This window comes from Salarias fasciatus, chromosome 22 (assembly GCF_902148845.1).
Source record: "Salarias fasciatus chromosome 22, fSalaFa1.1, whole genome shotgun sequence".
Taxonomy (NCBI): Eukaryota; Metazoa; Chordata; class Actinopteri; order Blenniiformes; family Blenniidae; genus Salarias; species Salarias fasciatus.
This window is the reverse complement of record NC_043765.1, coordinates 24,421,100-24,493,188: the sequence shown is the minus strand read 5'-3', so window position 1 is coordinate 24,493,188 and position 72,089 is coordinate 24,421,100. Positions and strand designations below refer to the sequence as shown.

General features: G+C 42.2%; 1 protein-coding gene across 1 annotated transcript; it reads right to left on the bottom strand.

Annotated features, from left to right (window-relative positions):
• Positions 1-37,902: 37,902 nt before the first annotated feature.
• Positions 37,903-59,186, bottom strand: LOC115409265 (cytosolic 5'-nucleotidase 1A-like). Its single transcript, XM_030120362.1, has 7 exons — positions 58,806-59,186; positions 53,887-53,931; positions 50,079-50,246; positions 49,867-49,996; positions 42,852-42,974; positions 38,570-38,754; positions 37,903-38,460 (listed from the first exon to the last, which is right to left on the bottom strand). Exons 1-7 carry the CDS (start codon positions 58,962-58,964, stop codon positions 38,104-38,106), a joined length of 1,167 nt encoding a protein of 388 aa, XP_029976222.1. The 5' UTR covers positions 58,965-59,186; the 3' UTR covers positions 37,903-38,103.
• Positions 59,187-72,089: the final 12,903 nt, after the last annotated feature.

The following is a 72,089-nucleotide window of genomic DNA, read 5'->3' as shown; positions in this document are numbered from 1 at the left end:
TTGACAGCCCCAACAATTGTTTGAGAGGAGACGATTCGACCTGGCGAAACGCCCGGGGCTGGTTAATAGCATCCAGCGGAGAATACATTACGGCTTCCCTGTGGTTATGTAACGCTCACAGGCCTCCTCAGGGTGGGTGCGCACATTTTAAGTGGTTCGATGAACTATAAAATTCAAAATTTCTCTCTTTCCCCAAACAGTACATTTACATTTATTCAATATCTTTTTATGGAAAATGAAAAAAGTCAAACTTCCCATCAAACATATCAATATTCTTATACAGCTATATACTAACAGTATCACATCATTGTGTTTTTTATTTTTTCTTGCAATTAATGTTTTCTCAATTTTTGACTGTCCAAATCTGCAGAAAAAACAACAATCGTCCCTGCACCAGTGTTATTTTCTCTTCAGGTTAATGTCTGTGAAACTCTGCTGCTTCTCCAGACTCTCGGATTCTCCAGCCTTCTGCACCAATATGCTCCAGGAATTCACCCTCACAGAAGGTTAATGTCACTATGTGTGCAATGAGAAAGCTGCAACATGCAATTTAAACCAAAAACAAGCTTTCATTTAAGTCACAGAGTAGCAGCACTGATTGGAGGACTGATTTATATTGATCTGCAATTGGAAAACCTTGACCCAAACAGCTAAGCTGATTTTGCTGAGTGTCACACCTGATGAAACGTAAATCACCTTGTAACAACCAGACTGCAGCAGCACGAACAACCTCTGAGTCTGGTTCTGCAGAATGAGTCATCCTGCCGGATGGACCGGAGCCTCTGGTGGTCCGGTTTTGGCCGGCGGCCCGTAAGATTGACGCCCCTGTTATAATCAAAACAAACAAACTTGCCTGATCAACTTTAATATCTTACCATGGGATTTGAGCTCAAGTGTTTCCTGCTGTGTTGATGTGCCAGTTTGATATCAGCTGTTGTACCTCAGTGGACGTTAACCAACACCAAGACAGCAAACACCCAGTAAGTAACGGTGAATATCTGATCCATTTTTGCCTTTTTTTTCTGTATCAAATGGTCCAACATGGCCTCTGGGCGTGCGGACCACACTCACTAAATCAATAACTTGAATCTGAACCAGCTGCTTGGCGGAGACCCCGGCCCCCGTCACGACGCTCCCACCGACCGGCCGGACTCATCAGAGCAGGCTGAGGTGAGGCAGGCGGAGAAAACAGAAAAATAAAAGTTAAATTAGTAATGTGGTCTGCGCCCGCTGGCGTGAGGATGGAGGGGCTGTGTATTATTGATGAGCCGAGTGCAGCGGGGATGACTCATCTCGAGCTGGGGATGAAGAACGAGAGCATCAAACCAACGGCACAAGTCACGTCTTTTATTTTCCTCCCTTTTTCATGCTGAGGCTTCGAGTCGTGCTCCTCTGATCATATGAAGACTCGGAGGAATCCGAACCATAAGCATGCTGCAGCGTGCTTTTAAAGAACAACGTGTTCAAAGGACTGAGATTCTTTTAATGATCATATTGAAACAGTTATTTTCCATGAGGACTCATTTTCATGACGATTGTAAGAAAACAGGTTTTTACGTTGCCAAGGCAACATTTTGAAAACAACTTCCAGGGTTGGGGATGCGTTATGGAAGGTTTGCATTTATGGGTACGACCGAGTTTACTCTGCAAGAACTGATGCTCAGACTGCATTTGCTGCCTGAATCCCACTTTTTGACCATTTAGTTACACTTATTTTTCAACTGACCCACATCTGATTGTCACGATTATACTTGCCTGAAACGTTAAAATTATAACTGGGCCGTTAACGGCAGTAACATGCTGCGTTACCGCGAGACTCTTATCGCGCGAGAAAAAAACATGTCGCCGTCAATCTGTGCTTTTCAAAGTTGGGTCTGGGAGCTGGGTGTACACATGCAAGCTATGAAATTCACTTTGATATATGTCAGTGTGGATGTATACCTGGCCCAGCCTGGCTGAATAACGCTGTGGGGGGGTGAACAAGCCAAACCTGTCCTGTGCTCTGAGAGTCGCACCGTGCTCCAGCTGAACGTAAAAAAAGCACACGCGCGCTTTTAGCGGTGAAACACGGTCCATTCCTCATTATTTGCCATATTGAACTCGGCCAAATTATCAGAAAAATCGCGAGGAAAAGGCTGGTATGAGGCACAAACTGAAATCAGGAGCACATATAATGATGAATGCATAATATGAAAAAAATGAAAATGAAACTTAAATCACGTGTTTTGCCGGTGCACCGTTTCATCCCGCTGAGCATTGTTCAGGCGCTTAAAACACTAAAAAAAAAAGTACATTTCCCTTCAACACACAATCTGGCTTAAAAAAGGTGAATATGAGTCACAATGCGGCGTGACTGACTTTAACCTCTATCCTTTTCTGTCTGAGGGTTTGGAGATATAATGAAGTTTGAGGAAGTGTGCGCTCATTAGAAAATTTAATTTTTCATCTGTTTCTGACTTGGTTGTGACTTGGTTGATGACACATGTTCCATGCTGTGGAACACCAACAAATAATACTGTAGCGTTACGACACTGAAGCAAATACTGGGAACTACTTTTTCTTTTGAAATCACTACACCCAGACGCCATGTTTAGTAAGTAGTTCCATCTTCGCACAAACAACTCAATCTGGTAATTTTGCATTAATATTTCACAGCGTAGTGAATGTGCAGATTATAACGTGTCCACCAAAGTGTTTTGGGGTTGTTGGATTGTGTATTTGATGAGTTTGACGAGGGGGAACAAAAATACCGTTCACTGCCATTGTGTCCGTCCCGAAAACCTTCCCCAACTCACCTCTGGATAAACAACAGCTCGCCCTCACAAAACAGTAAGTATGCTGTTCGAAATGATTAAGGAATTGCTCTAAATGGGCCAATTTGCCAAAATGTTGAAGTAGCCCCTTTAAGAAACCTAATCGTTGCCCAGCTCTAGTTAAAATATTGAGCTTGCCTAATAGTACTGTTAAACTTCAGGCTACTTCTAAATCAAGCACTAATTGCAAATTATTATGGATGATGGATAATATGCTACAGATTTGGTGATATTCGAGACGCAAGGTAAAGAAAATCCAGTCAGTCTGGTTCTACGGCAGTATCGTTGGCACATACTTATCCAATACAGATCTGATTTTATTTCCACACATGAATGAGGACTGTATCTGATCTGAAAATGCAGCAATGCATGTGTCAATCCAATCTGTGCCCCATGAGAGAAAAAAAAAAAAAACTGGAACTGGGTCACATTATACTGACCATAGTAGTAAATGAAATTCTTCTGGATTCGTATTGGGCTACGACTGAATGTCTTTGTTCTATAATTCACATAAAATTCCATTTTTGTTTAGTGTCCAAATTGTAAAAAAACCCAAAAAGCCTTGTAAAGTTGCAAAATAAAATATCTTATAAGAGATACAAGACTTCTGATGTAAAACAGTTTCAGAGGTGGGGAAGAACGTTCGTTTGCCCGACTGATTCCATTGAGAACAATATACACTTTTAAAGCTACAAAAGCTCTTTATTTGAACTTATGAAATCTGTCTGATCAGGCTGGCGGGTCTGCATTCCTGTATTTTCCTATACAGCGATACGGACAGCTTTCCATTTGGTGCACGCTCTTGCTTGAAAGGATGAAGCAAATTCATTATCCAGTATGTGAAATAACCCGGTTAAGTAGAGAGCATTGTTTTGGACTGGGCACAGATGGTGAAACATGAAACAAAGCTGGAACCTTTTGATCCTTTGTGGAGATTACAGCGCTGGTGGTGATTTCAGGACCATTATGTTAAAATGCTTTGGCCCTCTCCGACAGCCTCCGGGTAAAGAATCAATCCCCTGAATGAGCCTCGACGATGACTAAGCATGTTTCGGGAACGACATTTGGTGTCGATCAGGAATGTTCACAGGCTGGCCGAAATCTCAAGAGTATCCAAACAAACAGCAGAATCTTCTGCTGGACTCATTATATTGTCCAGGCGAGAGGGGGAGCCCATCGAGAGAGAGTACGATCGCACATTGTTCCAAATTGAGTGTAGGACGCAGATTGTTGAGGATGATTATCAATGATTGCGGGATTTTTGGCACCGTTTTTTGGATCACAAAATTGTCTCAGAGATGGGCTTCAATTTACTGCGAAGTAAATGCATCATTGAAGCTTCAAATTAATCTTATTATTTATTTGTTGAGGCTGTTGCCAGGCTACAAAGTGGGCCAACACACAGTTTCCAAGCACAATGGTTCAATATATGAACAACAAACAAAATTATATTGGACTTGATGATAGTTGATTATGCTGAGTTGTCTAAAAGCGTCCATTGGTGCATAAAGTCTCTGCTGATGTACTCAGAAGAAATCATTATTGCTGCTATAACATCGTGAGGGAGTGAGCAAAGTCGACACAAAAAGCAGTATGTGAATGCTGATATGGCCAGTTCAAATAAAAAGATCCGCTGGATCTCTGACAGAAGAAAACTGGAAGTCAATTCTGAGTCTGGTTCTGCAAAAAGGCTCCACCTCCTCGTCTGGTTTTATAAAAACTCTACACCCCTGAGTCTGGTTCTGCAGGGTTCTTCCTGTTAAAATTGAGCTTTTCTCCTCATCTCCTCTGCTTGCTCATGTGGAATTGTTGGTGTTTCTCCATGAAAGTCCCTTCAGATGACAGTTGGACGCAGAACTTTCATAATTAAATTGAATTGCTGCCAGTACTGAAACACCTCAAGGAACTAAAAAGGCCAAAACCATAAAATCATAATAGCCGTGATGATAAGCATCTGTCATCAACATTTGTCAACATCCATTTGTCTTCTGTCACTTGGAGCCGGTTTCAGTGCTACAGTTTGCTCCCGGGGGGGCGAGCTCCACAAATTGCCAATGCGCCGCGGCATGCTAATGAGGTGAGGATCCAGTGCTTCAGGATCCACGAGCGAATCCTCCCGAGGATCCAAGCTTGTTAACTTAGAGTATGAACGGCAGACCAGGGGTCTTGAGAGGAATGATGGAATATCAAAACTGCTAACATACGAGGAGGGAAAACCTCAAGAAATGATGTGTCTGTCTGTAAGAACCGCAGAAGCCTCAGTGATCAACGTCCAGTAAACATTCCCTTTATCGTTTACTGTCGTGTTAAACGCCATGAATTATTATTTTGAAAGAAGCTGATCACTCACAGATCGATATAATTCTTGTCCATCTGTTTAATGGCTGTTACGTTGCGCTCATACAGGTTATCAATGAAATATCTCAGTGTGTTGAAGAAGGAAATGTTGATTGCAGCCATTTGAACAGAAAGTGATTATGTTGGGGAGCAAACAGTGAAACTTGAATGAGCTTTTATCAAACACAGGCCATGTTTCAGACACTATTATTCTCTCTCTCTGTCTCCTTTTTTTTTTTTTGATGATTAGCTCTCGTTTGGCTCATTAACCATCACAAAAGAACGCCGTGTCCTCACAGTGGCGGTCTTGGTGTTTGCATTGATTTCCTGTTATGTGTTTTTTTAAGGTTTGTTTTCTCTCATTGTTTCCATGTGTAGTTGTAGTTCTTATTTTTGCTTTTTTTGTGTTGATACTCTCACTTCTATGCAACTGTATTGATACAGTTTGTATTTAAACAGTCAGCTAAATGTCACTTTTAGAGAAATTTAAGAAAAATTCAACCAGTTCACATGGAAGTATGTTGTGATGCTTGGTGTGCTTATTCTTCTACTTGCGTTTGACCTGGAAGTTGTCAGTTGGATCTGGGAGCCCTGGTTATAGTCTTGCACTGACTGAAAATTATGAATATCATATATCGTTCCAAATGGTGGCGTGAACTTGAATGACTTTGAATGTTTAAAAAATGAATAAATCATCAGTATGCTGGCATGTAGTCAAGTATTTGAGGGACCTCAATACTGAGATTCTCACAACTTCTCTTGTTTTCTCCATAATAAGTGAGTACATTGACATTTATGTGGACAGATGGCAAAGTTGTATTACCGCTGACTGTCAACTGTACAACTACCGAGTCCAGGAGCATATGGAATGGGAGTCCTGACACTATGGAGGAAAACTGAGTGTGTGCAGAGCAACTATTTGTGCATGTGTGGTGTCAAACAAGTCACATTTTCCTCCATTTTACATTAAGATGGAGCAAAAGCCTTTTCTAAATGTTCCACCTTGGAAGCAATTTTCAAAAAGCTGCATTTTTTTTTAGTTACTCTGAGCAACACTGTCTTATGAACAGAAGCTGTTTTCGCTTCAAAACGAGTAATTATGACCTCAGACTCTAACAATATGGTGACGTATTCCATCATTTTCCCCAAATTTGACTAAAAGTTAAAGGAAGAAGTATGAGGGTAGCCCTCAGGGTGTCATTTCTACAACCTTAAACAGAATCTTGCTTCATTTTTCACTCATGTTTTTTGGCACAGTAATTTTTTTTGATGGCTCAAACCTTTGAGTGAATAATGAGTCCTTGGATTTTTTGGGTGGACGGTTTAGGAAACAGTCCCTCCCCGTCCGTCTCGTCCCAGTGAATTTGGTGGAGGATGAGTTGTGAGTCCTCTTCGCACATTTATAGTCCTTCAAACTTTAATCAACAGCGTCTGAAAAGCCAAACACAGCAGAAAGTCATCATAAGTATCGCAGCCTGTTTATTTTTCTCTATGCTCCTGAGAAGGATATCAGGACCTTGAAGTAATACCTGTCCTGGATGCAGTTATTCTTAGATAAGCCTCTCTCACGACACATTTAGTTTCTGCTCTCATTTCTCCATCTGACTTCTGCGCTTTCAATAAAACAATTCCCCTATCGGTGGGAAGACCTGGACTTATTTCGACTCAGGCTGCCACGACTCAGAGAGCAATATCTTTCAGAGTGCTGCATGCTTTCTATACTAACAGTGAAATAATTCTTTTTCTTGTTTTAAGTAGGCTCATTAGCATATTCCGCCGGTGGCGGTGTATCACACATTCAGAGAAGGGTCGCCAAGCTGCATCCCATAATGGCAACTCATTAGCAGCGTGGAGAACAGTCCACGGCACACCCGAGTCTTCAGCGATGTGTGGATCAAGGGATTATTCTGTGTGTGAAACAAGTGCCTCGATGAGTTTTCCTAATTTAGGAAGGTCGCCTCGTTGGGTGGACCCATCCTGTCTGTTGCCCTTGGCAACATCGCGGCCTCCGACATCAAACCGCTGTTGACGTATGCGTGTTTCTAAAGAGAAATTTGTCAGGCGTGTCAGAACTTCTCTTGAAATGTTTTGGGAAGTTTCTTATGAATCTTTAAGAATCTGTGAGATAAAAAAAAAAAAAAATCAAAACTGTTGATCAGATCCCTCCAGGCCTATTTCCAGCATGTAACAGTATGAATGGTGAGTTTATGGATCGGTGTAAAGTGAGAAAGTACCAGCTTCCCTGTGGGAAAGGACACCTGAATCTGGCCAAACGTCGAACTTCCTGCTGCGAAAGTGGAAAGATCCAGACGGCTACGAGAAGTAAGTCTGAAGTCAACAATATGGCGTTCATGCCCCTGAATGTGTTTCTTTCTGATGTGTTTTATTATTGGCACTGTGAACACATTTCATTATCTTAGTCTTTGTAGTTTACAAAGTTTTGAGAAATAACAAGCATCTTGATCATTTAATTTTTTCTGCAGATTACGTGAGGACTGATTTATTATCTGTTATTGCCATGACTCCATGAGCTGGTGTTCAGAGTTACCAGCTGGGGGAGGTTGGAAGGGTACAAGCTGATGAAGACATGGCGAGGATCTGACTCGCCTGGAGACTAATTGGTGACCTGGTGGCGACTGGAGTCTCCGTTGGTTGCAGAGACGTCTCCATGACATCTCTTGGTGAGTAGTCGGGTCTCTGGGCAGTCTCTGGAAATTCAAGCAAGTAGGTCTGAGAGACGTCTCCGTGAGGTCTCCTGATGTCGCAGCGATGTCGAGGAGACTAATTTGTCTCCGTCTGGAGACTCTGTGATGTCTCTGAGATCTGAAGAAGAACAAGGACACTGAGGAGACATTGCGGCGACATTGCAGTGATGCCTCCGACACACTGACTGATGCTGCTTAACCTATTTGACACACAAGCCATTTCTTTGGTCTTTCAAATCAACCAGGTCACTGTGACTGATTAGTGGAGATGTCTCCGTCAGTGAGATACGCTTATATATATTAACATCTGAAATCCTTGCATTGTGTCTGAGGTCCTTTGATATGACAATTTTTCAAATATAAACACAGAATTCTTGTATTTTCACTTCAGAAAGGTTTAATGTTTATGCGGCAACATAAACATAACATTGTCTGTTCATATGGAAATTGCAGAAAACGCTGAAACCGATGTAGTGAGCCTACCAGGCCATGAGTTAACATGGAGAGAATAACATCCTATAAACATTAACAATGGAAAGGACACGGACACTTGTTTGTACATGTGCAGTAGTACAAAATAAGCTACGTTTTACATGGCGATGAAGCCCGAGCGTTTTCAAAAAGTTGTGTTTTCAGTAGTTCTGAGTACCGCTGTTGTGCAAACAGACGCCCAAAACGCTACACGAGTTTTCCGTCGTCACTTGAAAACGTGTAAACTTGCCGTGTAAACCGTCAACTTTGTGTAACCACGGAAACATGAATGTTTTTAAAGTAAGATGCTGTGTGTCACCTTTAAATTCACCCAGTCTTCACAGTCGGGCCTGTGTGTGTGGTGAACGTGACGCATCAATTATGAACACACAGGAAAGTACACTTCTCCTGAGTGGCACCATTAAAGATGAACATTTCCCCGGCTTCCTGGGCTTGTGACATCAATTAATTACTGTGGCGTTCCCTTTAAAATCTCAGTGCGTCTCTTCAAAGTTTGGTCCTCGTCCCCGTGAGTTCCGTGCCGGGTTACGAGGAGTTGCTGTCCAGAATGTGTGAGTGGGAACACGTGGGCTCGTCTCGCTGGTGAAGACGGTTTTCTAATTATTGAATTTCTCTGCAGACTTCACACGGAGTGATCTGATCTCTTACCATCTCTTTAATCTTCTTAACTCTCTCCTCACATCTCATGTAGTGCAATGAAGCTTTAGTACCATTTTTTTTCAGTGATACTGAAAATTTTTGATCTCCATCCTTTGCTTTTCACATTATATTTTATTTTGCAACCTGAAAGAGGATAGTTTGTTTTATTTAAGATAAAGAAAGTTGGTTGACACACCCCTACCCTCAGTGTGTGACAGATGAGTCTTTTACAGTTAGATTTACAGATACGTACATTTATAAATACATTACCAATAGAAGCGCTCAAATTTATCATTCAATTTCCAGCTTCCACACCTCCTGCTAATTCTGTTTCATATCTGAAATTACAATCATCTACATGCACATCAGAATAACAGCCTTGTCGTGGTGTGCTTTATTTCCCCTCATACTGTCGTTCCACCGTAGCCATTCACAATGTTCGTGCCCGTTAATTCATCGTAACAGAAACTGTAGATGAAGATGTACAAACTACGTCGTCAGGCCATTTTTAAATTGATTATTTTCTAATATTGCTATTGGACTGAGCCTTTGTTTCAAACTGGACACACTCTAAATAAATGAGACAACAAATTCAATTAATAAGAGTGTAAACCTGTGTGCTCAGCACTGCCCCCTACAGTGAGGCCAGGGTAGTGACTGCATTACTTCCTGCTTCCTGCCACTTTGTGTCAGGTCAGCAGAACTAAAAACTTTACAGGCACACACACAATACATTGTTTCCAGACAAAGGGAGGACTTGTAGACTCCGTTTACATGACAATGGCACTAGGAGCCAAAAAAATTGTACTTTTCGCAAACGTTCCTACTCTGTATGCTGCTCAACTTTTGAAAAATGGCTTCCAAGATGAAACTTTTCAAAAATACTCCAACTGAAGATGGCAGAAACACTGCTCATGCGCATGTGTACCTCGACCACAGGAAGCAGTCCTTCTGCACATGTTCAGTAGACGGACAGCAACAATATCTGCCTCCAGTGACTCGAGTCCCAGTCCAGAGTCTCCTGGACTTGGTAGTTTTACAATTGACAGTCATTATAGTAACTATCCAACTTTATTACTGGTTCATTAAATGTCCATCTACCATTGTCAATCTTTATAAAGATGTATGTGGTTTCATTGCAAAAATCGTGCGTTTTCACTTGACACATTAATTCTGAAATTATATTCATACTATGTCCATGAATAGAACGATTGTCTTCATCTGTTTTATACCTTTTGTGATTTCCTCCTTTCCTTGCCCCTCACCCATCACAGCGGCATTCTGGGAGCAAACGGACGTCAAGAAGCCCCATCATCAGATCGCCAATCGCCATTAAAATGACATGAACCGTTATTGGCTGGCCTCTGTCGTCTCTCGAGGACACCGCTAACATCTGGGGCTTAGCGAAACCTCTTTACAAGGCCCAACAAAGCGGCTGAGGAACGCTTTTCATCTGGCTGCTCCACAAATAATATTGTGCAGTAGACTTTGAGATTTTCACAGATTGAAATTAGGTCCATAAACAGACTGACAGCAGAATGAAAGATATTTATCTGAAGGATTTCCTCTTGAGACGTAGCGCCTCAGTTTTGAAGAGTCCTTTGTCTTGCATATCCAATACACATGACAAATACAAATATCTTGCTCATCCTCTGCCAGACTCAATTAAACTTATAGGATTTCATGACCAAAAACAATCCCATCAACACAGAGGAATCTGAGGTGCAACACCAGCTTCAGTAAAATGGACCGTTACTAATCAGGTTAAACACCAATCTGATTAAAATCTCATTATGTAAACACTTTAATCTGATTAGGTTGACTGAAGCTACGATCGGTTTTGGTTTGGAGGAGGTGGTGTAATCCCTTACGTGATCTGATCTGTTCTTGCTTCATGGCTTCGTGAGCATTTCTGTAACAAAATGTCTTCATGTGACCAGTTTGTGATGAAACTCCTGAAAACACTGCAGACAGTGAAGCCCGGTCTCTTCCCGTACTTCGTTGTTTGGTGCTGATGCAGTTCCAGGTAATGATCACGTCACAGCACAGAGCAAAGCATTTTGAGATCAATACACTGACTCACTTTGATTTGTATCTTGGTGTATATAAACCTGCACATTAATGTGATCAATTTATTCAGTCTTCATGTAAATAGGACGCTCAGATCTCAGAAGTAATTCAGTCTGACAAAAAAGTGACCATATAAACAGTTATTGGTCAAATAGGTTAGAAAAAAAGATGATATATTGCTTTTTACTAGAGTTAGGTACTTAAAGCCCCATTCAAATGACATTTTCAAATACTTTTCAGATAATTTTCTAAATGCAAAAACCATGCCTCTCCACTCGAAACATCGTCTAGTAAATGGGATCATTGTGTTTGTGACCCTGAAGGAATGTTACTCCTCTCTGTTCCTTGTCGACTCTGATAAGAAAACATGGCAGCGTTTTGTTTTTCACCTCCTCGGCTCTGCTCCCTCTGTTTTCCCCCACTGAGGCACCCGGCGCTCCTCTTCCTCTCCTGCCTCATCACCGTCATCCCGCTTTCACAAAGCGCTCCGTCAGACATTTCCCCTGCATCCCGAGTCACGACTGCACGGTATGTTTGTCACTTTCTGCATATTTATCCAGGTCTCCTCCGTGTCTTTCCAGCCCCTCTCGCACACCATTGATTAGCCATAATTTGATTCTTTGTCCGTCAAAGGAGGCAGCCTTTTTCCAGCCACCATTGTGTATTCTTGTGATAAAGAGATGTAATAGGACTCATTTTCCTAGTTTCATAGTCATGAAGTCAATGGACAAATTGTTCTGTAGACGGTGCGTCTCTCCTGATTGGCCTCAGGTAGGACAAACACACAGTGACACACATGTACGTACACACCGAGGCTTAAGGTCACAGCCTGCCTCCATTGTACTGATTCAAGATGCTCATTTTGCCCTTTAGCTCATTGCCATCTACTCATTTGGGTCTTTTACCTGGGAATAAAAGGATTATTTCTCATGAGCGGCTTGGAAACCACACATACACACAACGCTAGGGATCTACCGAAAACTCCTTTCTACATGCTAAAAGTGACTAAAGTATGAAAGATACACTCACTAACAGTGAGCTGGAGCGTGTGGCGGCACAGCGCGAACTCAGTCCCTCCGTCTTCAGTCTACAGTGTGTAGATAAGCGACATACACTGTTGAGGCTGTACGTTTATGGTCCACAATGCAACACTTCGCCTTGGTGTATAATTTACATAAGGAGTTCGACTATTGGAACGTTGTATTAGCAAGTAGCTAAAGTACTCTTGTGCTTTAAAAAAGTGGTGTACATCCCCAGCATACCCTATCAAACACTAAAGTCTTTTGGACCCTTTACCCAGAGCCAAGAATGAGAAGTATATGAAGGCGAGGTGGATGCGAGGAGCCTTTAGATGGCTTTCTTCTGATTTAGACATTTACAGAGACGCCGAGAATAAATGCATGGCGATGAGACGTCAAGAAGTCGCTAGAAAAGAAGTTCTGAAAGTGGAAATCTGCTTTGAATATCCTGGCTCTGCTCTGACAGACATCTGGGTATCTGTGAATACTACCTGAGAATAATTCATTCTGTATTTCTCCCAGGAACCTGCGAGGACACCTACCCTTTCCAACAGATGAGGCCCAGATCTGAAGTGGATACCAGCAGGGAGATATTTTAATGAATTAATATGCGCTGGCCCAATTAGCCTGTGCACCGCAGTAATTATCGCTCGCACACACATTTTTATGCGGCTGGAAATCGGGACATCCCACAGCGCTGCTCTGACAACCCAAAAGGATTGTGGGACTTATTTTTAAGCTGTAGGAGGTCAAATGTTTCCGATTTGTTCTCTCTGCACATTAATTAGTTGGAATTCGCTCGCGTAAAGGATGTGATGTGACAGATGAGTGGTCTGATAGCTAATTCCTCCGATCTTACCTCCGGGGACGCGGGGGAAGGGTCGGCGTGACACGTTGTTAGAAAGCAAAAGCACAGTTTGTTTCCAACATATGATTATCATAATCAGCTTATGCCCTCGCTTGGTTTCTTTCTTTGCATTGTGCTTGGATTTCATTATTTGAAAAGGACAGAGAGATCAGAGTGAATGCTGCTAATGAGGGTACGATAGAAAGAAGAGCTGCATATAGGCTGTGTGGAGGGCCTTGATGTACAGCCAAGCGCCAAGAAACAGGTCCTGGAACAATTAGACATCAAGGATAAATATGACCCCACTTTAGTCCGACAAGCTTCAGATGTCAACATTTATTATTCAGAGAACTGCTTGAGATTATTGTCAGTTTTGAAAGCATTTTTCCTTTTTATGATCTGCAGAATTTGCTCAGTTTCAAGACTTTTCATGCCTGATAAGTACATTTTTATGTGCTGCCCATAAGCTCTAAATTAGTCCAACTATTATGTGGTTGGTGCAGGAAGCCATTACCAATGAGGACTATGGGAGTCGGAGATTAGCATTAGCATGAAAACGTCCTCATCAAGCTAACGATCACCACATGATTATGACTATTAATGAGAGAAAAGGTCGAGGCTTCAGGTACAACGCAAAACAAACAGCATGTGAAAGCGACTCCAGCCACGCTGCTGTTAGGAATGGGAGCTTCAGCTCTGCTGAAGTTGGCAGTGCTTCTTTTGGCTGTAAGACTGTAGTTTAGGTAAGTTAAACACATTTAGGCAACATTTTCAAGTTTTTGGTGTCTTGTTTGCACAACAACAGCACCCTGTGCAATGCTCTTATTCTATGATGGAAGACACAACAAGTTGGAACTGTTTATTCATCAACTCCAGTGACATTTCAAAAACTTCTTCTCAGGTGATCGACTGAGGTTATACTGCCATCTATGGGAAATACTTGTGTTAGTGCTGATCATGCCAGTCATTGAAAACAGAACTTTCTGAAAACCTACCGTCTCTGTGTAGACGTGAAAAAAAAAAAAAGACAAAAACTTTTTGATAATGATCCGACTCTTTCTTCATGGAAACATCAGAAAATGCAACTTTTCTGAAATGCACTACAGCCATCCTAACCTGTTGTTCTGTACCCATGGGATTAGATTAGATCCAACATCTGCATGCAAACGGACTTTGAGCATTTTCGGAAAATTTCCATCTTGGAAGCCATTCACAAAAGTGGCATTTTCAGCGGCTGCCAGCAACACTTTTGTGTAAAAGACGATAAAAACACAATGAACATTATGTAATTGTTGCCTCATAGAGCACCATTTTCTTAGTTTGTTCAAATTGGATTTATGTGAAAAAAAAAAACTATGAAAACAAACATTTCCTAGCATCTCATCCAGATTCTTCCTTCGTTCAGTTTGCTGAAGTCTCAGAACAGTAAACATAATACAGAGCGGTTCGATATACCATAATCTGTGAGATGGAGGGGGGAGAGCAGTGTTCAAAATTTAATGAGTCAAAGATCAGAGGGGCGGGGCGTGGCGGGGGGAGTAAACTCGGCGGGGGGTGCAGGGGTGCATGCGGGAGGTGAGGAAGGAGTGATGGAGTGATGGAAGGGAAATGTCTGCCTGAGTCAGAGCAAACATGACAGGACGGAGTCGGAGGCAACGACTAGACTGGCTGACTGGCCTTTGGCATCTCGCACGCTGTAATTAAAATAGATTGGCTTTGGGGGGGGGGGGGGTGTTACCATGGAAACCAAGTTTGGCTGGATTGAGATCTGGAGTCGTCTTAAAGGGGGAGAGGGTTGAAACGCGTTCTGTGAGGAGTGCCTGCTTTATTTATGAGTTGTTGATGAAATCCGTGCCATTATCTAGATGGAGATGATCCTCGTCTTCACGTCTGGTAAAACGCATGTAAACATCAGCACGTGTGTGTGTGTGTGTGTGTGTGTGTGTGTGTGTGTGTGTGTGTGTGTGTGTGTGTGTGTGTGCAAGACAGAGAGAGAGAGAGAGAGAGAGAGAGAGAGAGAGAGAGACCATTACCTACCACTACCTGCTGAGAGTGTGTTTTCATGCATGTTTCTCCATTATTCCCTTCACAGTCCGACTGTAAGGTTCCAGCTGGCACAGTCCACATCTCCGTCTCCTCCCTCCTTCCTCCCCCTCCTCCTCCTCCTCCTCCTCCTCCTCCCCCCCGCTGAGCTTTGGAGGGAGGCTGGGAGCAGTTCATCACTCACCCAGGATGGGGGTGATTACTTGGCTACTGTATTCTGGGCTCCTGGATCTAAATATAGCAGCGCCGCCTCACTGATGTGAGGCGAGGAGGAGGAGGAGGGGCGATGATGAAGGCATGTGGTCATCATTGATTTAGCAGCAGGGGAGTTTGACTGGCTTATTAACATTTATGCAGAACGAGTGGCGCTGTGATGTTTGTTTTTTTGCAGCTCACGTCCAAAACATAAAAACATCTGTAAAGAGGCTACAGCTCCGTTCAAACTCCATGCATCTGTTTATCTTTATTTGCAGAGTTGTCGGATGCGTTATAGTTCAGGGGACACACGGTCAAATTTCATCTTCAGTGGACTGGACTGATGTCTTGATAATCTTGGTATTTAATCTTCAAAGTTGTTCTTTGTCCTTCTGCACAGTCCATAATTTCACAAAATCAATTAAAACAAACAATGGCAGTCAAAATTGGCAACAATTTCAACATAAAACCAATTTTAATGATGCGTTCTGTTGCAAAATACAATGAAATGTTCAAAAAGTATCTATAGTTCGCTACTCTTGGGACATTTGGTGAGGGAAAAAAAAATTTTCTTTGAAATTTTTTACCATTTACTTGGCTGCTTGGCCAGATGGGAGCCTCTTCCTGGCCAGTTTTGGCCCACCAGCCTTATGTTTGACACCCCTGCTTTAGCGCATTTTCAAGCCAACTGCACAGCAACGAGTCCAGTGTTGATTTAACTCCAGCAGCGTTTATTTCAAAGTCTTTTTGGGCTTGAATAGTTCAACACTCTACAGAGTTTGACTTTGTCAGAGATCCAATTTAACCTCAGTTAACAGAGTTAAACCAACACTCTGGGCTTGATCTGCTCTGAAACAGGAGAACATGACACTGCTTCACACACTCAGAGTGACGTCGATCTCCAACCGGCTCCCAAGATGGAAATTTTTAAAAATGCTACAACTCTGTACCTTTTCTGAAACACTGTCATTGTTCATGCACACCATGGCTGTCGTAAATAGTTGTTCTGTACAAACACATGAGTAATAGCTGCAGAACTGTGTGAATGAACGATTTGGTTTGACAGGAATTAATTGTCACTGAATCTAAACAAAACTGGAAGCTGATTGCTACATTACTTCAGAAATATTCCTTAAAATTTCCAAACAGTTAACAATGAAAGAAATTGTATTTTTGTGGCAACATGGCAAAAATGCTTTTGGTCGGAAAGTTTCCAGACTTGTTTAGTTTGGTTGACAGTGAGGATGTTTGTCAGGATTTTTTGGTTGTATAAAACTGGATCAAGGTCTTAAATATCACAGCATTTGCTAGAATCTTTGCTTTAAGCCTGGCGAGTCATGAATAACGGTAAGCAAATACCTGTTTATTCTCATTTCAGTGGTGAATGAGCATAACTGTGGAGAGAAGTGGTTTTCTTCAAAAGACATCGTGCGTTGCACTAAACTGGAAATATTGCCTACAGGAAAGAACATTAGCATCCAGAGTAATCTGGAAAAGCTGTGATATAAATCTGTGTGAGCCGTGTTCACCGATTACATCTCCACGAGCGGTCGCCCAAAGCCGTTTTCCAAGGTTTTTATTTCCCCTGATGTCGCTGATGCAGCATGAAAAACACAAAGAATCCCCTGAGTTGTGACTGGGGTGTTTTATGAATCAGCCGTTACATAACATTACACTCATTTTACTGTCTGACTGTCTGTTTCTGAGGTTCATTTGAGTGTCGTGTACCTCATTCAAATAGTGTTTGGTTTTTATGGATGCTCCGTTGATTAAATATCATCATAAATCGGTTTGTGAGATTATAGATCATGTTTATAGCTGTTTATTGGCTTCAGCATTCAAAATTGAATCAGCACCAACAATAACAGTTATTTCCCAACAAAGCCAATATTTGAAAGAGAAATTTTAGTGCAGAGATATTAAATAAGCACAGTTATCCATCCTACAGAAGGATTACTAGAGACCTGTTTAACACACAGTGATCGGTGTCTGCTGCGTTCAGGGTTTACTGGAGGGCTTTCCCAAATGCCATTCGGGACTTCTTGGAAAATCCACATCGTTCTTTGCATAGTGGGCCAATATGTGAGCGCAAATATGCTGTTCTTATTAATGTCTTTTGTTTGAGGGCGCGATCAATGAACCACATTAGCTCCAGCGACTTCCCATTCCTCAGCCAGAGGGTTTAATAGGATGTGGCTCCACAGCTATAACAGCTTCAGCTCTTCAAGGAAGGGATTTCCACTGGGTTTAGGAGAGTGTTTGTGAGAAGGTCAGACACTGTTGTGAGAAGAGAAGGCCTGGCTTTCAGTCTCTGTTCTGTCGGGTTGAGGTCTGGAGAGTCGTTCTGGATCGTCCAGGTCTTTCTGGACCTTGCCTTTGTGCACTGGTGAAGTCGATTTGGAACAGGAGGGGCCCATCTCTCACAGTATTTCAGAAATCCCATTGCTAGAACTCAGGGGCCGAAACCAGCTCCTCAAAGACAATCCAACACCAAAATCCCGCCTCTAGCAAACTTTACACCTGGTACAACGCAGTCCTGGAAAGTGACAAAGTGTCAGAATTCCAGACGGAGAGTGACTGATCCATCCAGAGAACAGGTCTCCACTGCTCCAGTGGCCATGAAAACCCTCCATGAACCTCTCTACACGCTGTTCTGGAGCTCGTCTGAGGATCACGTGAAGTTTGGAGGTCTGCAGCTGTTGACTCTGCAGAAAGTTGGACAACTCTTTGCACGTTGAGCATCTGCTCAACTGCTCACTGTGGCTCCCAGTCACTTCCACTAGCAGTCGATTGTGAGGAAATTTCCCAGCTGCCACTTTACCATGCTGGAAGTCACTGAGTTCCTGAGAACGACTCATTCTTTCACTCATGTCTGCATGCTGAGGTGACTGATTTCATACACCTGTGGCCATGGACGTGATTGGAACACCTGGAGTCAATGATTTGGAGGCCTGAGCAAATACTTCTGACAATATAGTGAATTTTCTGCATGTGACCAGCTGCTGGCTGCAATCATTTTTCTCCAAAAACCTTTGAAAAAAAAAGAGTCCTACGGATTTAACCAACGCTTTACAAACAATAAGGTGGCAACCAGATGATCAGGCTGTGTGGATTTTCCAGTTTTCTTGAGATTTTTTAATGAACCAGCTGCATTTGAGACAACAAACTCCAGTCTCGAGGCTTCCAGCGCAGCTATAACGAACAACCTCTGGAGTAAAGGCCAATTTGAGGTTTTTAGCTGCGCACTCGAACACAAAGCGGCCTCACATGCCTCCATACATAATTGGGGTTGTGTGTACGCGGACACGTTCCACACTTGTGCACTAGAAAACACGATGGCAATCCGCTGACAGCAATTTGCGATTAATTAACCACTAAATTGCTCAACGGCGTTCACCAGCTGATCTCAAGCTGCATCTGCGTGCCCTCTGAGTCCGAGCAGGTACTGTGCAGGAGGTCTTCAGGAGGGTCTTCACAGTGGAAGCAGCTGCCAGATGCAGCAGAAGAGGATGATGGGAAGTGAATGATGTTGTAGATTTAGACAACGGAAGTGAAAGTAGCACAGCAAACAAAGAAGTGCCGTGAGGAATCCCTGCAGGGTCATTAGTGCAGGGAACCTTTAAAAAAAGTCTTTTCAATGTGGAAAAAAAACAGCAAAAAACAGCAATGAAAAATGAAACCAACTGTAATATTAAGTTAGAGTTAGGTTTAATTTATATCCAATTCGAAAGGGGAACTTTGGAGTTATGGGTATTTTTCTAATATTAGCAGTAATCCATTAATCCGAGGTGCAAACGTGCAGGAGCAGCATTACTGACATCTACGCAGAGAAGGAGTCCGAGGAGTTTCAGAAAGTTGCGTTTTATTGGTTTCGACCATCGTTGTTATGTAAACGGACTCCCAAAAACACAACAAAAGTTTTGCATATTCTCTTGGAAACCATGTAAACGGGCCTAAAAATACAAATAAGAAGCCAAAGACAGGACAACCTGTTATTCAGGTGGATGATTTGTTCTGCGCATGCGCTTCCCTGAGCGTAGTGACAGAATGATGCATGCAGGAAACAAGAAGAAGGAATTAGGAAAGTCTGAAGCAAGCAGAGAAACTGGACAGTGGTGGAGAAAAACTAGACTGTTGACTGAAAATATAAAGATCAGAAGTGGTACAGTGGAAAAGAAACTTTTTTGCGCATGTCTCAAATACTGTATTACTGACTGAACATGGATCGCAGATCAGTTAATAGGATTGTTTTCAATCGGACTGAAAAAAACCCTCATGTAAACTGAGCCACTGTTAATGTCCAGAGCAGATTGTTCCCTGCACACATCTATATGTGGTTTCATGACCAAAACAAAAATGGCACCAACCATAGCCCCGCATGCTAACCTCACCATTTTCAGAGCTTCTGCCGTTTTAACGGACATCGTTGTCAACACAGAAATCACACAGAAAACACAGAAATCTGCATTTTCACTTGAAATGATGTTGTAAACTGATCTTTTTTTTTGTATTATGTCTCTATTTAGATATTCTGTCTAATTGACTCTGGTTGTCGCCGCTTTTAAAGGGGCTGTATCATGCAATATTCACTTTTTGTATGTTTTAACGTTGTTATATAGTTATGTACTCACCGAAAACACCCCCAAAGCTTTTTTTTTTTTCCTTTGTGCCTGTGTGTTTAAGCTTTCCTAGTGTTTGTGCTGCTCAGAGAGGCAGCCCCTCCCGCACCCGTGAAAACGCTCTGTTTTCCCACGTTCACGTCACATGGTGAAGATGGCTCCCCTGAGCCCCCCGCCCCCGCAGGCCCTCGGCAATCAGCGTTGCTGCTTTTTGTATCTCCGATTTCGAGGATAAACTTTGACCATCGTCTGAAAGCAACAGTCAAGCAAGAGCAAGAGTCTGAAGGGTCTGCGCTTGGTGAGTTTCTCACAGGAAAAGACGTTTTTGCGTGTGGAGAAGCTAGAGCTAAAGAGCTAAAGCTAGCTAGCGTATTTGTTTTGAAGCGCTGATTGGTTGAAGTTCGCTGTCAGTCAAAGTCCACAGGGGGAGAGGCGGGATTTTCAGTGAAACGGAGCGTTTTCTCTTCTGGGTTTCAGAATTAGCCCCAGAAAATCTTTTATTTCACACAAAATGACTTTTCCTTAGCGCCAAAAATAAACTATTACCATGTTAATACCATTTCTAGGGTTTGGACTAGCTAAAAAAGCATGATACAGCCCCTTTAAGAACAAACTACTTTTTCAGATGAGATACACTGTTTAGACACAAGACCAAACAAACGTCAGTTTGAAGGTTCGGTTCTTCTGTACAGTGTAACATGAGATGAATGTTGTGATGCTGTGGCACCTGCACAAAGTTCCAGCATGAAACCCTCATGTCCATCCGGTCTTCCAGTCCACTTCGCTGCCCTCGGTAAGCCGGCGGTGAAGGATTTTTCCCTGGCTGTGTGTGTGTGTGTGTGTGTGTGTGTGCGTGCTTACAGTGCAGTCGTGCATCTGCTCATTCGCCGTGCGCCCAGCCACGTGTGTGACAGTCCATCAGTCATGATCGGATCCCGGTACGGCGGCGGGCGGGGTCGCTCGCCGCCAGGTGGGAAACGTAGCGTGGCAGTGATGGAGCGAGGGGCCGCTGGAGGTTAGGAGCGCGTCTCGCGGCTGGTAGGGGAACGAGGGCTGATGGATGAACGGTGGCTGGTGAGCTGCGCCGGTCGCCGCCGGGGACGACCGGGAGAGGGGAACATACCAGCAGTTAATCCTCCCTCCGCTATCATCTACTCTTCTGCGCTTTTCTTTGATTCCATCTCCGAGCGTGACGTCTTTTATGTGGGTTTCCAGCTGTTCTGTGACTCGCGCCGCTGACTGCGCCCGGGCCTTATCTCTGACTTTCATCTGTGTGAAAAACATCTGATTTCACAGGAAATCCGCTTCTAAATCCTCGTTCATGTCCTAACATTCAGATTCAAAATGTTGCGTGAGGTAATGAATTTGTCTGGGCAATATGAGGATCGCTGACGGGTGAAATAATTCAGAGATCTTCACTTGTTTTTACTTCAACAGGGAAGATTAGGGAGAAATACGGACGATCAAGAGTCGTTGACGATCTGCTTCTGCCATCCAACTACACTCTGCAGACTCTATCTTCATGGTTCAGGGCTGATTTAACAGTAGAAGTGAGTATAGAAGTACATCTCATTTAGACATAATTATTATTAAGATGAATCTTGAATTTTTTACTGTTGTGCCACTTTTGAATTTCAGTTCTCAGTACGAAAATTTCTTCGACTGGCCTCAACATCGAGGAGCAGCTAATTGTCTCGTGAGGCAGAGGTTCTTCTCGAGAGTAGGAGATCATACCACCCTGGAAAAATGAGTTTCTATCTTTAAAATGGTTCCTGGAAACATTAGGAGGAAAGTTCTCTCTTAGGACTTGTCATTTAACACCGCAGTGGAGAGCGAGGATCAATGAGACCAACGGTAGGGTCAGGAAGTGGATCTCTCAAAAATACCACAACGTCGGTGAAGGTGCTTAAACCACCCGGTGGAAGGAGGCCGGAGAAGTGGAGGGGAGAGTCCAGACCGAGGAGAGGCAGCAAATACCGAGAGAGAAAACACATTGACGATCGGGAAGCTTTATTTTATCTTTATTATCCTACCTCCTAACCAAAGTTTTTTTTTTTTTTTTACTGCTAATTGGGTAATAAAAGAACTCCAGTTTAAGAATGAAATCCCCAGCCTTCACTTTTAGCTCCAGAATGTCCTCTTGACAAGGCTGGCAAGTCTGATAAAGCCACTTTAATAAGGAGTGAAAAGTCTTCCAACGCGTGTGACTAAGTCCGGTGGAACTGATTCATTTGCTTTGAGACGCCTCCTGTCAAGGCTTCAGGGATTTACAGGACTTTCTTTTTGTTCCCATTCGGCCCCACGGCGTTCAGTGATACCTGAACCACATTCATTGATTGCTGTGGCTAATGTGCGGACATTAAGGCCATTAGCAGAGGCATTATCTCTGTGATCAGCGGCGATTTCAGCCCCCATACAGCAGAGCCGCCGAGGAAGCTTTTTAAAAAAAAAAAAAAGAAAAAAAAATCTAGAGTGGTTTTCTGATCCTCTGAGGGCAGCCAAAGCTTTCCAAAGAGAAAAACTCAGAAATAACTGAGGAAAAAGAGTGATCAGTAACTCAGGGCCTGTTTACACGTCAATGACTTCAAGTGAAACTGTAAAATTTTCATTGTGCTTCGGGGGTCGATTTACACGACAACGGTGCTCGGAGCCACTGAAAACACAACTTTTTGAAAACCTGAAGCCTCAGTCGCTTTCTCAAACTAAAAAAAACCAAATGCTGGAAGAATCCAATTAATCCAATTAGCAACTCTTTCAAACACCAGCTGGTGTTTCTCTGTCTCCGTCTTATTTTATTTATTTATTTTTTCACAGTTGCAGAGGGCTGTTGATTGACTCTGAACTTATCATTACCTTCATTTACAAACTGTGAGACCAAAACACTGCTGAAATTAAAAGTTCCGTCTCTCCGTTCGGTCTGCTGAAGTGGATTAGTTACAGCTGTTTCTACAGTCACTAACTGGAGACACCGCTAATGTAGATTAATGAATAATGAAGTGTTGCAGATTAAAAAAAGTTGATGGTTTCTGTGCATGTTTAGCCTCCCGCCAACAGGAATCATCCGTTCTGGGTCAGTAATTCCAGGGGTAATCATTGCAGCCATAATTAATGGGGATTTAAAAAAAATAATAAAATTAAACCTCCAATAAGCATTAAGTTATAAATTCATGTTGGGGTCGCGCAATTAACATTATGAGCTTTTAATCCAAATCGTAAATCCTATTTCTCTCCAGCTCCATGCCGGCTATTGGCATAAACAAGACTTCAGAGATGCGAGCGGTGCAGGGTTTCACAGGCTTTTTTTTTTTATAGCACTATGAAACAACTCAAAGCAATAGATAATACTCCAATGGAGGAGAAAAACACCCAAAAAACAGCTGCCTCCAGTTTGCATATGTGGCAGTTTGATTAGTAGCTGCAGCCTTTCTTGGCTAATGTCTTAATGAGTGTCGAATGAGGACACTGCCACGGCAGGTTGGGGGAAATATAATTGGCTCGGGGATGCTAGTGGTGGTGAAAGCTCTGCTGTCATCGACGCTGTAATTATGATTTCACATCAAGCACGGAAACACTAAGAAAAAAAGGGCCTTATAATAAAATCTACCACTGAACTTTCCACTTGAAATAAAAAAAAAAAACAGTTTTATAATGTTGCTGTGATTATTCATTGCGAGTTTCCTTCAGGGCTTCTGAGAATATAAGCCGCTTCAATGATGCATAATGTTTAATGAAAATTACTGTAAAACTACACAAATTGGTTTATTTGGCAGAGAAAAATGAAATCCAAGCAGAAAATGTAGCTTAGAAAAGCTATTGTTCCTTTTTGGTGGCAGCATGCTGGAGAGTGTTAGAGCTGAACCTCGATCTGCTCCCAATGGATGGATTGAGCGCCGCGCATGGCTGCCGCCTCCGTGTGTGTGAATGGGTGAATGTGATTAACAGTGTACAGCTCTTCAGGGACTGCTCAAGCGCTGGGAAAGCACTATATCAGTGAAATCCATTCATCTTATTTGGTTCCGGAAGCAAACGCTTCTAAAAGACTTATCTTCAAACAGACAACCCAACCTTACCTGTACTGCCTTTTCTTACCCCGACCAGTGATTCCCAACCTCTTTTTTTTTGTTTGTTTTTTTTTGTTTTTAGGGGCCAAAAAAGTTGTGTGACAGTATCCCAGAACATACCATGCCGTTTGTTATTTTTAAAGCCATCCTTGTGCAGGGGTGTGTTCAGCTCCTCCATGCTGATTAAGAACGATTCTGATATATATCTGTCTCACAACGCTGATGCTCAGACGATGCACCGCGCCGCCCTCCTCTCCAGCTTCATGCTCTCATATCTGCAGACTGTAGAGGAGCAGCCTGCAGCAGCGTCAGAGCATCAAGCCGCCGATTAATGAAGCGTGCCTCTGAAGGAGCCGGTCGGCTGCCGTTTGTTTTTCCTTTGTGGGTCACCAGAGGGGCAGCGCGGGACTCAGCCCATATGCCACATTTGGAGAAGTTACACAGTGGGTGATAAATTGTTTGTATCTTGTTTGTGTGCATTAATTAAACTTCTCAGAGACAAAAAGAAATTAACAGACACGTCTCTGAAAAACTGCCTTCACTCAAAATGGGGCAAAAATCATTGGATCATTCATGTTTGTCAGCGTGAACATGTTAAGCAGCTGACATAGTATGGATGGGTGAGGTGATCGTCTCGTTTTGCTGATGCCTGATCACAAAAAAAAAAAAATCACAAATGGGATCTCTGACAATTCACAGGAGTGCTCATCTTCTATCTTTTTACTGGCCCTTGATTTTAACTCAGACCGTCTGTTCCTTCATACTGCTGGATGCAAACTTTACCTCAAACGACGCTGACTAACACATTTTCCTTCAGATTTTATTGCTCTTTTAAAAAGTTTATCACACCTAGTGTCACAGGTGGCAAAGCAGAACTGGCACATTCACCGCATTTTAAGTCGGGTTTAATTTTCCAACAGAAAGCAGCTAATATCCAACTCAGAAAGTAAACTGATAAGGAACAGATTCTTTCGAGCTTCGTTGTTGTGTTGTTGTTACTCACTGGCGTCCTTCGTTTATTCAGTTACAGCACTCCAGATTGATCCAGCTCAGCCTGAAATCTCTCTCCATTTCCTTCATCTTATTCATGACTTTCACACTCTGCAGTCAGAGTTTCCACGTCCAGGAAGCATCCGGACACTTTGATGACTGTCTTCAGAACATGACTAACTTTTGAAAGAGAATTTCTGCTGACTACCTTGCAGCCTTTGAGGTTGTTAGAGAGCTCGTTGCTTTCCAGAGCTTTCCTCTGTGTCGCTTTCCTCCTGGTGGTACCTTGATGAAAACAGTGCATTCAATGCATGTCGTCTCCCACAAGCAATATGTTGAATCCACAGCTGCATATTTGTCTGACACTTAAAGCGGCCCTATCGTGGGAAATTGACTTTTATGAGCTTTTAACATGGTTAGTGCGTGATTACCTCAAAAACTTCAGTTAAGTCAGTGTTTCTCTTCATTCATGCATATTTCAGTAATTTATGAAAATTCGGCCAAAGTTCTCCCTCCAGCATCCTGCAGCAAACTATCCTCAAATCACAGACTGACTGATCACAAATGATTACTTGAACTGATCATTAGCGGAGCAAAAGTATTTCTGATGAAATTTCCTTCAGTTTATCCACATCTGGTGAGCCGTTCTTCCAGAAGTGCGCCCATGTCTTCACAGATGTCGCCACTTCATTAATTGGAGCGTCTCTTGTGTTTTTCATAGTCGTGTTCTTCCTTTAAGTTATACAGTGTTAAACTTAGCTAACTGTTTGTTTCAATAGTGATTTTTTTTCCTTGCATGTGAAACCTGGGCAAATTAATTTGGGTTTTACAGTGATGACGTGTCAACAGGATATTTCTGTCTCTCACAAGGTTTTCCTCATGATCCAATCAACTGGAATGTATAACTATTGCAGAAAGCATTAAGTTCCTTTGAAACAATTGGATCCACTGATTTGTTCAAGTTGTAAATCTGTGTCACCATTATTATTAATATTTTTGCATTTAATAAATTTGACATTTCCCATTCCTTTATAAAACCAACATGTGAATCCAGTTATGTTTTCAGCTTTCTCAAGCAGTAGTGAAAGCGACAGCGGGCAGTCAAGATGACTGTAAAACAAACTATGATTGTGCAATTGTATAAATTACAAAAATAATTGAATCTGTGGCAAGATTTAAACCGATTGTATACACCTGATGAGGAGCATTTTAAATTTTAATCTTTCAATGCTGTCTGCCTGAAACTACCAAGGACATCTATACATCAATGGGACAAGCAAGAATCATATTTTATCATATCATTTTGTTCATGCTGCTGATGCTGCATGCAGTATTCACTGCATTGTAATGGAAAACTCTCTTTCAACTGTGCAGAAAGACGTAACATTGCACAAAAATCTCAATTATTTCAGTGTCAGCAGAAAGTCGACAGGATTAATCTCTCATCATCGTCTCTGTTTACTCATGTAAAAAGCTCATCTGTATCCAGCAACCTGGCATGGAACCTGTGTTTTATAAGAAACCTGATCCTGAACATGACACCAGGCTTTGGAGCAAACTAAAAATCCAAGAATCAGAGAAGGAACTGTATGATTCCTCCTCTCTCTGTGACTGTAACCACCGTGGATCTGCTGGGTCTGACGCCACAGCGGACCTGGGCTCGGAAATAAACCGCCACATTTTGTATTCCCTTTGATTCCTCTTCTCATTGTTCTGCTCTGAGCTGGTATTTCAGAGCAGGCTCGGCTGGGAAAAGCAGACAGAAACAGACAGAATTACTTTGAGGGTAATGCAATACAAAGGATTACGCAACAACAATGTAAGACAATACCGGCTCTAAATTTAGCGATCACGTGACAGTTACCAATCGAATATCGATGTAGTGACCAGACTTTCAGATGCTTTAATGACAATAGTTTGACCTTACATGACATTTTTTCAGCTGCAGTAGTAGCAGAACAGAAACACAAATGATGGAACTCACAACTGGCTTTATGTCAACTGAGGCAACGATTTCATTTGAAATCTTTAGTTGTGTTTGGGTGTCCGTTTTCACGCCAACAGTGATCGTAACCTCTGAAAACTCAACATTTTGCCTCCAATAACTGACTCTGTTGTTACCAAGAGGATGATCATTTGTAAACCCTTTAAGGACTTACTGTGTCTTGTGTTTCTTCAGCTCGAGTTTCGCCACATTGCAGCAACATTTGTGATTGCAGAGGACTGTGAAGCCGTGCAGAGATTCAGACACAGCAATCAGTGAAAAGGCAGCTGTGCAACACACACACACAAACACACACACACACACACACACACACGCATCACTTGATTTTGTTTGTTGTCCTTATGCATCAAAGAAAATAATTCATTTACGAGCCTTTTTTTTTAATCTAGCTGATGTGAGTCACTCCAAGACTTCTGATAACAGAAAAAAATAACCTTTTTTTTATTTTGTTATGTATTTTTTAAAAAGGCTTGTTTTCCTGCTGTTTCCAGGCTCTCTCTGATTGAGCTGTATGCACAAATTAATTAGAGGGGAGGCTTTTTATTTATTTATTTCAAATTCTATGATGCCTAATTAAAGCACGGCAGTAAAATCAAGTTCAGAACAAACACAAGCAGTAATTCATTTTTATCACGAGTTGACACTTTCTGTCGTCTCATTTTCGCATTTTTGTTTGAGAAAAGTTTCACGTTAAGACAGCAACATTTCGAAACGATGTCCGTTCACACAGAAATGGCAGAAACACTGAAAACAATGTTAGCATGTTGTCCCACCAGTGGGTGCTGCTGGCTGGTTTCAACATACGTGCAGAGAACATTGTACTATTAACATTAACAATGGGGAGCTGCACCGTGGCAGCTGTTTCAAAAACTTGCATTTTTCACTGTTTACAAAAACTTTGGTGTGATGCTAACCTGGAGCATCCATTAGCCTAGCTTAACTTAGCTTGTGCAGGCTAATAGCTAGTACGCCAGTGTTTGTTCAAACAATATGAAACAGCTTTCTTCTGTGAGCTGAGGAGTGGAGACATGCCTTGAGCAAAGCCAGCTCTCTACAGACAAAACAAACCCAAAATCGATGCTTCACTTGATGCTTCTTTTGTTTAAAGAAAAAAAAAAAACTACCTAACACTTAATGATAACTGCTGGTGCGACAGTATCATACAAAAATATGGCATTATGTCCAAAGTGTTTCTTGGTAAGCTGCTAAAATTTGCATGAAGCAAAATTCTATTTACCTTTGTGAAATTTTACAACAACAAAAGTTTCACAAATGAACTAAATACATAGTTAATAAGAGTGATTATATGTTGAGAAACAGTGGCTCCAATTATGCAGCATTGTGTGAGAGACCAGAACAAAACTACTGGTGCTTCCACTGCAATTTCACACTTGGCAAGTTTTTTTTTTTTTTTTTTCGTCTCTGTTTTACCCTGTTCAGCTCAGTTTGGACGTGCAGTAAAAAGAAAAAAGAAAAAAGAAAACAACACAGACATCAAAACAGGTGTTGGGAGATGGATGGCAGGAAATAAACAAGGCATGCTAATTAGTGAGCTTTGGAGTTGTGATAGGTACTTTTTTTAAACTCTGAATTAAACCCTGAACAGCTGTTTTTACCAGCTTCATGACATGAATCAGGCAAAACTAAAGCACACGACTCACACAGTGTGTAGTAGACGGACTGTCAGGCAGTGAAAACCAATGTGGAGACAACCAGATTTACAACCAGAGGCTGACAGACAGAGGGGGGCACTGATGACTGTGTTTTAAAGGACAACTACAAGTGAAAACTTGAAGTATACTGAATACAGATACAAGTCCTAATCAAATGGCATATGCTATACATAAATGAAACGGCTTTGCATTGAGTTCACACTACAACTTCAACAGCCTTCCAGCCTACAGTATGCAAATACATTGCATCGAGCTATGCAACTACACAACAATATCCTCTTCTGTTGCCCAACATTGAGGCTAATTAGCAGCCTATATTACCAACAAAAGTTTGGCTTAGTTTTTTTTTATTATTATTATTTCAAAGTGTCTCTCTACAACCCTGTTTACATGGCAACGCTTTCAAGTGAAAATGGAAATCTTTCATTGTGTTTTAGGTATCCATTTACACGAAAACAAAGTTGGAGTCACTGAAAACAAAACTTCTTGAAAACTGTGTGTGAACACTCTGTCTCAGTGGAAACTGGGGGAAAATGCAACTTTTCAACTTGGTCTTCTTCGTCCATACCAATGTCTTTCAGCAGCCTCGATAAATGAACTGAGAATCAACTCAATAGTTGATGCACAGACATACTGGAGCAACAAATTTGGTTGAGACTTTTCTAGCTTTTTCTCATTCAGGCTGCTAATTCAAGTGTCTCTGTGAAGACCTTCGGCAGAGGCTTGCTGTCCTTATCTGGTGGCGCTCAGACTCCAAACCTCCAGGCACCGCTAAGCTCCAGTCGGACGTTCCATGAGGATAAACCCATCTACGTGATGAAACTCTGTGAAGTGATTCCCCCCTGCCAGTCGTCGACTCCCCACGAATCCCCCTCCTGCCCCTCTCCCCCTCCTGCATGTCTTCAGCCCCCCTCCTATCCCCCTGTATCTCCCAGGATCAGTCGGTGCTTAGCAACATGCCTCTCCGGTGGATGATTGACTGGATTCAGGTGTGTGGTGCGTTCTCTGTGTTCGTACGTCTCTGCATTCATTGCTAAACACTCGGCCTTACATGATGAGATGCACTTGGAGGATGATTCGCGCCCGTTTTCGATCCCGTCTGCCAGGTTTCGACGCTTCAGTTCTTTTCATCTTTCTCTCCTCTTACATTAACCATCTCTGCTGTGTAAATCTACTTTCATGCTACATTTTTTCCATCCATCTTCACATGCTGACTGCAGCAAGCGTCATGCCTTCTCTCTCTGTGCATTTTGAGAAAATCATCATTGGTTTTATAGTTGAAAGTAATGGAAAGCTTTACTTGGCCAAGGATCAAAATTTCAATAAATTGAACGTACATTCCGTATGGATACAAAATTCAAAATTCAGCTGGACAAAAAAAAATTCTTGGTTTTTCCTCTTTTTTATTTAATTTTGAAGCATTTTGAGCTGCACTTTATGATTTAAAGGTGCTAAATAAATAAAGTTATAATCAAGCTCTGTTTGCACAACAATGTTTTCAAGGGAAAATTAGAAACCTACGCTGTCTATTGGATGAATGGTGCACAGCGCCTCTTAAAATGCAGCCTTTTGAAAACAGCTTCCAAGGTGGAACTATTAAAAAACTTGGTGTTTTTTGCTAATTACTGGGGGTATGATATGATATGCATCATGATACCTGGGTCGCGATGCAATAATATCACGATATATTGTGATATCACAATGTATTGTGATATTCTATATAGTTAACTGATGGAGTAAAAACAGCGACAGCACAAGTCACGGATATTGATCATTTGGTGGGCAAATTGAGTCAAACTATTTGATTCAAAACATCTCAGAATTTTTCTGTTTTCCCTAAACAGCTCAGTGAAAGTTTTATCACCTACAGCAGGTGCAACTGACTCACACAGTAACTGAAATATGAGGGATTTGTTTCCCAGAGTCCACGAGAGCCAATGTTCAGAAGTCCTACTGCATTCACATTAAATATTAAATCGATATATCAGGCAGCTGAGTATCATGATATACTGCCTTATCGATATTTTCACATATCTCTGCTATCGTTTTCAGCATCTCTGCAAAACATGTAAACACAAATCAACTGAACATTGTCTTTTCACTAGACGTATTGTAAAAGAGGGGGCCTGAACCAGGAAGCTAACTTCAGTAAAACTACAACATAAATTTAAGAACAAAGTCAAAGTGTTTGATTCCGAGTGTTTTATTTTCCCTTTGAAGGCAGAGGAAGCCTGAGTGTCGCCATGAAAACACAGCTGAGTCACTTCATAGATTTTTGTAAAATCCAGTCCATGGATTACTTACCAGAAGCACACACACACACACACACACACACACACACACACACACACACACACACACACACACACACACACACACACACACACACACACATTCTTATCTCTCTCGAGGGGGATGTGAAACTTTGAGCCACTTTAAAGACAGATGCTTTTAAGAGATTGTCCCCTCGGTTGACTTTCCTCAGTGATACCACACACACACACACACACACACTCAACCACATATACGTCATACGACATGCTGCTCATTGTCCGAGTGTGAAGTCACACTCGTATCCGGCCCGATGCTGCAGCTGATTGTGAAAAGGTCAGCACACATTTCCAGCCAGAGGTTGCTGCCGTGGAAGTAATATATTTGTAGGTGGAGGTGTTGCTTGAAGCCCGGCGGCTCCTCGAATACGGAGGCAGAAACACCCGGACACCGCGGTACAGCTGATAAATAGCTATAAATAAAAGACCGCTGGAATCGGCCCCGTGAAAGGAAGTCTTTCATTTTCCTTCAAAGCAGCTGTAGATACTCATCTGTCAGGACTAAAAAGAAAGTTAAAAACTTGAAATCTTCGAGGTTCGGAATGTGTTTCAGCAGTCTTCCCAGTTCTGTTTTACTAAACCTGTTTGTAGCTGGAACAGGAATGTGTTTTCATAGCGTCTCTGCATTGGCTCATGGGGGGGGGGATCATCTAATAACTGTCTTCCAACCTGCCTGGATGAAAGTCTTTCCCGAATGGGGCTCAAAAGGCAACATGCATTGAAGCGGTTTGCTGTAGGTGTTTACATCTCGAGCGTCTCTGTCACCACGAGAGACGCTACATTAGATAATTACAAGAAAATGGACCGTACCAAGTAGAGCTGGATCCTGTTTCTGAGGATCGGCAGAATAGATCCACATGAACGCCTTCATTGGACCACAGATTTAAAGACTTGCCTCCACTCTCTGAAGCTGAGCTCCTCCTGTAGCTACTTAACAGTGTTAGTTATTATACTGGCGAGTAATTTAGGAATGCAGAATCTTCAAAGGCTGACTTTATTACCTCGTTTGCAGTTTCATCTGCAGATATTTTAGAAGTCACATTGTCAGAGGTATCTGTATGCACGTTTTGCCATTGACAGTTTATTTGCACTGTGACTGAAAGACGAGAATATTATTGCACTGCACAGCACTTTCATAATAAGCAGACTTTATTATTGTGTGAGAAAATTGCTTTGTAGCGACTGAACTATCAATGAATGTTAAGAACAAAATTATTGAAAAGTAGGAGACAAAGATTTAGGGTCATGACTTTTTTATTATAAAAAAACTGAAGACTATTTTGACGGTCACTTGTTTCAGGCTCCTCGACGGACCTCTGCCTGATGGTGTGATGGTCTGCACCTGGTGGCAGCACAATAGGTTGGAGTTCAGTTTGGTGTTTGGTTGCCAGTTCGACTGAGTTCTTCTCTGGCTAGACTGTGTTTCTCTGGGATGTTGTGCCACTGTTCTGAGGTCCTGCATCTCCCCGAGTTCCCTGTTCCTTACTACAGGGAGTTTCTGTCCACACCTGCTGTGCCTGGCATTTTGAGACCCTCACCCACTCGTGACAGTCAAGCTTATTTGACTTTGTAAGACATCAGTCCATTCTCCGTACTTTTCTATGTTTTAACACACCAGACAAGTTTTCCATGTCTATTCTTTTCAAAGCAGTGCCTGATTTTAAGAGATCTGAAAAAAATCACACACATTTTTCTAGACTGTACATCTCAGACAGGTTTTTGGAAAACTATTAGGACTCCATTGCGTGGAACATTTTTTGATTGTACGCTAGTTATGGTCCAGAAGAAACAGTATTTGCTGCTTTTCAAGTTGCTCTGAAATGTGCCGTGATTGACAAACAGACGGACGACACCGGATGAAACTAAGGCCAACCTCGAACATTCATTAGTGTGAAAATTGAAAATGCGGTTTTCCCTCATCAAACCTTGTTCTACAAAACCTAATTGGCAACCTTTTGTACTTCCTTCCCTGTTCCCAGCTGCTGCCGCTCATCCAGGAAACCGTCTCTGAAAAGCAGCCCGAGGTTTAATGAATCCTCAGCGAAACACATTTCCAAGCTCTCCGATTCAGCGAGGACTCTTACAGCCCAGAGATCAGAAACATTCACCAGTCACATTACGAGCTCTGCTGACTTCCTTTTCATTGTTGTTGGCCAAAGCCGAACATCCACATCTTTTCCACTGGTATTCTTCTTCTTGTTTGGGAACAACTGAGTCAGCTCTGGTATGAGGAAATAGCCAATTATTCACACTGTGGAACAGACGGCGAGGAAAGCCATCAAAGTAAGTCCATGACTCAGAAATGTATTTCAGACTGTAGAAAAGGGAAGAAAAGTGCAGGTGGAGACTGAATCTTGTGTGTGAAACCTGTACACTTCACCAGCTGAACCGGGTCACCCGCAACCGTGCGATTCAAGCAATTGACTGAAGCAATTTTCTCGCATCACGTCGGAGAACGAGTTGCGGTAATTGGCAATTCAATTTTTCCTTGTCCTGTGGAAAGTGTAGGAAAGGTGAAAGCAGCTCGAGATTTAATTCAAAGATTGTACTAATGTGGTGGTGTTGAATGGCCGGGTGTAGGACCGACGACCCCCCCCCTTTATTGGTTTGTACAGGACGGACCGGGTAGTGGAAGATGGAAGGTGAAGAACCGACCCACTGATATCAGGTGTATTGACGACTGAAACATTCAAGACACGAGAGCGGTGGCTCCTGCTTTGCCTATATCAAGATCCTGATGTATGATATTCTCAGGGGAAACATGAAGAAAAACCCCCTGAAGAGGTCTTGTCTGCTCGGTTGATGCATTTTCAGAAACCTATTCATGGTGTTGGAGCAGACGGAAAAACACTTCTGGGGCCGGCGTCTCTGCCAGGGCGGCGGGAGTCAGGTGGTTTTCCCTCCACGGGTGGCTTTTCTTGCTCTGTGAGCGAGCAGAAGGAAAACACTGGGACTTTGTATGTCTTTGGGGCGAGCGCTGCTTTCTTCTCCATCTGTCTCTGTGTTTCTCTGCTGCTATTCAGGCCTGATAAAGGCTGACTGCAACCCCCCACCCTCTGTAGGTCACATCTGGCTCAAAGACAGCTTAGATTTGAGCTCGTGGGCCTGTTGTGCCCCACATCTGGTCGCCCAGTGCAGTCAGTCGAACAGCCTGGCACTGTTTTCTTTTTTTTGCCTCCATGATCCTTTCTCCCCGTCTCCTCACTGAGGGTATTGGCGAGATGCAGGACGGCGGGTCGTTGTGGTCATTCCCCGGGCGGCGTCTCGTTGCAGCGTGGAGCCATCTTCCCCTTTTTTTTTTTTTGCACCCTCCCGCCTTCACGGTGGTGGTTATTGTCCGTTTATGTGCGCAGCTGGCCGCCCCGCACGCGCACGTCATTGTGAGGGAGCGTGCACGAGCCCGGCGGAGTCCGCCAGCTGGCCGGGGGACCTTATCTTATCCACGCCTGCTCTCTGCAGTACCATCCCTGCTGCTGTTTCCCCAGCTCATAAAATCCACAAACATACATCAATCTATCAGCAGGAAGGGGGTCCAGGGTCCACCCCCCCACCCCCACCCCGCATTAGCAACATGGCACCAGGTAGGCCAGCCCTGGATGTTCTTTGACTTTCATCGCCCACACTCAAGAGGAAATATTTAAGGGTGTGGAAATATTAACACATTCATCACAGATATGTATATCTGTGTGATGGGAGGGAATTGAATGTGTGATGGAGTGAAAGGAAAATGAAGAAATGATAAGAAAAGACGTGTTGCATTAAAAAAAAAAAAGAGGGTGAAAAATGAGGGTTTAAATATAAAACAGACATGATTTAGGTTGTGTTTAATGCGTGTGGAGCTGCTAAGTCAATATCAAGAGATCGTTTCCCGTCCAGAGCTGCGGCAGCCGGTTTTTTACGTCAATGCTGCCACTGCATGGTGGACTGGAGGAGTGCACACACACACACACACACACACACACACACACACACACACACACACACACACACACACACACACACACACACACACACACTTTCTCTCTCATGTACTCATCTTGCTTTAGTATTGCACGGTTTTCTTTTGAAACTGAATCATGTAATAGTTCTCATGGTATCTGCAGCACATAACATCTGGGACAACTAGGTGGCGCTGTACAGCTACAGCACTGCCAAAAACCTTCCATTACTATATTTAACTAGCAAAGTTTCACACAAAAAAAGACAAACAAACAAACGAAATGCTACAGGGAATGAATAGAAATACAAAAAGTAGAAAATGCAAGCAGAGCATCAGAAACAGTTCAGCTTGTGTGAGAAAGTTCAGAGTGACTCGAGAGAAGCAGGAAAACTGTTAAGAAAACACAACTAACCCACATTGGTAAATGTAAGACTTTGACAAGTATTATCTTGAACTTGCAGCTTCTTGAAGGTCTTCACAGTCTGCATTAACAGCTGATTGAAAACAATAGATACAAATCTTATTTCCAAGGTATACAAGATGTTTGAAAACAGATACAAGCTGCTCAGTAGGGTTTTTTTTTTTTTTTAATGTATGTTGTCCTTCTCCTTTGGACCTGATGGAGCCATGGACTCTTGCACAACAGTGCATTACAGTTATGTTGTGAGATCTTAATGATGGTAGAAAGTATTGCTTTTTCTGGAGAAGGAAATGGCTTCACTCATACACAGAGTAAACTACTGGATTGTGATCGAGAGGTTCCCGACCACTGGGCCGTGGACCAGCATCGAGACGCATCAGGATGTACATCAGATCAACTTCATTTGACACTGAGTGTATTTCGTTTTCATTAGGTCAACTGGTATTTTATTCTGCCTTCTTTCTTTCCCACATTTCACTAAATCCTTGGGGTTTTTTTCCACATGCATTCATCAAAGTTAACCGTTCAAAAAGAACGATTTCTCCAAGCAAATATGACCGAAGAGATCAGTTTAGAAAGGCAAAAGAGCCAAAGATGAGAGATTATAGGGGAAACAGAATCCTCCATTTAAAAAAAAAAAGTGTTAAAAATCCTGCCTGAATCATCATGTCATTGCAACAGGTGAGTCACAGGCTTGAAACCATCACAACTTGGAAACCAAGCACCCTTCAATAAAAGATAATGTGCCATTTGTTTTAAAAGAAAAAAAGCTTATCAGTTGCAACACTCCTAAAAACTGTCGTCCTACTGCACCCAGTAGGAAGCTGGCGCCAAAACCTGTATAAATCAGCCGACCAGACAACATCACGTGACACTTCTGAGGAAGGCTGCAGCTTGGCAGCCGAAACATGTCAAGGTAGGCAAAATAACCTCTGGCCTGTGTATACGAATCCAAACCATGAATACAAAAAAAGGCCTAATGAACCTTATCGGACTACTCCTAAAAACTACTTCAATGTGATAAATGACTTGGAGAAAATCACGCAACGTCTTTAAAAGACAATGTTTTCAACTGAAAATGAAAAACTTCTGTTGTGTTTTAAGGGTCTGTTTAGATGACAACGGTGCTCAGAGCCACTGAAAATGCAGCTTTCTAAATGCAGTCATGACTCCCATACCAATTATTCTCCTGAACTTGGTGGTTTTAAAGTTGACAGTCACCAAAGTAACACTTGCAACGTTGTTGACAAACAGGGCCTTCAAAATACCTCAATAACAGGCTCAGACAACACTTCAAACTCAAGTCCTAATGAATGAATACTGCAATTCCTTCCGTCTGTTTCGAGATGCTGCAGAGACACCCAGCAATTCACAGGGTTTCAACTTTCCTGAAGGTCAGCATGCTCAAATGGATACAAGTATGTTTCCTTCAGCAGCCTCTGTCATCTCCATTGTTGGTTTGAGGCTAATAAATAGACATTGATCTTGTATGAAATGGTTAAACTTTATTCAGCTTTCTTCATCCAGCCTCTGTTTTTGTATGACTTTATAGGTTTATCAGCTTGACACTGAAAAGATGATGAAATCAATCCACATGCAATTCATATGCTAACAATCAAAATATTTGCTCTCGTAAGTGCTGGGTCATTCTGCTAATTTTTATTCCCATACCTTCTGGATTGTTCTTCGTACTGAATGAAGCTCAGCAGACAAAACATCTCAAACGGCTTCAAGACATTCAGAATATTGCAGCTTTGTGTACAGCAGGAAGCTAAGCTGATGCCGTTTCTTCTGTACATTAAAACACACTTCACATTGTCTGGCGGACTGTTGGTTCAGACGTACGTACCGCATACTCTCAGCCTTTTCAAGTCTGAGTGCAGGAACCATTTACACGTCTCACGACTCCGTACTTTCACTTTCATTCCAGCGACTTGCAGATCGAAAGACTTCCAGACATGACATCTGAAATGAAACCTGGAATCGTCACTACAAATCTCTGCTTCTTATTTCATGGCCACAAATTCTTACTTTGTGGCCTCAAATTACTGATTCTGGACGGAATTTAAAGTTTTAATTCAGATATCATGTCTGAGGCTCTGTACAAATCAAACCGAGAACAGATAGAAAAAAGAAAGCCATAAACCTGACGTCTCACCATTTTTATAAACTCTCACTCTTCAGTTAAAACATTAAGAAAAGTCAGTGCTGCCATTGATGTCTGTACAAGTTTTATAGCAATACCTGCGAGAATAGCTGAAATATTGCTCTCTGAATAAACTGCCATGTGGAAAAGTGCTTTTCCAAAGACCCACTGTAGAGGTTCAGGTCGTATCAGGAAATCCGTGTTTGCAAAAGTGCATTGAATCATTAAAAAAAAAAGGAAATGCTTGCGCTTTCTTGGCTAAACATTCTCACCAGAACAGTCTAATTTCAGTGTTAAGGCACGGATTGAAACTTGTATTTGCTTTGGGCCGACAGCTTTGCTGTCTTCAGTTATGTACAACACATGATTTTCATAGCTGAGGTACTTTCACGCTACAGCGCATCGCCATTACTGTCAACAGTGTAATTTGTGCTGATTATCTTCCAACACATTTATTGACCACGAACAACAAAGTGGGCGTCGGTGAAGACAGCCAATGACGGTCATTTGCAATACCGCCGCAATGCCTTTGCACTTGTGGAGAAATGTCCTCTCGACTGAGGGAGAGTGCAGTCTGACAAGGAAAGAGTTTATTAAAACACATTAACTCATTAAGTCAAACAGGAAACGTTCAGGTGACTTCGGTTTCCAGACCTGTTTGACCCGACTCCTAATATGATTGTGTTAAGTGAGTGTTAAGTGTGTGAAAATGTCATCTTGGTGTTTTCTCAAACATCGCTCGGCGGTCCTTTCTTCTCCTACTTCCCCCCGCTGGTGTTCCGCTTGGCGTTGTGTTTCTGCGCGATGCCGTAAGGGACGTGAGCAGCGATGGTCCCCATCTCCGCCGCCCCTTCCACGTGGAACATCTGATCGTCGAAGTAGATGTGGGGCCGGATCTTCTCCAGCATGGGGCCCTTCGGCGCCCCCGCCAGGAACAGCGCCTCGTCGATCTCCAGGCCCCAGGCCCGGAGCGTCTTCAGCGCCCGGATCCCCGAGCTCGCCGCGCTGCGGGCCGTCACCAGGAAGGTCCGGATGGGGCAGTCCAGGCGGTGGCCCTTAGCGTAGAACTTTTTCTGGAGCTTCCCCAAAGCTTCCAGAAAGCCTTTCAGGGGCCCCTGCCAGAGAAACAAGAGCCAGTGTTTGTGTCTTTGCAGTTTTGTTATGTATAAAGAAGCAGCAGCGTCTTTACACCGTCTGTGTGTGTCCGAGTGTAAAACTACAAACATGATCCAGCAGCGTGTCCTCGTTTTCCCGCTCGTGCTCGAAGAACTTGTCCAGCCCGTGGGCCTTGAAGATGCGTTCGGACTCGTCGGAGAAGAGGACGGCGTCGCCGTCAAACGCCACCCTCAGCTGGGTCTCAGACACCTCCGTCAGCTTCTCTGGCATGAACATGGTGGCCGCCGCAATGCCTGGATATGAGCAGAGAGAGGAGAGGAGTGGAGGGGAATCAGCAGGGCTGGAAGACGGATGTTGAACAGTCGTGATGGTCTGAACTCAGATTGCTCAGTATTTTACTTTAATTTCACTTTTTCAACACTTTGATGGAGTTCAGCCTTTCACTTCGGTCATTATACTGAATTTTATATGCACTTCACTCTCCATCTCTTTGATTTATGGTAATTTCAGTGTCTCTCACTTTCAGCTCAACTGAAACTTTTTAGCTTTTGCAGAACTGCATTTTGACTTCAGCCAGCCAGGTGAACAGAAATATTCATTTCCAGGGTGAACTGAGTTTTAGGTCCCAGTGTTTCAAGTGAAAATGCATCGTTTCTGCATTTCCCTTTGAGAAACATGTCCAAATTGAATAGAGAGACATCCTCGTATGAGGGCGAACGATGAGAAACTGTTAATTACGCACTGAGTCGACCACAGTCTGGATGCGTGTAGCTTCAGCAGTGTTTTGGCATGACAGTGGTACAGATAAAGGTAATAATGATAGGAAGTTCAGAGTCAATCAACAGCCGCCCGCCCCCAACTGTGAGAAAAAATAAGACGAGTTAGAGAAACACCATCTGGTGTTTGAGACCGTTGCCAACTATAGACTAATTAAACTCCTCCAGCCCTGGCTCTGGGCTTCAGAAAATGATTGCTGCGTTTACATACCAACATTTTTATTAAAAACATTTTTGCTTTTTGTTTCAAAAAGTTTCATGTTCACATGACAACGTTTTGACATCACCGGACGAACACAGAGGGAGACACAGGGAGAACATGCAAACTCTGAGCCAGAGACCTGAATATTATGGAGTGACAGTGATGTCAAGTGCCATCGAGTCAGTTCTCTTCAATTCCATTCCTCACTAAAACCACAGCAAGGCATTTTCCATTTGTAGTACTTTCCAGAAACTCACTCTCTAAATAGACTTTCAATAAGGCCTTCAGCTAGCAGATAGCATTCGCCAACAGCTTTACAGCTAATTAAGACCTTTTCCAGTAAAATGTCAAGGACGTTTTCTTTTCTTGACCACTACTGAGTCAACACCGACTCCCGGTACGACGTAAAGCTTCTCAATCACATGCAGATTGTCCCTGTGATCACAGTGGTGGGTTCTGTGGATACATTCAGTTCATTTTCCTTTATCAATGAGAGGAAGGAGTCTGTGGATTCTCAGCACGATGGGCTCAAGCTTTTACGTTTTGACAGTCGTAATAATTCAGCATGAAACAGATTTAAGCCTTCAGAAGCAGTTGTCACGTCAAATCTGACAAATTTCTCAATATTTGGTTTCCTATTTCTGGCACATTAACAAGTTGTGCTTATTCAGGCGGCAGGAGGTCCACATTTGAAATTATTGGCATATGTTCAGAGCCACAGCGTGAGCAAATGTTGATATTCCCTTCAGTTTACTTCCTGATATGCCATGACATATAGGGAACTATCAAGAGAAACGCAGGGAGAAAATCATCAAAATGCTGATTTATGGTAATGTGACTGCGGCACGGGAGACGACGTCAGGAAACGCTGCTTCTTATGCAAACAAGATGGAAATAATTCACAACGTATATTCCCAGTGCAATGATGTAAAAGTGCGTGAGAGACTGATGGAGTGGAAAGACCTTTATGCTTCTTTCCATTTTAAGTAGGATAAAAGGCAGAACATTTAAGGGAGTACTGTATGAGATGTAGTCATCATTTATCAGTTCTTTAGAATGAATTCTCTTTATGTCCCTCTCTCTCTCTCTCTCTCTCTCTCTCTCTCTCTCTCTCTCTCTCTCTCTCTCTCTCTCTCTCTCTCTCTCTCTCTCTCTCTCTTAGTACTTTCAAATTCCTGATATTTTTTGCATTTGTCAAACATAGCTCGAAGTTTGTCTCAATTAGTGGAAATCTGACGAAGCTGATCGCTCATTCTAAACATTTGCTTTCATGAATATGAAATACTGGGTGTGATTCCCAGATGGAGCAATTCACTGAGAGGAGCACATGGATCTAAAATCTTCACGTTGTTTCTAAGGCATCGTTTACTGGACAACGTTACAAGGGAAAGAACAGAAGCAACCAAAACATTGTAGTTCGTACCCCAGGACAGGAGTTGACACACACACACACACATATACACACACACACACACACACACACACACACACACACACACACACACACACACAAACACGTCCATAGAGAGCAGTTATGCCATTAACACTAACAATGTGAGTACGCAGACAAGACAGACGACCAAGTTCAGAATTTGAAATTCATATTAACTACAAAATTGGAGCTCTATTTCTTGTGCCTGCTGTAGCGTGAAGCAATGCGTTATTGATGAGTTATGAGTTATTATTTTTATTGAGTTATTTTTCATAACTGTGCATAATTATGCAATTCAGCATTATTTATGGGTGATCTTCGTAAATCAGCATCAATGACAAATGAGAATGTGCAGCACAAGTTTAAAAGTCTGTGCGTTTACATGGGACTTTTTATTCTGCTTTAAATCCAAATCAAGACTAATGCCGCTCTAAAATTACCACGTAAACGCCTGAAAACTTTGTTCAGAATTATTTTTAAATTCGCATAGACAGGTCAGTTTATTCTCCTTTGGAAGCAGCGTTAAATGCTAAAGAGGCGACTTCGTTCTGGTTGTTCTGCGCATGCTCCGTCATGATGACGCAATTTTCCAAGATGGCGGCCCGCAGTCCGCGTTTTGACTCTTATGGAAACGATTTATTTAACAGCAGTTTTAGAAGAAATAGATACAATGAAATGAGCGGATTGATGGACGCATAACAACATTTTCAAAGCTTTAACGTCAAAGTTAATCGAGAAAGAAAGAAGAGAAAAATGCTGTTTACTTCCGGAAGACGTCAGTACTTCACGGCCGCCCACTGTCCAATCAGAACGCTTCCCAGACCCCGGTGTGAGATAGGATTTAATCCTTCATTTTCCCATGTAAACACGACGCTCATGAAGATAATTCTGAATAACTTAATTCAGGATAAACCAATTCTGAATGAAAAACGCCATGTAACCACACTCAGTGAAGTTCTAACATGGTGGAATTTGTACACAAAAAGACCTAAAAGTATCTGAAAGTATCTGAACATGATATTAAAAAAAATAGACATGTTAAGGAAGATCAGTTCAGGATGGACGACAGTTGTTTATTCATGGAGACATCCTGAATCCTCTGAGTTTAGTGGGATGTATTCTGGATATAGCACATGAGACGTATCAACTAAAATGTTACTGGCCTGCCCAGTGGTCACCTGCTCCAGGAGATCCTGGGGGTGGGGGGGGTGGGGGTTATGGTGATGGCAGGTGCTCCCGTGGTCTTGGCTGCCATTTTAACTAGTCTGAAGATCTGGGTTTTAGATTTACCTGTAATGTTGCTGTGATACTGTAGCTTAATATAGATCACTGGGCGAAGATCAGCGGGGTGTTTCTGCGAATGCTGGAGACCAGTCAGCAGAACGTCGAGTCGCTGGTGAGTTTTGGCGCCCGAGAACGTCACGTGAAGGTGTCAGCTGAGGTCACTGGTAAAGTTTTTGAATGAATAATAGTGTAGTCCTAACCCCGGACCAAGTCAAGACCAAGACCAGAACAGCCCAAGACCAAGAGTAGACAGTTGGTAGTGGCTTTCTCACAATCAGCTGCAGGTTCAATTCCCCATCTGCTCCTGTCTCGATAGATGGACTGAGCACCTTGCGTGGCAGCTGCCTTCACTGCTGTGTGTGGGTGTGATTAACAGTGTCAAGCACTTTGGGGACCGCTCACGTGGGGGGAAAAGCACTATGTAAGAGAAATCCATTCACCACAGCGTTCTGTCCTCAGTTAACCCTGACGTTTACCCTTTAGCTGGATAGACTAGCGGACACAGATAACTACACACACACACACATATACACACAATTACAGGTGGTGTGTGGAACCTGGAGAACCTAAAGAAAAAACACATTTGTTTCAGGAAAACATGTAAACTTTGAAAAGTTGTCCTAAAAACCAGCAAACACTGAAGCATTGGGACTTGTACATCTGATCCCATCCATGGGTGCAACAGTGTGCTCTCACCTTCAGCCAGAGCCTCCCTGACCTTGTCGGCGTCCGCAGACAGGTAGAGGTTGGTGTGCCAGGCCTTCAGGTAGCCAATGGGGCTGCTTCCTCCGGTCATGCAGAACCTCTCAATGAACAGGTCTGCGGAAGACGGGGACACACGCCAACAGGGGTTTTCATTTCAGGATCACATTTCAACATTCAGTACATCGGCAACGGATCGATTACACCCTTAGGTAAACATACCGGGGGAAAAAAAAATAGGCTAAATATCTCGTTAAGTTCCAAGAGTGGCAAAAATAATTGTGCTCAGTCGGAGGGAGCGGCAGGTGAAGATTGGCTGCGAGGATAAACTTACAAGTGCTTAAATCGTGGAGAGGATCCAAGGAGGAGGTGGGAGGAAAGAGGAGGGCGACACAGTGAAGAAGAGACGAGGAGGGAACTAAGACGTGTAGGAAAGTGTCTGTTTGCTTTTTGGCCGGGGCTGCCTGTTCGCTACGTGTCGAGAGCGATATTAGGTAATTAGATCCGTGATTACAGAGCTGTGAATCATATCTGTCTCCTTGGGTTTAAAAGAGCTGATATTTATGGGAGAACGGAGGACGAGGGACTGTTCGAAAGGCCACGGCGAGCAAAGTAATAGACTTACACTGCAGCGGAGAAGGTGACAGAGGGAGTGTGAGTGGAGGAGGAGGTTAGAATTAAAGGTGGGCGACACCAAAGATAGACGGAGATGTAGAGAAGGAGAAGGTCAATGTGGGAGGGAGACTTATGAAGAGACAGATTACAAGGTAACGGCATTCAGTTAAAGTCATTTAGGCACGAGGTTTGTTGTCATCATTAAAGGGTTCAGTTCCAGTTCAGTGGTTGACTTTTAGTCACGCAGACAGTTTGAAGGCCAAACCTGCAGAAATGAAATGAGGAATGGGATTTCTCATCAACTGTAACTACTGTTGATCATTTATCGAGCTGTTGTATAGTGGGTTTGTGTTACAACTAATTCCCTGTGAAGTATTATCTGCAAAAGTGATAAAAGTTTCACATTATGGGAAAAATACTGTCCAACTCAGAATTTCCGACTAGGAACATGAAGAATTTTCAGAAAGCGTTTGAGTTGATATTCAACAAAATTACAACTATTAGCATGAAGGTCTTAATGACAGTCAAAATGAAAATCGTCAAACTCCATTAGCCTAGCCGAGGTAGTTAAGTAGCTACACTAAACAGCACTAAATCCACATGTATGGAAACTGTGTCCACTGTTTATATTGACTTTTTTACCAATTAAGGTTAGCTAGGCAACAACAGCTTTGCCACTCATCTGCAAGATCATTGTAGGGTTGATTTATTGGCTGTTTGGTCATCATACTGTAGACCCATAACAGGAGACTTTCTCCACTTTCTCAGTTCACAGCTGCTTGTATGCATCGTCAACTTTTTGTATTCCTGCTCATTTCACTCCTCTCTACTGATTTGTGCCACAAGATGTGTGTCCCAGGGTAGTTGGTTGTAATCCTGATGACATTAGAGAGTAGAATTGCCAGGGGGCTACCCAATGAAGAGTTACCAAAGACCCAAAGTAAGAAAAACAAGAAGGTGCACACGCAGGCTGTATTAGAGAGCTTTCACAACTCACAAGTAGCTTTTCTCTTGCAGCAATTGGACAAGATAATATTATTGTTATATACACAAAGATTTCTCAACAAACGTAAACAAGGAACACTGTAAACCCGAAACTTCTCAGTCAATGGCTATGTAAGTCATTTAATCATAGTGAAATCTAATATTGGGATTAGGTAGTGCCGCTTCAACAACACTACCTACTATTTACTGTACGATCTGGCCCCATTTAGCTGAATTCCAGGAATAAATGGGAGGGTTGTTCATTTGCAGAATCAATAAAATACTGACAATTACTTTGGTCAAAATTAAAATCATATTTATTTAAGACGATAGTGAGTTTATATCCCGAGATGGCTTGTCTTTTCTTGTTCTGTGTAGAAATTAAATCACACTTCACCAAAAGGAAAACCCACAAAAGAGACCCGTCCATCCATCCATCCATCCGTCCATCCATCCATCCATTATCCCAGAGGCCAGTGTCATTAACCTTTACCTTTTGGTCACCAAAGTCTTTCCATTCCGTCTGTCACTCAGAGGGAACATTATATACTGTATCTGACGAACTTCCTTTATATTGTTTTCATACATTCAACATTCATTAAAGCGCCAACAACAACTCAACATTCTGATTCCATTTTGTGGTTAAATCTGTGAACCCTTCCAGTGTAACTGTCCTCATTCCCGTTCTTCCATTCCCTGAATCACTGAACGGGCTGAAACAGTAAAATTAACATACAGAATCAAGAAAAAAGGACATGGAAACTGAGAACCAGAGTGGCAGTGTTGCTTCAAGCCCGCTGAGCAATCCTTCAGTCACTCAAAGAGCCGGGTTTCCTCCAAGCGTGTCCCGAAGAGTTTATTTAGCTTTGTAGTTGAGCCCTGGTGAGTTTGGCTCTGTCCCTCCCCCTCCTCTCTACAGTGTACCCCACCTCATCATTTCAAACCTCTCGAGCGTCACCCGGCTTTTAGCACAAGAGCCGGAGCGTGGGAGTCAACTCGAGGGAGTACGTCCCTTTCCATTGATGTCTTTGTATCCTTTTTTTTCCCTCCCTTTTCCTGCTGCATGCATGTTTTCGTGGGGTCTATCTTCGTACGGTTTATTTGCTTGTCCGAAAGATCTGAAACATGGTAATGTGGGAAGTCAGCAGGACTGTGAAGACAGTGGAGCAAAGAACAACCAGCTTTGTTGGGCTATTTTCACTTTTTCTACTGTTGCAGTCCGTGTCCATGTGCAGTGGGTTGGAATACGTAACAAGCTGTTTTTGTAAACAGATGCGATTCAATGCTAACAACACTGTGGTTTTCCAATGTGATGGTTGGGATGTCTACCTGGTTGATGCTCCATTTCTGTTTCTGTTTGTCTCATCAGATTAAAGCCACTTCACCAACAGATCCCTCAAAACTCAGAAAATATTGTGATGTAGCACATATTGGACGGTCATGGATGTTTTTGTTTCAAACCGATAAATATGAGTTTCAAACAACCAGCTTCTCAACAAGATTTTCATCAAGACTTATAAAAAAGAGTGAAGTTCAAAATTAAAAGAAAGCATAAATTCAAAGAGAAACATAAATTCATCATGAGATGAGCACAAAAAGCTAATTTAGCACATCTCAAAATTTATTCTGACAAACATTCCCATCACAACACTGAACAAATATAGATTTAAATTAATTTCACATTCTCGTGATCGAATGAAAAAATTAACTGATTCACTCATGAACTATTGCCCTAATTTCTGTTTAAACAGACATTTTTTCCAATAAGATTCAGAGTAACCGTGAAACGTTTTACAAACGAAAACACGAGAACGTTGCGTTTTCACTGGAATCGACGCTTCAGTCGAATTACAAAATTCATTCAATGTTGTAAATTTTAAAATAATTCACATCACTTTGCAGAATAATGTTCTGTTTTTCAAAGCTCTAGTCAGAAAGTTAATATTGCTGATTTTGTTGAGAAAACTTTCTTATTTGAAAATGTTGAAGCGGGTGATGCACTGTATGTTCCCATTAGTGGGTAGGAATTCCATGTTCCTGTTCAGAACCATTTTCATTTCTCATAACGAGGCTCCAACAGATCACGGGGCCCGTCCCTCGGAGTATTTGGTTCACACTGACAGTCAGAAAGTTTGTTGGCTGCACAGCCATGCTGTCGATCTCCTGTCCCACTACGTCTTACTGTTATGCTGTTGGACTGAGCCAAGGAAACATCCGTCCTACCAGCGGCAGCAGCAGCTTGAATTTATCATCCAAGGCAGAGTAGACGTGTGTTTTCCACCAAATTCTGGTGGAAATCCAGATTATTCAGAGGCGATGAAGTTTTTTTTCTCCTTTCATTGCCATCTTTAGGTGAATCCATATTCACCGTAGCTCCAGTTTCCTCTTTTAAAGAAAAAAGTGGCTAATTTCATGTGCTGTAACAAAATCTTTATCATGGTTTTACATGTTATCCTGTTGATTGATGGATGATCTTCAGTCAGGAAAACAGAAAAATCGTATTTCATATCTTCGGTGGCAAGGACACAGCAAAACTGAAAAATGTTTGTTATATTTTGAGTGTCTGTTTACAGCAGGGCCAGTCCTGGGCAAAGGCGACCTAGGTGGCCTCCTCGGGTGCCATGCACAGGGAGGGGCACCGAATTGCCGTCCCAAGCTGATTTTTTTGGATTGATAGTCATTTTCCTGCACCCCCTTGTGAGCGCATTGAAGAACAGTGAATTAAAGTGTGGAGTGGGACACAGCGTGCTGCGATATCGCCAGTTTCCCCCCCCCCCCCCCACCCCAGGCCTGTATGCTCTGGAAGAACAATCTGGGCACCAAACTCCCGCTGGCTTTCTGCTACTCGTCCATCAAGAGCCTGCTGACATGCGGCATTGCAGTTTGGGCCGATAGTCGAAGTGAAGCAGATGAGACGAGGCTTCAGAGGGCAATCAGCCCCTTCTTGACGGACACTTCCAGCTGCCACTGTCTTTGAAAAGCACGGGACGTCACGAAGGATGGCTCACACTCTGATTTTCACCAGAAAAACAAAAGAAAACAGACTGAGAAAATGGATCTTTTCAGAGTCATAATCATCCCTAACTTAAATATAAACTGAGTACAAAATAATGGACTTCTACGGACTGTGCAATTTATATCTGCCTTCTCAGGTAGGTGTGATATTTATTTGTATTTTTGGGGTTCTATGTGTTGTTATTGGGGCGACTGTGGCTCATTTGGTGGAGCAGGTCATCTTGCAATCGAAAGATTGCTAGTTTGAATCCCCATCTCGTCCTCTCCATATATGAGAGTGTCCTTGAGCAAAACTGTTCCCAGTAAATGGATTGAGCACGCTGTGTGGCAGACGGTTCCCCTGATGTGTGAATGGATGAATGTGATGAGCAGTGTAGAAGTGCTGTATGTATTTGGTCCATTTATCATATCATTATTATTATTCTTGTGTTTTAATGAGCTCATCATGTGAAACCTAATGTACGGTCGCCCTTGGGTCCGATGATATGTAGGTGCTAAGTCGGAGCGAGGGATCGCAGACTGGCACTCGCAACACGCCAGTCATTCAGAACCACGTGTCAACTGTAAACTGTAAAGCTGTCCCCAGTCACTCAAATGCCAGGAGACGCACTGCAGCTTCAAAATAGCCAGCGAGAGCAGGTGCGTGGTTGTCTTATTCAGCGTCAGGCAGCAAGTAAATGTTTGTCTTGTCAATGTTCTTTATGGCCGTGCGGCTCAGAGCCGTTAGGTTTAGCTGTGTTTTTGCTTCTGCTCTTCAGGAAACGTCGCCCGTCCGGGGAGGCGGTTGAACGGAGCGGGCCCCTCACGCTGCGTGCCACCAGAGAGATCTGACGGGGAACCATCTGGGGAGGCCGAGCGTCGTTTTGTTGGCTTTGCTCGGACCTGTTTTTCTTTCAGGCCCCCTTGAATCCAAGAGGGACCCGATCCTGACCCGGCCCCCGAGCTCAGAGGATCTGAAAACAATCGAGGGGCTGAAACAGGAAGTGGTCAGCGAGGACCATGTCATCGGAGGGTTAGAGACGTTTCCCTGGGAAGGATCCCGTCAGTCAGCTGTTTATACACTCTGGTGTTTGTCTCTCAGCTGAGCCTGCGTCAGTCTCCACATCCCCGCTCGCTTGCGTCATCTCATTGCATCAAAGTCTCGGGCGGTTCGAAAACAGAATAAAAATGGAAGTTTGTGCACCACAGGTCAGGAGCCAAGCACGGAAACAGATTTATAGGCTGGTGGTTTTTGTGTTTGTCAGCCGACGATAGCTGAAGATGCTTTAGGACCAAGCAGTCCTTTTTACAAGTAAAATTTAGCCTATGATCAGGACTAGACCGAAGATTGTACCGAATATAGAGAAATTATAGAATATAGAGAATAAATGAGCAAATTACATTTGCGCTGGAAGCTCCATTTAACCGTCTGTCCTGAGAGTGGTCCCTCATCTTGGACAGTAGTATTTTGATATTTTTTGCATCATCTGCTGATTTTTTTTTTTTTTATGTTGGAACTAGCTAGCTAACATTAGGCTAGTCATGGAGCAAGGTTGCGTATGACCCTATTCAAGTTTGTATTTCTTTTTTGACACATAAATTCCCAACCAAAAGGGGCCCACAAGAGGTTATAATCCAACCAAACCGCCGAGTAAACTGTAGAAATTTCAAAGATTTTTAAAAATTTCTCAGCAATAGTGGACCCGACACTGACATGAGAGCAGAGACATCAACATAAAAGAAAGCAACTTCATTGCTGTCCAAGTAGCCCCAAAGCCATGCTGACAAGTTGAGATAGTAAATACATAATGTGACAGCGAAGACAAGCTTTATGGGTCCAGACACTCGAAAGGAAAATAGACTGTATGAAGTCTTACAAATAGCTGAATCTGCATTCAATTCATTCATGTCAAAAAACTACTAAGTTTAAGTGTTTGAAATAAAATTTGGAGAAAAAAAAATGGTCATGCGTCAGACTAACGAGGATTGAAGATGGACTGGTCAAAAAGAAATAAAGAATGAGTCAAGAGAGTTACACAGAATTCAAACGGTGTTCAATCAGAAGGGAGAGGGATGATTTCCACCTACATGTCATGTACCCAACTTAGATCTAAACACATTAGAGGATTTTCTTTGTGAATAAAAAAATAAATCACGGCTGGTGTACATTTAATTTGGCTTCATGGAGAGCAAGATAATACATTTAATAAAAGGATATGAGAGTTTCTGAAGGTTCTTAATATTGTTAAACTGTCAGTGTTTGCTCTCTTCATGACAGGAAGTCATTCAAACTGCAGATTCGGCCTGCTGCCGTGCAGCTTCTAACAGTTCCGCCAAAGGGTTGAGAAAGTCATTAACTTTATTTCAAATGTGCACACACACACACAAAGAAGCAGGTTAGTTTCGTGGGACTCACTGTGATGGTTGATGGTGTTGATGAGCCGGATCCCCACGTGGGCATGATTGTATGTCACCAGCACGATGTCGAACAGCTCCTCGCTCTGCGGGTACAGATCCCTCAGACGGGCGTTGACCGCCTCCAGAGCCTGTCGAGACGTGGAGACGTTCAGGTAAGAAGCTCAAAGAACAAAAGGGGAAAGTCTCTTTCTTGCTTTCTGGGATCGTGACCTTGACGAAGGGGAAAGCCGGACCCGGAGCGAAGGGCTCATTCTCGTGCTCGATCTGGTATCTCAGGTATTCCTCCACTCCTTTCTGCTCGAACACCTTCTGCTCCCGGTCGGTCCGGAACAAGACCCGGGATGAGACGGCGATGGTCACCGCGTTCTCCGGCTTCGGCTGAGGGAAGAGAGGCAAAGAGAGTGAGCGTCAGGGACGCACCGACGCCAATATCGGGATTCCTCAGTGAGGAGTTAACGAAACAATGACTGGAGACCACAGAAAGGAGAAGAAAGGGGAAGATAGATGACAGCGGTTATGATGAATCCCTGCAAAATAATCAGAATGTGATCATTTTACAAATCCATGCGCGTTTTGACGTCTCAGCTCCGTCACTGTCAAAACGCGTCTGGGGACCTGCCAGCCCGTCATGCCTCGTGTCATGCGTGTTATCTGCCGCAGCGCCGTTACATTACCCTGCAGACATCACATGGATTTATGAGCAGAATCATCTCCGCTCGGGGGATGAGAGTAAAACATGCGTCCAGACATGTGACCTCGCTTTCACGGGTCAACGCACTCCGCCGTCACCGCCGACTCAGATGAATGAATGAGGAAAGAAGACCGTGAGAATTCATGATCATTCCTCTGTAGCAGGCAGTTAGTTCAGAGCAGGAGCCACATGCAGCCCGGTGCGAGCTCAATCGGAGAAAAAAAGAGGAAATTATTTCATATATGGAACCTGATGTAATAAGTGTGCAGCTATGTTATGTTATGTTATGTTATGTTATGTTTGATTCTCTTTATAGAAACCTTTTTAAGTAACAAGTAACCAAATGAGATCACTTTACTGTTACAATAATTCTTTTTTTGTGTGTGTGAAAATATTCAGCAGGAAACCCAATAAGAGATGTTTTGTTTTTCTTTAACTACAGTCAGTGAAATTTATTTTGTTACATGTGAACATATTTAATTGTGTTTTGTAGGACTAACTCTAAAAAAAAAAAAAAGTCTTGGAATTGTAACATTATCAACAACACCCGATTGTTGAAATTCTCAGTTTTCAAATATTTCATTAAGTAAATAATAAAACAAAGAGGAAAAAGCAGAAATTGCTTTTTTCTTTCACATTGTCTTCCCACGACTAAATTTCAAGTAGCATAATTGGTCTAAAAATGTTCATAATTACCTCATGAATTCATGAATTAATACTTTAAATGTATGGTGTAATTATAGCATGAAAGAGATCTTATGGAAAAAACAGATATCTTTGAAAAACTGAACTAGAAAACTCAGAGTATTACATTTTCTGCAGGAAATCGGGTGATTGATCGATGGTAGATGTGTACTTTTAAGTACAAGCTTCCGATAGACTTTTATTGTGAGAAAACTGTGTTTTTGCTAACGTGTGAGTCCACAGTTACATGCTGTGTTGTTGTTGTTTTCTTAAATAGGCCACATGAACCTGGGCGCCGAGCCGCTGTTCCTAAATTAAATCTGTTTCATCAGACCTGCTGGTATTTCACCTGCTTACCTGATGACACACACACACACACACACACACACACACACACACACACACACACACACACACACACACAGAGTACATTTGAAGGACTAATCCTGACCCAAGTCTGAAGACAGATTAAAAATCACATTTCAGTATGTGAATATGGTCCAGCGATAACACTTTCTCTTTGTTTTAAAAACACTGTCCACCAAATTGACCAAAATAACGTTAAAACAAGGGGTCCAGCAAAAGATAAGTGACTGAATAATCAAAAGATAAATTAATGATGGCCAGAGTTGGCATGTATTGTTTAAGTAAAGTCAATTCAGTCATAAAATACCTCAGAGCATCGTTGTCTTGTAAAACAGAGGTTTTCCATTTTACACTTTAAAAGGTTGTCTTGTAAACAAATGCCTGGCGTACTTCAGATCTGTGCTAAACAGGAGTTTAGTGAAACGGCAACAGCAGGCATTGAAGAGCTGTTACCAGAGGAACGCCATTTTTCCAGCTGCTTCCATAAAAAGTAAAAGTAACATAACAAAGCCACTGACGCATCAAAGTACAAACTTGAGCTCAGAAAAAGAAAACAGTGGTCTTTGTTTATCTGCAGTAATCCACACTACGTGCAGGATGTCAGGAACGTTATGTATGTTGTACTATTAATTCATTACCTCTCCTAAAATAAGGCGGCGTTGAGTTTCACCGACACACTACACCCTCTCCAGAGAGAAAGTCGAAGCCATTCAAGAAGACAAGCTTCTCCACACAGCTTCTCTGAAGTGTTGCTATATCTCATACACACCGCTGCTGTAGCAGTCCTTCTGCACATGCTGAGAAGATGGACAATAAGAACTTGGTAGTTTTAGAGCTGACAGTCACCGTAAGAACAATCCAGCTTGGTCGTCTGTCCATAACAATATCTGTGTTCTCCAGCTGTTGATGTTTAGAAAGTAGAAAGTCTGTGCACATGTTTCATTACAAAAACAACCAGCAGTCCTCAGCGGTGGCCCAAAGTGAAAACTACACAATTTTCCCCATTTCTGCCATCGTTCCTGAAACAAAGACACAAAACTGACCTTGTCATGAAAATAATGGGACTGAACTGCATGTTTTCCAACCGAGTGTGGATTCAAGTGAAATAAAGGCTAATTAAAGGAAAACCGTGAAAAACAGAAAACCTCCTGCAGCTCCTTTTGCTGTAACATAATGTATGCTGATATGTAAGGATGCTGCTCAGTTGTCAGAGTCAGACCCGGTAACAGCGTCTCCCTTATGGATAAAGGTTGCTGTATGTCTGTACGGACAAAAATCACTTCAACACACGGGACCTTTACGAAGGAGCAGGTCAAAACAATTCCCGTCACACAATTATAGACAAAAACTAAACGCAGCAGTTACACAACACGACCTTTCAGCTTGTGCTCTTTCAACACGGACACTGTGACACCATGAAGTCATCAAAGCGGGTCTGAACCCTAAAGATGGCGCGGTGGTGTAGTGGTTAGCACTCTTAAATCATTGTTCAGATCCAGAAAAAAAAAGAAAAAAAAAAAAGATCCGAGTCTAAATGCTCTATAATCTAACAGGAAACGTCGTGTTTATATCTTTGTGTTTTCTTGCTTGGTGTCAGAACACCGTCAGTGAGACTTTCTAATATCCAGAGTTCCCCTGTGACGAAAGGTAAATACCACATTTATTAAGGACCACCCAGAACGCAAATATTTGATACGCCGCCTGATTAAATTACCAGATTTTTTTCAAACAGTCCTTATCTGGAAGAACGCAGCGTTATGTGCAGAAAGACTGCGTGTTTAACTCCGGCTGCCGCTGGAAATGTCAGCAGGATTTAAAATAGGCTCTTTTTTTTTTTTTTTTTTTTTTTCTATTAGTGAAACGGTGCACCGCCAATCCGAAGTGGAAACTACGGCTAGAAAAGCATGCTCAGTGCGTATAATCTGCCGTCTAGCGTCAAAATGCGAAATCTCCTAAAGCACAGGCACCACACACACACACTTTAAAGGGGCCGACAGCTGTCGAGTGATTAAGTTGCAACATGTGGTTTCCGCAGCTCGGACCGTCCGGCGGCTTCCAGCACGGCACAAATCAACGTGACAGCGGCGCAGGCGAGGATGCATCGGGTCAGCCTGGAGGTTAGTGGCGTGGGGGGAGGGGGTGGTTGTGGTGGTGGTGGAGGGCCGCGGCGGGGTGGGGCTGTGACCATGCGGGCCGTCACACAGGAGGGTGAAGGGGGGTCGTCGGCGGCCGCTGACGCAGGCTCCACCGCCGCGCGTGACGGCGGGGCATACTTACGAAGAACACGCCTCCCTCCACCTTCCGGGCTCGTCTCCCGGCCACCTTAGCAGAACGACAGTGTGGATTTAATTCAGTAGAAAGACGCTCCGACAGGATGTCCCACACATGAAACACACTGGTTAAAGACATAATATACAGTAGTGCCGCTTTGGGCGTTGGGGAGAGGTGAGTTGCTGTTTGGTGGGAAGACTTCAGCTCCATTAAAACAACATTTTCAAGGGAAAACTTCATTGCACTGTAGGTGCTTGGAGCTACACACAATCCAGCTTCATGAAAACACAACTTTTTGAAAATGTAGCTGCTGTGCATAGTAAATAGTCCCAGACAGGAGCATGTGAGTCTTGTTGACAAAAGCAAACAGTACGCACGAGTGGCTCCACACGCTAACTGGGACCAGGGAAACTCTGAGTTGAACTTTTTTCTGTAGTCAGGAGGATTAAAATGTCAATATATTCACAAAACCAAATACTGTAATCGTGACATAAAATTACAACACTCTCAGCATAAAGCCAACATTATCGATACTTTCTGGTGCAAAATACAATATATATTTATATGTCCAAAAAAAAATTTACAAACTCCCCCTGACACTTTGAAGCTAATGCTTTAAAAAAAAAAAAAAAAAAAAAAAAAAAAAAAAAGAACAAAAAACAAAATGAAGAATGTTTTCTTTGGCATTTTTACAATTCGCTTGGTGACTGGTCGGCAAAGAGATGAAGAAGGCAAATGAAAAACATCCTGGAAACTCAATGAAAAGTGAATACCTCTGCTTCCCAATGCGCAATATAACAATTAATAAAATAATACAGATTGTACTTTTATTTATGATTTTTTTTAATGAACCAGACATTGATCTAATTGATAATGTCGCTCACTCAAATAAATGTTTAAAATGAATCCAGTCTGTCTTTGTTCTGTTTATTATAACTCTGGCCTTCTTTCATTAATTTCAAAGAAGGTGTCGAGCACATTGTGTCACAGAGTTATCTATGACTTATCTGCATCCTGACCAGGCTGTTTGGGAACTCTGCGCTCAGAGACAGCAGATGCAGAAGACCTTTAGTGTAGTCTATCTGTTCGAGTCAGTTTACTCTATGAATAACATGTCACACAGTCTGACGGTGCTGCCAGCTCTGGGCTGAGATTTGATCCTGCCAGTGTTTACTGCCTGAACTCTTCCACAGGGACCTCCCACCTGCTGGGAATGCACCAGTCACGCGTCAGAAACTTTAATCCCATCAAACTCGCTGATTAATCTGACAGGAAATGATAGAAATTCACTGAGCACACATGTCCCCGTTTCCTCTGTGGTTGCGCTCTGTTCCTCTTGCGTGTGGATCCCATCGGGAATTTTGCCCGATCAGCACGGCCGGCGTCCGTTCATAACCCAGATCCATGAGTCATCTGTTATTTACACGCGAGGGGCTGTGAGACTACCCTTCTGGAGAGGGAATTCCAGTCAACACGCTGGGGTGGTGGGGGGGGGGGGGGGGGAGAAATCAAGAGGTGGGAGTGTGAGCAGAGCGAGTGGGGAGCAGCGGGGCCTTGATATTTATAGATAAGGTAAAGGCCAGCGATGATGCAGCCGTGGCAGATATGGTAACGCTGCAGGGTGACTGGAAGAAAGACAACTGCTCAGGTAGCTGTCGGACCGAAACTGGGTCATGATGGCTCTCATTTAGGAAGTGCATGAACACAATGAATACAATGGCATTGTTGGTGGGTGCTCAACAGTTACACAGTTGGGCAGCCCGCCTTTGTATTATTTGTCCCACCTTCGAAGCCATCTTCAAAAAGTTGCATTTCCGAGCAGTTTTTGAATTAACAGATTCCCAAAACGCAACAAATATGATCAATTTTCACAAGAAAATGTTGTCGTCCAAACAGGGCTTCAGGAAGTTTTTCTATAAACGAATTGTTGGCCAAAACTCAGGCAGGGTATGAGGGAATTCAATACTCGTCAGCTTTGAGCTGTAAAGGCTCCAGTAGCTCGATGATCTATGTCAGGAATGTCCACACTTTCTCTCACTGAAGGCCACTGACAGGAAACTGTCCCGACAGCAGGGTCGCTCGGCAGAGGTCAAGTACATTTCTGAGCCGTTCCACACTAATATGCTATCTTGCGTTTCTTTAATTCTTTATTTCCGGGATCCAGCAGCATTTATCTTTGACCAGCCTCGTTCATGTTAGGAAACTAACCTGGAGTTAAGTGTTAAAACGCAGAAGCACAATACAGCCAAGAGCAAGTTTTGAGTCTCGTGATGTTTCCATTTTCAGAGTTTTTTAAAAAGGATGAAGACATCATTGCATTACCTTTTCAAACACCTCGAAGGACCAACAAGAGAGGCCAAACCCTGATTCGATGCCTGACGACATTCAGTCTGACAACTTCATAAACACACAACCATCAGCAAGACTGAACTATGAGGCAATGCCTCACTGAAAGAAGCTTCTGTCCTTCTGTAAACAGTGACGGAGAAACACCAATCAAAGTGTTTTAAGTATTTGACGAAACACAAAGCGGTGGTCAATATGGAGATCCTGTCATGGTTCATGTTTCTGCCTCTGGTTTCAGACTCCTTCACTTCCCTCTTCATGTCTGATTGCTGCTCTGATGTGTTTCACCTCAGTGTGTGTTTGTCTTCACCCGGCGTCTGTGGTTGAAACTTGCTGTCTTCAGTGTGTTCTGGTTGTTGGTTTGTCAGTGTCTCAGCATGAGACTCTATGACCTCCAGCATTTTTTAGTTTTGTTCTTTTGGATTGTTGTTTTTTTGTGCTCCAATCAAGTGACCATCTTCAGACCACGAGGAATTGAAAGGTGTGAATGTTTCCATTAGCTGTGCGTCAGTAAAATGAAGAAACAGGAGTAAAAAGTTTTGACGTTTGTGTTAGGAGAAGCAGCTTCCTCTCACTCCCTTTGGAGCAACATATTTGTTGTCTTTTATTGTTCTCGTTTTTGTGTGTTGGTATGTTCAAAATAAACTTTCAAAATCTAATAAAAAATAATTTCCATTGAATTCAAATTGATGGGATTCTGAAGAAAAGTGACATTTTCTGTAATAACTTCAGAAATCAACTAATTAAATCAACATCAGTTATTTCATACCTAGCCACAATCCAGAAGTTGAAAAATAAATAAATATACAAGAAAACAATAAGAAAAGAGAGAAAAAAAAAAACAATACACAGCTGGTGTCGATTTGAGTTATATAGAAGAAGGACTGTCAAAGCAGAAAGACATTAATAATTGACTGGAGTGTTTGCATGTAACAAATATTTTGTGATTCCATTACTCGACGGCGTTCCCGGTTGTTCATGTGATACAGTGAAGTCCTCGTCTGAACTTCCACCAGGATGACGTCTGTCGTGAAACTTTCAGCTGCTTCAACACAGACTCAGTTTAAATATGTATTCTTATGCAAACAGACTAAAATTCAGTTTTTATTAAGGTCCTGGTTAAGGTCCTGTGAGACAAAAATGAATAGTTGAAGGAATTCGTAAAGTTTCATCCCGGCTAAAAGCTTCCCTGTACAGTGCAGGTGCGCCGCTGTAGTCGGTGAGTTACGGGAGTTAAGCACTTTCACTGGAGCACACTCTGGAAATACACCGCAGTGACTGCGCTAATCCCACCGCAGCAGGGATTACTCAGCTTTTCTCAGTTTTAGCTCCTGTACATTGACTTCAGTTGCTCTGTAATGACTTTAGCATTTCGCTCACTGCCTTTGTTTCTTCAAATAGTAACTCTCTAAAGGAATGTATGTATTACATTCCCAGAACCGTCTTCAGGTGTCAGTGGGATTAGCTTTCCTGTCGTCGGCGTCCTACTATAGTATTAGCAAGGCTAAACCTCTGTCTCTGCATGGGACTCGTTCTGTTTGCCATGTCAGCACGGATTGTGATTAATTCTTCACAAGTGGGTTGATTTTCCTTGAATTTACTAAATGCAACAATGGTACCATGACATTATTGTTAACATTAAAGCAATTGAAACAATCCTTTTTAAACTATATATTTTATGTTATTGTATCATAATAGATTTTATCATATTGTCATGTGTCATGTTAGATCTTAGTGTAGCATATTTCATTGCACAGTATCACATCATGCATCAGATTCAGATCATATTGTATTGAAAGTATTTTGTTTTTTGACTGAATGGTAACATAATGTAGTGGAACATATGGAATCCGATTGCATTCTATCCAATTAGGATGGATTCTAACTTATTGCATGACGTAATTCGTAATACATCCAGTCATGACCCCCTATCACCCAAATCCATGAAAAAAAAAATGGTCTAATGTCTTCAGTCTAATTGGATAAACACCTGGTATTAAAATGTGTTCCCGATATCTTGTGGGAGAACGGAGTGAAAGCGCTGCAGCGCGTCCTGTTTGGTATGTTGACGTCCTGTGAGTCTATAAACAGCCCCTACCCTTTGGCGACCAGTGTGACTGGTTCTGTTTTCAAAGTCAGGCCGGATCAGAGCTAACCTTTCACAACCTGGGAGATTGAGTTCTCGTCTCCAGACGCAGAAGCACTTTAACTAAGTGGAGCCTTCGCTTTGGATATCCAAACACATTCAGTACAAGAAGGACAGCAGATCAAACTACTTGCCCTTTTATTGTAAGTCAAATGAAATCCAAGAAAGTTCAGAATCAGGTAAAAGACTGAAACATACTGAAGACTGAAAAGAAGTTTTCCTGTCACAATCTTAGTGTGGACTTATTGAACCTGGTCTTGCCCTGGTATGAGTTGAGCTTTAAACAACACGTGGACGATGTAAACAGACTGAGATGCTTGAGACAGCAGCAAGAAGCAGAAGAGGAGAGGAAGAGAGAGAAGAAGCCCTGCTTTATCTGAAAACTGCAGACAACAATAAGAACATAGCATTCTGAGAGTATAGTTGGATTTACCGATTTAGGCTTGGTGCTGAGGCCCAGGTGGTCCTGCATGTCAAACTCCTGTTTCTCCTCCCATGATCCTCTGCTGTCCCCGTTGGATGAAGGGGACACGTTGAGCTCTTTGACCTGTCCGCTCATCACCTGCACAGGGTCCAGATTCATCTTCACCATAGAGAGGAAAGGCCTGCGCCGACTCCACAAGCTTCCCAGAGAACCCTAAGTCTGTCGGGTTCCCCTCGAAAACGCCGTAACGAGGTGCGCAGCCAAGTCGGATGACTCTGAAGCATTTATCAACACTCTTCTATGCAGATGACACCGGTGAGTTTGGAGCTGAGTGAGGGCGGCCGGCCTTGCACCTGCCAGCCACGGAGGAGCTGGACTGTTCCCTCCAACTCTCTGCCTCCTGTATCTTTTATCCCTCTTGCTGGTTTGTGCATCCAGTTCCAGGACACGTGAAAGACGTTCACTCCTGCGAGGCCATTATCCTGCGCAGGATTCCTCTTCTGTTACAGCATGCACACACATACACACACACACATTCTGTCACACGTACAGTCTGTCCTTTGTAAGTGTGTTGCCGGCCGTGCAGCGGTCCATCTGCTGCTACCTCTCGGACTCCCTCTCTCCCCTCCCTCCCTCCATTCTCTCTCTCTATGTCCCGTTCAATCACCCTCTCAGCTCCCAGGCTCCATTCATTCCCCCACTCTCGACCAATCACAGCCCCACTTCCTTATCCAGTAAGCCCCTGCTCTTCCCTCTCTCTCCCTCCCAACGCTGTCCGGAGCAGTTTGCCCAGGAGGCTCATGGGAAACCAAGGCACACAGTGAGTACACAGAAATAAGCAGGTTGATTTTGATCACCGGGGCTTTGAAAAAGTGAAAATTTGCACAAGTCATTCGAAAAAGGCAAAGAAAACTTTATGTATAAGGTATCTTTGAAACAAGAACAACAGTAAGGCAACAACAATTACGCAGTTTATGGAAAATCACACTGGTGGGACTCTTAATATGGATCAGTCATTTAAAGAAATGGTTTCTGGCCCTTTTATAAGCATGAAACTTAAAAAATGCTTGATAAAAACTGTGCTCCTCTCTTCAAACCAAAATCAAAACTCCGAAATTATAAGTGAGTTTCTCTGAACGATTGTCTTTGACTTATTTTTACACAAAATTTCAGAGTTTGAACTCGTTTCGGAAGACTTGGCAAATCAAATCTGGAATTACCAGGACATAATGTGTGGTGTTCCACAGGGTTGTGTATTGGACCCACTTCTGTTCTTTCTTATTCTAACTGTTGAGTCGGTTTTGACTTTTTAAACCCTGTTTATGCAACATTTTCTCGTGAAAAAAGGAAACTTCCATTGCATTTGAGAAGTCTGTGCACTCAGAGCTCCTAAAAACACAACTTTTTGAAAACATCTTCAAAAATTGATTTTTTGAAAAAAAAAAAGGCCAACTCTGAAAAGGGAGCAACGTTTCTGAAACACTTGTGCATCACAGCTGTCATAAATAGTTCTTCTGCACATACGAAGCAGATGAATAACATGAATGTTTTTCTCCGGTGTCGTGACTCTGAGTTCATATCCTCCTGGGTCTTGATAGTGTCCCTATGAATGTCCATGTTATCACATGTTAACGTTTACCGTGCATTCTTCTCTGTGTCTGTGAGGTTTCATTCCAAAAACAACCAAGAAAGCCAACTAATGTCCCGGAACGCGAGCTGATGTGTTTTTACTAGAAAAGTTGTCATGTGAAGGACTTCATGTGAATTAGTACAATGTTAGGTCCCGAGTGTACTGTGACCTTTTAAATGTTCATTCAGTCAAACAATCAGTTTGTCTGCATTTATCCAGTATAATTAAACCTTTTACTAGTAATTTTCTAAAAACTGTCATTTGGTCTTTTATAATAACTGCAATAATGTGTGTGTGCTTCCTTACAGCCACTTTAGCTGTATCTACATATCCACATCTATAACTTTATATATGCTTCTCTATATGTATCTGTACAACAGTTGATACAATTGATACATACATTTTTTTTCTCATAAATCTGATCGATTAAATCATTATCAATAACCTTTCTCTCATACCAAGAGTAAAAATCAAGCCTATCAGTGGTTCAGCATTGGTTTAAAAGTCAAAGCTTTTAAAAAATTAATTGAGGCAAAACACAGATACCTTGAAACTCCACTTAAGAAAAGCTCCGGCCATTCAGGAGCAGATCTGAATTATTTAAACTGAAGCCAGCAGGCTGCTGACCGTGGATGAGGAAGAGTTGTTCTTTCTGATCAGGCGATGGGGCTGAATTAGCCCGAAGCTGGCAGATAATGGATGTAACCTTGATTAAAAAGCAAGGTTGTACAGAGAGTTAAACACGAGGCCCATTAGTGTCCTCGCTCGAGAGGTTTCACACTGTTCCACTCCGATGTGAGGCGGCGTTTTACACAAAAGGTGACATTACAGACTCCTTTGTGTTTTTAACCAGGCTGTGAGAGAGAACATCTGCAGGCACGTTTGATATGAAGTTGTTCAATCAATAAAGGAAATAATGAGAATAAGGCTTTTAACCCCAGGAAATGTTAAATCAAAAGAAAAAAAATACTAAAAATCAAGAAATAACCAAGAATGAAGGTACAAAGAACTATTTTTCTACAATTTGTGATTTTTAAAAAGGAAAAAGTGAATTCTTTACTCGTAAAATCAGTACATTTAACACTTATTGGTCTCAACATAGAGAACTGGACACATTTTTAACCAATTATGTGCTTAGAATATGTCACAGGCGTTTATTCAATGAATTGGCTAAATACTAAATAGAAGCATCATGCACGTATGGAACAATATCAGTAAGTGGTGCTGCTGCCTGATCCCTAAGCTAAGCTCTCTACCTGGATGAGAGACTTCGAGGGAACACTGGGAAGCCTGGGTGAATGCAGTGTGACAGTGAATGGTTGGTGGTGGTCGGAAGGGCGGATGGCGCCGAATGACATCCTCACTTTTGTCAGTCTACCCCAGGGTTGCTGTGGTTACAGATGTAGCTGTACCACCATCAAGTATGGAATGAATGAATAGTGTCACTGTAAAGCGACTTTGAGTTCACTGAAAAAAGGTGCCGTATAAAACTGATGCATGATCATAATTATTAATTGTGAAAACCCAACATTAACATTAACAGTACTGAAGGAGCTGAAACCCTGTCAGCTACATCGTTACTCTATTTGTCACGTCCTGTGCCCCCTGCGTCCATGTGGGGGCGCTGGGGTCCTGATTTTGTGTTTGTCTGCCCTCATGTTCTCCTGCCTGGTCACCTGCCTGCTCCTCATGTTCTCCTGTCTGGTCTCCTGTCTGGTTAACTCCCTAATGTGCTGCACCTGCCCTGCCCTCTTTATAAGCCCCGCTCTCCTGGTGCGTCTTGTCGGCTCCTTGTGGGTCTGTCTGCGTGCTTCCGTGTCCCTGCCTGCACCTCAGCTCTGCTTGCCCTGTGTTCGTTCCTGTAATAAACAAGCTCGACTCTGCCTGACTGCCTGCGCTTGGGTCCTTCCATCCTGCACCCGGGACACTACTGACTAACGTTAGAAGGAAAATGGAAACTTGAACTATTGATGCCAATGCTGCTCCGTTAGCAGATCTCTCACTCCCCATTATCCAGAACAGGATGTGAGAGGTGGAGAGCGTGGATTTAAGGACTGATGGATCGATGGATTTAAGGATGGTTGAAGTTTTGGATTTAGGGGTGGATGGACAGATTTAAAAATGGTTGGATGAATGGATGATGGATGATTTAATTGATTTAGGTATGGTTGGATGGATTTCAGCATTGATGGATGGATTTAAGGGAGGATGAATTTTTGGATTTATGGAAGGATGGATAGATAGATGGATGGATGGGTGGATGAATGATCTCTCCATCTTGGTCTCAGTGTGAACCCAGTGAAGACCCAGTGAATTAGAGACAGCGGTTCACTGTATTTTCTGGATTGTGAGTCACACTCGAGATTGTGTTGTATCTGTGGAAAAAAAGAGCATGAAAAGCAGAAAAAAACCCAAAACGTTGGACTGGTGCTGAAGACACGTCAACCTCAGCCTACCTCCCATTCTAACAACTGATCTATTGGTTAGTTACACTGGGCAGTGTAGGTTTTATGTTCTTGTTTTCCCTTTTGAGGAGATTATTTCTATTTCTGCCACAGTGTGGCGCCCTGTCAGCTGTGGGTTTCAAACCTGAACTATACTGTCCTGGTCTTCAAGAAGCTCCATCTCCTTTTGCTGGTCCCCATCTGGATTTGTTTATTTATGTAAAAAAGAAAAAAATTACTCCATCAATTTAAAATCTGTATAAAACAAACTTTGTGCTTCTGATTTGCAGAATTAAAGAAAACCTTGCTCATTGGACATCCTCACCTCGGTCCGTCTTAGGCAGAGTGAATCTTGTCCGTGGAAAAGTTGTTTGTTCGCCTCTTTGAACACAGAAATCACTCTCTATTCTATTATCAATATTTATTAATATTCTAAATATTTTTGGCACTGGCTCAAAGAGTCCATCTGGCTAACTTTAGACACTTTACCAGAGGGCTCTGTTCCTCTCCGTAATAGCTTATATATTTCTAGGAAATGGGTTAGCTTTAACATTTAAAAAAAACTATTTTACAGAATTCTCTTAAAACCCGGAGACTGGCAAAGAAATTTGAAGATCAAGAGGGTTTCCTGGTTTTGAGGACCTTTCCTTTTGCCTTTCTCCCAATAGAGGTGTTAAAACTGTAGGTAATCTCACGACGAATAACATCATGGTGTCTTCTGACCAGCTTAGAGAAAAATATGAACTCCAACACAACCTTTTCCCCTTTTTTTTTTTTTTTTTTTCAAGATATTTGCAGGTATGGCGATTTGTCTCCTCTGTCACTGAATTACACCCTAATGTTTTCTCCCTCTCAACAACGGAGGTTATTCTGGAAATTTCTGACCCAAAGAAACTCATCAGTAGGCTTTGTGGAGCCCTCAGGAAGCTGAGTTTGGTGTTATTTTGTTGTTACTGTTTGTGTTGATGAGTGGGATGGGGTTTGGCAAAGCTTGCCAGGTTGCTTGTCTACATACAGAGTAAAGGAATTACACCTCAAAGTCATACTTCAGCTTCAAATTACACCAGTGAGACGTAGTAAAATGATCTTTTTGCTATCAACATACTGCAACAAATGTAAAATTAACAAAAGTTCATATTTTTGACTGTCCCCTTGTGACTTCATTTTGTCTTGGTGGAAAACAGATATTATTTTTAAGAAGAAACGCTCCCATAAACCCGTTTCCTGTGTTTTGGGTGTTCAGCTCACTGCAGTGAACTTAAAACCTGCTTCATTGAAATACCCCATGCAGGTGTTGCTGTTCAGTGCCAGGAGGTGTTTTCTCCTCCACTGGGTGTTGGACACTTTCCCCACTCCCTCACTTTGGATCAGGACCATATGGAATGTGTGCCTTTCAAAGCAATAAGCTTTTGGATGAAAGACAATCCATTTAGGTTCTTCATCATTTGGAGTCCTCTTCTGGACTCTACTGGAGGGGATGGTTCCCGGGCTCTACAGGAGGGTTTATATGGACTGAAATATCTGGAAACATGTGCCTTTGATTGCCACTGTCTGCCTGATGTCTTACTTTTGACTTGGCTTCTGCATTGCCGTGATATCTGCCGTGCTTATGTACGAATGTTTATGTCTCTCATGTATGTGAGCAGTCGTTTATCAAGCTGTTCATGCTTAATACTCTGTTGTTGAAATGTCCAATGTTCCGATGTGCCATATCGTTAGCCTAATAGCATAATTGCCTAAATCATATTTTAACGTTTTTGGAAAACAAGAAAAAACACATTTTTTTGCAAGCACATTGGTATTTTTTATTGATATTGTATCAGGAAGTTCAACCAGATGTGTGAACAAGTTTCCAACAAAAGAATTAAACAACACTGATTGTATAACAAATAAAAATGACTCAGGCAGAATATGCCATGACTTAGGCAATTTTTCACTTACATGTAAATACAAACATAACATAACCAAAGTTGTTTTATTTTTGTAAACATAACCAAGTTGTGTTATTTGTCTAACCTTAACCAAGTTGTCAGAAAAGTTCCTACAGGGATAACTGGCTTGTGGCGGCCAAGCGTTCATAGCGACGTCGCTTTTTGATCTTCGATGTCGGCTCTTTCTATCATTGTGAAGCAGAATTCACCAAGCGTTGGATTGTTCTCCACTAATAGGGAACGTGAGCTGGTTAGACCGTCGTGAGACAGGTTAGTTTTACCCTATGATGTGTTGTTGCAATAGTAACAATAGCAATAGGATTACTATTGCAACAACACATCATCAGTAGGGTAAAACTAACCTGTCTCATGACGGTCTAACGGGAGAGCTCCGGATCTCCGCTCCCGGGCGCCTCCGTGGAGCAGCTCCGGGCTGTTTACCCAATCGGCCCCAACTCGGCCCCTCGAAGTCAGGCACCCAGGCGCCGCGACAGCCAGGCTGACTCAAAGTGCTTCTCTGCTGGGGAGAGGAGCTCCGCAACATTCCCATCCGAGCTAATTGTGGCTAAGTTAGCGAAAACTGTCAGCTGATCCACCTGAAGACGGTAGACGAGCTGACTTTATGATATCACTGGCGTTGGATGAAAAATATCGCCGAAATGAGCGATTTTGTAGAGATTATGTCCCGCACTGAAGCTCCCTTGCCGTGGCCCCCGGTAAATCGGTTGGATCTGAATAACTTCTGAAGGAGTCCGAGCTGCACGATGTTTGTCTGAGTGAGTTTATGACCATGACACACCTATAAATAAGGTGCAGGTGTCAAAAAACCGGAGTTGCCCTTTGCTAAACATATAATTCCTAATCCCTTCGATTAAGTGAAAGTACATTTAGTGTCCACAAAGTTCAAGAAATATGAACTAGCGTACCAGATGAGTCACAGTGAAGACTTAATGCTTCACTTGTTCTCAGCAGAGCTATCTTTCTCATGTGTTAAGCCATGTTTGTGTGTCGCGTCAAAAATGCCTAAGTCAAAGAGATGACTAAGGCAGATAGTGATTTTGGACTCTAACAAACGTTCTGATAGGCTGAGGACATAGGCAATAAGACAGGATGATGCAGCAGTGAAAGGAGAGTAAAGTTAGGCAGATATCACAGTTTGGCCAAAAAATGACTTAGGCAATTATGCTATGAGGCTAACGATGTGTCTTTGTAATATCAAAAATGTTAATAAAAATGTTTTTTTAAAACTGTGTCATTTTATAATTACTGTATGTGTCCTTTTTCATTATTTTTTGTTAATTTTATGTTTCATTGAGGTTGTTATGCGCCTGTTTATGTAGATTTTGACACTGTGTCATGTGTATTTTTATGTTTTTTGCAATTTTATGGAACATGTCAGTTACACTCTGATTGCTTTGCATCGATTTGAATCCAGTATCTGATTTTTTTTCTTTTTTTGTCTTTTTTGCTAATTTTTGCTAATTCCTTGTGCTCATGTTGCTTCTTTAATGGACCTTTTCATTTGTTTTATGGTAGATTAATTGAACATTTTTTAATCACTTTTTGATTTTGTTTCATTGTTTTTGTCCATTTTCAGGTGTGATCATCATTTTATGAACATTTTGTTTTTACGTTCGGCCTGTATCTCTTTGTGGCTTATTTCCATGAAATGAGATTTTTTTTTTTTTTTTTTTGTCATTTTATGTTGTGTCTTTTCAAGGAGCTTCTGAGTCCAGTTTTGGGATTATTTATTATGATTTTAGTTATTTGGTATCAACTTCTGAAAGTTTTGAGTCTCTGTTTTTGAGACTTTCCTTCTCATGTAGCCACACTCAATTTATTTTGAGAATGCCAATTTATTTTAATACAGTCTGTGTTTGATTTTTTTAATCAGTGTTTTTCATTTTTCCATGGCCATTTTCATCACATTTGGATTCTGGTAAATGCTCTACATACAGTTTTTGTCTCTTATGGATCATTTTGTCTTTTTTTTAATGTATATTTAAAATCTACTTTGAAAGTTTTAGGCTTCAGTTTGTCTTGTCTGACTTCTCTTTGGCTTGTTTCGCATATTTTCTGTTAAAAACTTTGAGTCTCATTTGGATGTTTTATGTTTTTATTTCCATCTCATATGTCTTTTTTGTGAATTACATTTGGTTCTTTTACATTTTTCAGACATTTTGAGTCGCATTTTGATTGCATTGGGTTTTTTGACATTCGTTTTCTGTCTCTGACTCATGAATTTCCTTTTGGTCGTATTTGTTTCATATTTTATTTCTCGGATTAGATTAGAAGGGTCTTGACTTTGTATCATAAATCCTGGTGGAAATACCTGATTTAGATTCTTTTCCTTAACCTTATCCTGTTTGCTGTGCTCCAATGGGAGAAGACAGAGTTCATTTTAGATGTGCTTTACTTTCTTTTTTACAGAGTGGAAGCTTGATTTGATATGATGTGCCACTCAGCTGATCTCTTCTCAGATATCAGGGAAAGCTCATTAGTTTATTGAAGGGTTTATATCAGCACAAGTAGCTGTATGTTTTCTAATTTATTCTAGTTTCATCCATTCTTTTAAGTTTTCTCTGTGAAAACTGTTGAGGCATTGAATATTTTTGCACTAACAGCTGCATTGTATGTGAACTGATTGCAGCCTGCATTTTGTTTTGTTTCATTCTTTTCTTTTTTTCTTTATGTGTACTTCTTTTTATGTTGCATGGATTAAATAAGTCACGAGAGCTTGATTTAAAAAAAAACGTGTACAGATCAGACATTGAAGTGTGACATTTACAGTTTAATAATATTTGCCAGCAGCCTCTCCTCAGACTTCTCTGTGGTTGGAGCTCCACCGTGTGGCCAGTCTGTTGTACTGCAGCTGGTCCACTTTCACCTCCAGATCTCCTCAAAATAGAAACGACCTGCTCGCAAATGGGTGATTAGAAAAAAAAGAGATCGGTGTTATTTCAAGCGAAAATGTGGGGGAAAAAGTGATGAAAAGGATGTGTTTTCCTCGTAGACGAAGGTGAATGGCGGTTGCCCTGACAACAGCGTGAGCGGTGATGTCAGGCAGCATTACGTCACCGCACTGGTGACTCATCCTCTTGGCGCGCTGTTTGCGTGCGTGTGTTTGTGTGCGTGCGCGTGCTTGTGCAAGCGTGATCGCCATGTGTTTGTATTCGTGCGTGTGGCCACATGAGTGTATTTGTGTGTGCGCGCGCACGTTTCTGTGTGTGTGTATGTGTGTTTGTGTGCTAGAGAGAATCAGTGAAGACTCAGAAGCGCTCTAGACATCCACGTGTTTTATTCTATGTAACAAAAATAATGACATTGTTTTGTTTTTGTTCTAGAAGTCTAATAATATTACAAACAAACAAACAAAAAAAAAAAAGCATCCGACTGGGACAGAGAGACATTTTACATTTTAAGAGAAATGTTGAATTTTATTGCACAAAGCTGAGCACAAAATGATCCCTTATGGAGAGAGAAAAACAAAACAATTAGAAGTCAAATCAGACCATCGGATTTGGCGTGGCCCAGTCTAGCGTTTGGATTGTTACGTTGACCCCCCCACCTCCACCCCAACACTGGACGGCTGATGAGTGGCGTCACGTCGCGCTAAATGATCAGCTGAATGTAACGCAACCCCATCTTTGGCACGTGAAACCCGAGAGTGGACGGCGGGAGATAAACGAGAAGAGGGGAGAGCGGCCCCTCTACCGCTCTAATGAGGATGGACAGAATCTGATCAACACGTTCTGATGCCAATCTGTTCCCAATCAATCTGCTTTGCCGCTCTCCGGCAGATGTAAAACAGGCTTATTGGCCGAGCCGGCGACAATAATGCCCCGAATCAAAACATCAAAACAAGAGGAGACGGTGTGGGAACCAGTGATCGGACATGCCTGTCCAACGTCTTCTAAACACACGTCTCAACACCCTCCTCTTTGTGTTTTTGAGCTAATCAGCTCTGAAATTGATTTAATTTCAGTTTTGCTTCAACAGGAGTCAGTAAATAAAACATTTTCAAGTCGTGTACACAAGGAGCTTTAAAGCTGCACTAATATTTCCCATGATTCATTTGTTTGGGAAATTTATGGGCAATAAAAACAGAGTGGTTATAATACCATTGCTAAATAGTTGTAATTCTTGGGGGGAGATTTACGCAGAATATGTGCATGTAATGGTGTTTATGTAATGATACTTTTGCCCAGTAGGAGGCAGTCATGAGTCACAGTCCAAATCTTTGAATGTTGGAATAATTATCATTGCACTTCCTGTGGTTGGATCCTGTGTGTTTTATATTTTTTTGCTCTTTATACCATCTAGTGGTAGAAAGTAGTATTACAAGATTTCAGCTGAGTGAAAGTTTCTTTTTGTCATTAACAGTTTGCATCTTCATAGGTTTCCTATAAAAGCTCACCAAAACATGCCTCTGAATAGGAGGTGTCACATGCTGATCATACATTGATAATTAGTGCAGCTTTAAATTCTTCAGTTTACATCTAATTTGCCGCCTCTGAACGTAACAAAGTTCGTTCAAACTCTGGCTTTATTTGTCCCACATTCTAATGTCGATTTTTTGAACTGTTGCTGTGTAACATGGAGATCTACATCCGTACATCCTCAACCTGTACGAGCGCAGACAATACATTCAGAGCTAAATTCTACCTCCAATGTTGGTTTTTCTCCTGTTGGAACAGATGATAGCATGACTCAGGACACCCTCTTGTGGTGCAGTGTGGTATTGCAGAACTGGACAGGCTGAGGCGAGTTGGCTAGTTTGTTAAGGTTAGCAGAAAATCGTGCAGAAAAATACATAAATATACGGCCTGCTTGATAGCTTGATAGCTTTAGTCAAAATAAGCTGTGACGATTATGTATGAGTAATGTTTTAAGAGAAAAAACAATGTTTCTGCTCTCAGTCGGAGAGAAACTTCGGCTGTTTGACAAAAAAAAAGAGGAAGAAAAAAAACGGCAGAAAACCTGCGTTATATCTTGTGAAGAGCTTTGTTCCTAAGGCCTGATCATTACAGAACAAATGTTCAGGAAAATGTACAATAGCTGAGTGGTTCTCAATCACACACAGTCCGCCCCCACGCCTGACTGAAAAGCCCCCCCACCCCACCGAACGACCCCTCCACGCTGCTATCCGGTGAAAGCTAAGCCCCACTTTGTGAGTATAAGTTGTGGAAACTGCAACAGCAGGCGCAGAGAAACGACGCGTCCCTCGTCGGGGACGATGCATACCGTGTTTACCAGCGGATCACAAAAGCGAAAGTGTGCGTGCGAGTCGGTAATAATACTCAGAGCTCCCCGTCTGACCATTTACACAGATTTTTTTTTTCACTTTTTTTTTTAGAAAGTCGGACTAGGACTGAGGCGTCACTCGTTACACAAATGATACAAGTACAAAACACGTTAGCACCCGCACAAGTGCAACACACACACACACACACACACACACACACACACGCACACGCACACGCTCAGTCACGCTCACACTCTCACACACACACACACACCTCTCACATACAGTCAGTAGCTGTGCCATCATATGAAATTAGGTCTATGCTAGAGTTACATTTACATTTACATGTTATAATAGTTTATATTCATAAATACGATTACAGTCGTATTGTAATGTACATGTAGGTTTATCATTACACTATCACACATGGGAGGCCTTTTCTGCCGCTGGAGGGAGGGAGCCAGCTCATTGGTCGGGTGAGGAGGAGGAGGAGGAGGAGGAGGAGGCGATCTGATTGGCTGAGAGCCGAAAAGATTCAATGGGAGAATGAAGACGTGATGAAAAGTCTCAGCTCGCTGACCAGGAAGTATCACGATACTTGGAAAGATGGTTTTCCTAATGCTGCTTTCCAGTTGTGACAAAGCTCAGATTTCCTTAAAATTATGTGACTTTGTTGGAAAAACTGGTTCCAGTCCATCCGAACATTGCAAGTCTTGTGAAATAAAAGCTTTGTGGAAGTTGATGATGATGAGATGACATGTCCGGTAAGGTCAAATAAGCTCTGTCAGCACTGAAAGTCCCATCTTCGTGTCTTCCCATGACCCAACAATTGTTTCTACTTACATCCAAAAGTGGATGAAAATGCAAACAATTCCATTTTCTGTCATGCTCTGCCACTCTTATCATCGTTCTGAAATCAACTGTGAGTGTGAGGACCTCTAATTGATTGCCATTCTTTTTGAACTGGTGAGTTTTCAGTCTAAACAAAAATAATGGAAGTCTTTCACATTTGATTGTCGGACACCGCACGTCGTAACGAAGAAAAGATGATTGGTGTTTCTACCAGACACATTGGAAGGAATCTTTTTGATCTATTTTTCAATGATGACTTCATACTTGAAGCTCTTAATTCTCGATCCCGCCTGACCCTCAAACTTAAATCTCAAAGAACCTGAATCGGGTGGACTGGTCCTGGTTATGTGTTTTTGCCTCTTATTCCAGATGGCTTCATCCATTCATGTTCAACTTCAGCTAATCTAACAGAATGATGGGTGGCTCAGGTATTTAAAATTTTGCCAAGTTTTCTTACATTATTGGTCAAATTTGCAAATGTGTGGTTTATTAATCCTCTGTTGAGTTTATTAAATAGTAATTTTGATATATATGTATATATATATATATATATATATATATATATATATATATATATATATATACAACCCCAGTTCAGTGAGACCCTGATGCCATGTGCATTCTTTCAAACTTCACTTTGTAAACGGGTTGTTTGGGAGTGACACTAAAGAGTTAATGATTATGACCCTGTATTGTTAATGCGTAATAGCGTTGTATTAGCTTTGTTTCCGATGATTGCTTTGGCCTCAAAAAATTGAAGAAGGTAGTGTATATTAATTCCTGCTTATCAGACAAACATCTACTCCACAGCACATTATACAGACTGGATTAGCGTGTTCAAATACAGCGAGCTTAGTAGAATAATGTCCTGTAACATGAAAAGATTGGTTGCGCTTTTGTATCTGTACACATAAATAGAAAGGTAAAACCAGCAAAGACAGACAGGCTAAAGTATCGATTTTGGGGTGAAATAACTACCTAGCTTACTCTTGTTTGTACATTTAATTTAACTGATGATGGACTATTTATTTATATATTAACATTGTTCAACATACACCTAAAACAATGTTTTATTCTCACTAAGTTAGGTTTCCAAAAAGAACTAATATGATTTCTCATTTCTCTGTTTTCGTTTGAGTGTCGCAGTTTGCAGCCGATCTCTTGCGCAGAACGACAGACATGAAAAACAGC

Coding starts and splice junctions, on each gene's coding strand:
- LOC115409265 (XM_030120362.1), bottom strand. CDS start 58,964: ATGGTGAAGATGAATCTGGACCCTGTGCAGGTGATGAGCGGACAGGTC. Junction 49,997..50,078: donor CGGCTTTCCCCTTCGTCAAG/GTCACGATCCCA, acceptor ACGTCTCGACAG/GCTCTGGAGGCGGTCAACGC. Junction 42,975..49,866: donor CAACACCATCAACCATCACA/GTGAGTCCCACG, acceptor CGTCTTCCGCAG/ACCTGTTCATTGAGAGGTTC.